Source organism: Pseudorca crassidens, chromosome 4 (genome assembly GCF_039906515.1).
Source record: "Pseudorca crassidens isolate mPseCra1 chromosome 4, mPseCra1.hap1, whole genome shotgun sequence".
Taxonomy (NCBI): domain Eukaryota; kingdom Metazoa; phylum Chordata; class Mammalia; order Artiodactyla; family Delphinidae; genus Pseudorca; species Pseudorca crassidens.
In genome coordinates this window covers 56901514-56973602 of record NC_090299.1, presented here as the reverse complement: position 1 = coordinate 56973602, position 72089 = coordinate 56901514, and the positions used below count along the sequence as shown (strand labels likewise).

At 34.3% G+C, this 72089-nt stretch overlaps 1 pseudogene; it reads right to left on the bottom strand.

Moving 5' to 3' along the window:
- Positions 1-30138: 30138 nt before the first annotated feature.
- Positions 30139-31465, bottom strand: LOC137223142 (tubulin alpha-1C chain pseudogene; annotated as a pseudogene).
- Positions 31466-72089: the final 40624 nt, after the last annotated feature.

The following is a 72089-nucleotide window of genomic DNA, read 5'->3' as shown; positions in this document are numbered from 1 at the left end:
TGTCTTGATTACTGTAGCTTTGTAGTATAGTCTGAAGTCAGGGAGTCTGATTCTTCCAGCTCCGTTTTTCTTTCTCAAGATTGCTTTGGCTATTTGGGGGTATTTTGTATTTCCATACAAATTGTAAAATTTCTTGTTCTAGTTCTGTGAAAAATGCCATTGGTAATTTGATAGGGACTGTGTTGAACCTATTGAATGCTTTGAGTAGTATAGTCATTTTCACAATATTGATTCTTCCAATCCAGGAGCGTGGTATATCTCTCCATCTGTTTATGTTATCTTTGATTTCTTTCATCAGTGTTTTATAGTTTCTGAATACAGGTCTTTTACCTCCTTAGGTAGGTTTATTCCTAAGTATTTTATTCTTTTTGTTGCGATGGTAAGTGAGATTGTTTCCTTGATTTCTCTTTCTGATTTTTGTTGTTAGTGTTTAGGAATACAAAAGATTTCTGTGCATTAATTTTGTATCTGTAACTTTACCAAATTCATTGATTAGCTCTAGTATTTTTCTGGTGGCGTCTTTAGGATTATCTGCAAACAGTGACAATTTTACTTCTTCTTTTCCAATTTGTATTCCTTTTATTTCTTTTTCTTCTATGAATGCCATGACTAGGACTTCCAAAGCTATGTTGAATAAGAGTGGCAAGAGTGGATCTCCTTGTTTTGTTCCTGATCTTAGAGGAAATGTTTTCAGTTTTTCACCAGTGAGAATGATATTTGCTGTGGGTTTGTCATTATGGCCTTTATTATGTTCAGGTAGGTTCCCTCTATGCCCACTTTCTGGAGAGTTTTTATCATAAATCGGTGTTGAATTTTATCAAAAGGTTTTTCTGCATCTACTGAGATGATCATATGTTTTTTATCCTTTAATTTGTTAATATGGTGTATCACCTTGTTTGTTTTGCATATATTGAGAATCCTTGCATCCGTGGGATAAATTCCACTTGATCATGGTGTATGAGCCTTTGAATGTGTTGTTGGATTCTGTTTGATAGTATTTTTGTTGAGGATTTTTGCATCTATGTTCATCAGTGATATTGGTCTATGATTTTCTTTTTTTGTGATATCTTTGTCTGGTTTTGGTATCAGGGTGATGGTGGCCTCATAGATGAGTTTGGGAGTATTCCTCCCATCACAGTTTTTTGGAAGAGTTTGAGAAAGATAGGTGTTAACTATTCTCTAAATGTTTGATAGAATTCACCTGTAAAGCCATCTGGTCCTGGACTTTTGTTTGTTGGAAGATTTTAATTACAGTTTCTATTTCATTACCTGTGATTGGTCTGTTTATATTTTCTAATTCTTCCTGGTTCAGTCTTGGGAAGTTACACTTTGCTGAGAATTTTTCCATTTTTTTCAGGTTGTCCATTTTATTGGCATATAGTTGCTTGTAGTAGTCTCTTATCATCTTTTATATTTCTGTGGTGTCACTTGTAGTCTCTCCTTTTTCATTTCTAATTTTATTGATTTCAATCCTCTCCCTTTTTTTTTTTTTTTTGATGAGTCTGGAGTTTAACCTAAAACTTGTAACATATATGAGTTTGCTGATAAGTGAATTTATCAGCAGTATAATTTATCAGCAGTGGGGGAAAAATGACTGCACTATTTGTAATTCTTTTAATCAATGATGTGGTTTATTTCTATGTCCCTTGGATCTGGGCTGTCTTGGTGACTTCCTCTGAAATGTGGAATTCAAGAGAACTGATGTAATAAGTGTAAGTCTAGACTTCAGGAGACTTTGCCATTTCCACTCTTGCTGTTGTGGTGAATCTCACCACCATTTGCATTAATCTGGGCTGACCTACAGGATATTGAGAGATCACATAGAGCAGAAATAAAACATCCAAGGAGAGACTCCTCTAGACCAACTGGCTGCCAGCCATGCTGACAGCTGACTACAGATTTTTGTTTGAATCTTGCCAAGACCAGTGAAAAACTTATACAAATAAACTCAGCCCAAACTGCAGGTTCACCTACCATGGATCTGAATAAATGATTATGGTTTTAAGCCACCACATATTGAACTGAGTTGTTACAACACAAAATTAACTATTGGTATAATGATCAAGAAAATCATGTGTATACACTCAGATAGTTAAAATGACAGTTCCAAAAGTCCAGAAAATAAAATAGGAACATATTTGAGAAAGTTTGGATTTCAGATACACGAGCTCTGCTTTTTGAATGCAATGGTAGTCATCTCTTCCTCTACATTTTCATCAAGAATTGTCTCATATGAGCACATTCAATGAAAGTGTTCTATCAGGTAGTCCCTTTTTGCATTATCAGCTTCCTCTAGCCTTTTTATGATCATCTGTGAAAACAGTTGTGTTTTTGAGAATGTTGTTGGCAATTGCACATTTATTTATTTAAAAGAAGAATCAAGACTTTCTACACAAAGATATAAATGTAAAATATAGTAATTCAGTAAGAAAAAATATTGAATAATTTTTCTTAGTATAAATGACATTTATTTTTTAGATATGTAAAACTGGAAAAATAAAACACATAGATATTCACATTGTTAATAATGAGTTGTTTGATATCCAGCAGCAATTTGGCCAGTTTTCTTTCTTATATGAAAATGCAAGAAATATATAATGAAAATAAAATTGAAGATTTACTATCTCTGAAAGAGTTAATGTGTTAATGAAACCAGATGTACAACTTTAGATCTGGAAGGAACTTACTCATATAATTTAATTAATCCTCTTTACTTTGTGAAAAGAAAATAGAGATTTATGGTCATTTCTATCCACAGTGACAAAAACATCTAGCATTACATGATTGTTCAGGATCTAAGTTTTCAGATTATCAGTTTAGTAATTATTCTAATATGTTTTTGATTAATTTTATATTTTTCACCATAAAATTCCTATCCAATTTTATATAGTGGTAAAGACATAAATATTTAGAAATCTTAAATAATTTAAAAGTATTTTGTGTGGGTTCACTTAAGAAAAGACTTCTCTAATATTCCTTGATTTACATTGTTTTCTTTATTTTACAAATTCTGAGGTAAACAAGACTTTTGAATATACTTTTGCATTAACAATTTTGAATATACTACTCTAAGGGACCAATTGTTCTACAAATTGGAGTTTTTGCCATTTTATTTTTATTGAAATGTCCAGTCAAAAAGGAGAAAACAAATAATTTCTTCCGAAAGCTAATTATAGCCATGAAGACAGTGGTCAGCATAACGTATCTTGGAATTAGATAGTTTTGTTTTAATATTTAGTTCTACCTTTTACTAACTCTATTATTTGGGCAATTATTTTTTATCTGTGTCGAAGTTACTTTACTTTTATGAGACTCAATTACTTCATCATTGAAAAGGCTTAAATAGATTGTTTTGAAAGATAAATATGCTCATGCATATCATGTAATCATATCATTAAACTAGTATCAAGAGTAGAAGGAGCAGTAGCAAAAGCAGCAATAGTAGGTCAAGTGCAAAGATGAGAATCACAGAGCCCATTTTCCTGGGATTTGAAGCCTTTGCAAAGTTTGTCAGCAGGTGTTGAATCAACCTGATATCCAGGTTGATTTTAACCTGGATATCAGAGAAAGAACTCCTGTTTCTGGGAATAAGAAGAGTCTTGGAGTACACTCCAGGGAAGAATTTTGAGAGAAGGGCTTTTAAAAGAGTCTAGTACCCCAAACAGGATAGAGCCTCAGTGCTGGATGACTCAAGATAAAGTGGTTGATGCTGAGGAGTGATCTACACAAAGTCTTCCAATCCAACTCCTCATGTGTTTAAATAAGACACATTTTTAAAATGATACATATTAATTTTTTTAAGTAGAAAAAATTAACCTTGAAGTATGTAGAAATTAACTAGCATGAATAAGGTTATGATTCCCCAGTGAGAACAGAATGATGAAACAATAAAAAACTAATTTGAGAAGGTGAAGAACTTCAATATGAATCGAGGTACTGGGGTTTTTTTCTATAGTGCTTTTTGCTTTTTCTTTACCTTGTCCATTTTTTTTTCCTGTAGTCCTTTAATTTTAATGTATTTTTCTGGTAACATTGTCAAAAGTGAATTAATGTCTGCAGGAGTATTTCTCTAGGGACCATTGCAGAATTCTGGTTTTGAGAAGCTGTGGCATTATAGCCAGTACACTAGGATTATACGGAAGCCAAAATATATTTTATCCTATGGTTTAATACTAATTTAATTCAAGAAATGGGTACATCAATCATACAAATGCATACCATCACAGAAAAACAAACCTGACCAGTGCTCTAGATCAGTATTTCTCAGATTTTTAAAAAAGTTTAATTAATTTTGATATATTACTTATATACAAATATAATTGAAACATTTCTTTCTTTTACTAAATATGATGTACTCTATTTTAATCTGTTATTTTTCATTTTAAAAATGTCCTTTTTGTGGCTTTAGTTCCTAGGTAAAGAGTTTGGAAGAAATCGTGCCAGTTCTTCTAGTTTTTTTTTCCTAAAAACTCTTAAACTAAATATTAATAACCTTTCTTAGACTCATCAGAGAACTAAGGTCACAACAATTTGACAGCCTGAATACATGGAGAGACAAATGATTCTAAAATTCACAGCCAAGGTCTATTCACCTGGAGCAGAATTAGCCGGAGACATAAACAGACAGGAGTAGGTAACTTTGAGTGCCAAAGACTGACTGTGAAGTAGAGCTAGACAGAGAGTGAGAAACTCCTGGATACTGTGTGTAAGTGGGGAACTCCTATTTCTCTGGGTTTTACCGGCAGGAGCCCCACCATTCTCTCACTGTGAGGAATCCAGAAAGTTACACTCCTGGCTCTAGTCATGTGTAGGGAAAATTAACCATGGTGAAATACACCCAAAGCTTTACACATAACAAAGGTCTAATCTGAAGGGGGATGGGGGGGAGACAAAATAGTGCTGTCCCATCTGGGGGAAGATCACTTCTCAACTCCATCCCTCTAGCCTTCCTATCTTACATAATTGGGGATAAAAAGTTAAGATATGTGTGAAGATCATGGCCAAGGAAATCAGGCCACTAAGAGACTGAGATTTAATTATAACATTATACAACACTTTACTTCATCTTCATATAATCAACAGGATTCCAATGTAATAGCAGTGCATTATAGCTAATAAAGCTGCTAGATGCAGACTCACCTTGAGAAGGAATTACTAGAGAAGCCTAAAGACAATGTTGGAGATAAAAACAAGAATAGGAGGGGAATTTTTATTCTCTGGCATGTATGCAACTATAGCAAATATTAAACACAACACTACTTCAAACCAGAGTAACAAAAATCCTCACACTAAAGCCATATATAATGCAGTATCTATTTCCTGATACATCATGTTTTGATTCAACAGAAAGGTACAAGGCATGCCAGAAGGCAAGAAAAAACACATTCTAAGGAGACAAAGTATTCATCATAACAAGACCCAACTATGATATAGATGTTGGAAGTCCGACAGGGAATTGTAAATAGCTATGATTAATATGTTAAGGGAGTAAATGGAAAATTATCTGGATCAGAAACTCAGACCTACATGAGGAAATAAAGATCATCAAAAAAGAAATATGTGAAGTAAATATAATTTGAAATTTTCTCATTCTTAATCTGAGAACTGATCAAATTACTATAACAATGTATTGGATGGTTATAGCATGTAGATAAGTTAAAAGAATAACAGCAGCATCAAAAGTGACAGAAGGAGGAAATTGGGAAATTTATTATAAGATACCTACACTATACATGAAGTGGCATAGTTACTTATTTGAAAGTAGACTTAGATTAGTTAAACATTTATATTGCCAATTCTAGGACAACAACTAAACATTTTTTTAAGTAAGTATAACGTATGTTAAGAAAGAAGATAAAATGCAATAATCTTGAATGCTTAATTTAAATTAGAGGTGGCAAGTGAAGAGGAAGAAAAACAATGAACATATAAAATGAATAGAAAATAGTTATGGTAGATATTAATCCAACTATATTAATCATTTTATTTTGTATCTTTTTTATTGAGGTATAAACATATATTAGTTTTAAGTGTACAACATGATTTCATATTTGTATATATTGTGAAGTGATTACCACAATAAGTCTAGTTAGCATTCATCACCATACAAAGCTACACACTTCTTGTGTTGAGGATTTTTAAGATGTACTCTATTAGTAAATTTCCAATATGCAATGCAATATTAATTATTGTTGCCGTGCTGTACATTGCACCCCTATGACTTATTTATTTTATAACTGAAAATTTGTGCCTTTTTACCCCCTTCATCAATTTTGCTAACCTCCCACCCCTTGTCCCTTGCAACCACTAATCTGTTCTCTGAGTTCAGTTGTGTGTTTTGTTTTGTTTTGTTTTTACTATTCCCTATATAAGTGAAATCATAGGGTATTTGTCTTTCTATCTGACTTATCATAATATCCTCAGTGTCCAACCACGTTGTCACAAATGGCAAGATTTCATTCTTCTTTATAGCTGAATAATATTCCATTGTGTATATATATACCAAATTTTCTTTATCCATTTATCCATCAATGGACACAAGTTGTTCCCATATCTTGGCTATTGTAAATAATGCTGAAATTAACATTGGGGTGTGGATACCTTTTATAATTAGTGTTTTCATTTTCTTCAGATAAATGCCCAGAAGTAGAATTGCTGAATCAAATGGTAGTTCTGTATTTATCTTTTTGAGGAAACTCCATATTGTTTTCCATAATGGCCGTACCATTATGCAGGAGTGTTTCCTTTTCTTCACATCCTCATCAACAATTATTATTCTTTTTTGAAAATAGCCATTCTAATAGGTGTGAGGTAATACCTCATTGTGGTTTTGATTTGCATTTTCCAGATGATTAGTGATATTGACTATACATCACTATACATTCATGTACCGGTTGGCCATCTGTATGACTTCTTTGAAAAAATGTCTATTTAAACCTTCTGCCCATTTTTATTTTTTATTAATTTTTATTGGAGTATAGTTGCTTTAAAATGTTGTGTTAGTTTCTGCTGTACAGCAAGGTGAATCAATTATACATGTACATATATCCCCTCTTTTTTAGATTTCCTTCCCACTAGGTCACCACAGAGCACTGAGTAGAGTTCTCTGTGCTATATAGTAGGTTCTTATTAGTTATCTATTTTATACTTAGTAGTTTATATATGTCAATCCTAATCTCCCACTTCATCCCACCCCCCCTTCCCCTGCCCATTTTTAAATTGGATTATTTATTTGCTGTTGAGTTGCAAGTTCTTTATATATTTTGAATATTAACCTCTTACCAGGTAAATAACTTGCAAATATTTTCTCCCATTCAGTAGGTTGTCTTTTCATTTTGTTGATGATCTTTGCTGTGCAGAAGCTTTTTAGTTTGTCATAGTTTCACTTATTTTTGCTTTTGTTGCCTTTCCTTTTGGAATCAGATCCGAAAAATCATCACCAAGACCATTGTCAAGGAGCTTATGTTTTCTTCTAGGAGTTTTAGGGTTTCAGGTCTTGCATTAAAGTCTAATTCACTTGAGTTAACTTTTGTATGTGGTGTAAGCTAGTTGTCCAGTTTTATTCTTTTGCCTGTGGCTGTCCAGTTTATCCAACTTCATTTATTGAAGAGACTGTCCTTTCCCCATTATATATTCTTAGATTGTTTGCCATAAATTACTTGACCATATGTACGTGAGTTTATTTCTCATCTCTCGGTTCCATTGATCTCTGTGTCTGTTTTTATGCCAATATCATATTGTTTTAATTGCTATAGCTTTGTAATAGAGTTTACTATCAGGAAGCATGATGCTTTCAACTTTGATTTTTTCTCAAGATTGCTTTGGCTATATGAGATCTTTTGTGGTTCCACATAAATTCTATTTCTGTGAAAAAAATGCCAGTGGAATTTTGATAGGGATTGCATTGAATCTGTAGATTTCTCTGGGTAATATAAATATTAACAATATTAATTCTTCAAATACTTGAGTATAGAATATTTTTCCATTTATTGGTGTCTACAGTTTCTTATGTCAATTTCTTATAGTTAACAGTGTACAGGTCTTTCACCTCCTTGGTGAAATTTATTCCTAGATACTCTTTTTGATGCAATTATAAATGGAATTATTGTCTTAATATCTCTGATAGCTTGTTGTTAGTGCATAGACATGTGACAGATTCTTATATATTGATTTTGTATCTTACAACATAACTTAATTTTTTATTCTAACAGTTTTTTGGTGGATTCTTTAGGGTTGTTTATACATAACATCATACCCTCTGCTAATAGTGACCTAATTTCTCTGGCTAGGAATTCCAACAATATGTTGAATAAAAGTGACAAGAGGGGCATCCTTGTCTTGTTCATGAAGTAAACCATTATTAAAGTTGTTAAATATGCCTCTTTAATTAATTGATAGATTAAGCCAGCAGAAAATCAGTAAGGATGTATTTGACTTCAAGAGTGATATCAATCGCTCAATCCAATTAATTGGCTTTTATTGAATACTCCTTTTGAAACAGATTAAACATTCTTCTCAAGCTCCCATGGAACACTGGCAAAGACAGACTACATTCTGGTTAATAAAACATACCTTAACAATTTAAAGGTTTAGGAATTATATAATGTAAGTTCTCAGACCATAGTAGAATTAAACTACAAATCAATAACTGAAAAATAGCTAGAAGATCTCTAATATTTGGAGACTGAACAACACATTTCCAAATAACACATGTGACAAAGAAGTCTCACAAGAAATTAAAAAGTATTTTGAACTAAATAAAAGTGAAATTCAAACGTGTGACATTTGTAGGATGCACCAAATTTGTAAAAAGCCCCCAAAGTGACACTTAGAGGGAAATCTAATATACAGCATTAAAGGCATGTACTAAAAAAGAAGAAAGATCTAAAATTAATAGCCTAAGCTTCTGCCTTAGGTTACTAGAGAAAGAAGAGTAATTTAGTCTTAACATAAAAACTTACATGTTTGTAGCAGTTTTAGGTATAATCATTCAAAACTGAAAGCAACCAAGATGTTCTTCAGTAGGTGAATGAAAAAACTATGATACAACCTTACAGTAGTAATTATTTAGTGATTAAAATAAAATACCTATCAAGCTATGAAACACTAGGTGAATCTTAAATGTGAAAGAAGTGTGCCAAGAACTTTTGTGAAAGAAATCAGTCTGAAGAGGCCACACACTGCACGTTTCAATTTTATAATATTCTGGAAATGGCAAAACTATAGCAACATTAAAAATCTCAGTGTTTACCAGGAGTTTAGGTGGAAGATGAAGAAGGATAAATAATTGAACCAAAAGGGAATTTTGGGGTAGTGAAATTATTCTCTATGATACTATAATTGTGAACATATGATATAATGAATTTGTTAATATCCATGGAAATACAGCACAAAGAGTGAAACAGTATATGAAAATTTTTAAAAGTTGAGAAGATTTACAATGTTGGAGAATTCATGATGCAATGAAGAATATGATAAAACTATCTAATTATATTTAAGGTGCATGCAATAACCTCAGTGAAGTGGTGGTGGAGGGAGGAGGTTACTGACCTGAGTATCTTGGGAAATGGGCAGAGTGTGTAAGATTTAGTGTTAAAAAAAAGAAAGAAAGAAAGAAAGAAAAAGTACATGTGTTCTGTGTTCTAGTTGATAAAATTGTTTCCCATGCTAGTATGCATGAGTATTTCTGATACCATACATATATAATATTATATATATGTGTGTGTGTGTATATATGTATGAATTGAATAATTAATTAAATGGATGATGGGAGCCATGTTTCTCACTTTTGGAATGGGAGGTAACAAGTAAAGGGAGGAAGATAGAATGATCCTTGTGGTAATAGATTAAAGCTGAGTACATCAGTATAAACTTATGTGTAATTTAATATAGATAGAGATGGTTACATTTAGAAAATATCTATTTGTACATGCAGGGACTAGTATACACATAGCTTTTCTGCTCTGTCAGCTGAGAAAGCCTAGAAGAAGTAAGCACACATGGAACTCAGATCTTGATTCCTAATACCATTCTCTAATAAAAGAAACCATTGCTCCTTAAAGAATGGCTGATTCTAAGTCTGGGATAGGAAATATACAAGATGAACTTGGAGCATCTTGCAGTTCCATAAAGTAAGGATGTGCTAAATACACACATACACCCTCTTATGCACAATGATGGTGGTTTGTCAAAGGAACACTGAAGCCAACTGGAAAAACCTGTATTGTCCAAAGGTGAAGCACTTTGAACATCAAAGTACTGAATTATAACCAAAACTATTAAACATCCATGATTCCATTATGATAAAAATAAATGTTTGTTTAATCAGATAAATAATGGGTAAGAATGAACAAATCTCCTATGTAGAAAAATTCCAAATTTATGTAAATACTCCAGCCTTGAGGCTGTGAAATGCAAATCCCTACATCTTAAGGGTGGGCTGTACAGTATAGGCAGGGTAGGGGGAGAGTAAGTTTGCAGTAGAGAAACGTGACAGATACTACTTCAAACCAGGTGTTCAAATTCAACATCAATAGTGATGTCATATTACTAGCATGCACCCTTGGTGTGATGTGATGAAAATGGCAGTTAATCTCTGTGGTCTTCCTCTTGAAACCCATAATCCCATCTAATCACGAGAAACGTTTCAGATAAATCCCAATTGAGGGATATACTACAAAAGACCTTACCACTAGTCTTCAAAACTATGAAGGCTATCAAAAACAAGCAAAGTCCAAGAAACTCTCAGCCAAGAGGAGCACAAGGAAAATGAAAACTAAATGTAATGTGGCATCTGGGGTGGGATCCTGGAAGAGTACTAAGACATTAGGTCAAAGCTAAGAAAATCTGAATGAAGTTTAGACTTTCTTTTATAATAACATATCAATTTTGGTTTATTAATTATAATTTACCATACATTCGCAAGACGTTAATAGGGGAAACTGGCTGTGGAATGGGAGAAATTCTCTGTACTGTCTTCTCAAATTATCTATAAATATAAAACTGTTGAAAATTTTAATTAAAATGTTTTTTTAAAAAAAGCGCTTCTAGTAATAGTGCACTAGGTTGGTGATAGTAATAGCAAACAATTTGTGCCCTGTACTTATCTAGATACATGGAATACCATAACATATAGTTAAACACAACAAATCCATAGGGAGATCATATTAATAGTTCCATTTTATAGTCGAGGAAACTGTTGCATAGAGGGGTTATGAATCTTGTCCAAGGTAATAGCAATTAAGTAGCAGAGCCAAAACTCAAATTCAGTTGTTATGGCTCCAGGAGTCACATTGTTAATGATTTTCACTATTCTATCTCTTGAAGAAATTGATTGTATATTTAATAAATGGGTTGAGCTTGAAAACAGTGGTCTATCAATAGATTAGGAAACAAATAAGTAGACCCTTTGAGAAACACCTGATAGAACAAATTTGTGGTATCTCAGCCACCTCTGGGTCTGACTCCCTTTTAGAAAAACAAGGATATAAGATATATTTTTATCTCCTACTTTTCCATCTCCCCAGTCCTGTTTTCCTAATTCTTCCCTCCCCTTTCCATTTCCCTTCCTCACTTTCATCATTTTAAACTTTCACACAATTTACCTTTTCCTTATTTAAAAATTTCCTTTTATTCCTATAAATAAAAATACAATATAGTTGAACCCTCAGTGGTTTATTTTTTAATTTATTTTATTGAAGTATAGCTGATTTACAAGGCTGTGTTAATTTCTACTGTACAGTAAAGTGATGCAGTTATACATATATACGTTCTTTCATATTCTTTTCCATTATGGTTTATCACAGGATATTGAATATATTTCCCTGTGCTATACAGTAGGAACTTATTGTTTATCCATTCTATATATAATAGTTTGTATCTGTTAAATTCCTAATTCATTCCTCCCCCTACTCCACTCCTCCTTGGCAACCACAAGTCTGTTCTCTGTTAGTCTGTTTCTGTTTTGCAGGTAAGTTCATTTGTGTCATATTTTAGATCCCACATATAAGTGATACCATATGAAGTATGGTATTTGTCTTTTTCTTTCTGACTTAGTATGATAATCTCTAAATCCATCCATGTTGCTGCAAATGACATTATTTATTTTTTTATGGCTGAGTAGTATTTCATTGTATATATGTACCACATCTTCTTTACCCATTCACCTGTCAATGGACATTTAGATTGTTTCCACATCTTGGCTATTGTAAATAGTGCTGCAATGATCATTGGGGTGCATGTATCTTTTCGAATTAAAGTTTTCTCCAGATATATGCCCAGGAATCAGATTGCAGAATCATATGGCAACTCTATTTTTAGTTTTCTGAAGAACCTCTATACTGTTTTCTATAGTGGCCACATCAATTTACATTCCCACGAACAGTGTAGGAGGGTTCCTTTTTCTCCACAACCTCTCCAGCATTTATTTGTAGACTTTTTAATGATGGCCATTCTGACTGGTGTGAGGTGGTACCTCACTGTGACTTTGATTTGCATCTGTACTTTTATTTGCATAATTAGCAATATTGAGTATCTTCTCACCTGCCTCCTCTTGACCATCTGTATGTCGTCTTTAGAGAAATGTCTACTTAAGTCTTCTCCAGTTTTCATTGTTTTTTTGTTGTTGTTGTTGTTATTGAAATGTATGAGCTGTTTGTATATTTTAAAAGTTAAGCCTTAGTCAGTTGATTGGTTGCATCATTTGCAGATATCTTCTCCCAGTCCATAGGTAGTTTTTGTTTATGGCTTCCTTTGCTGTACAAAAGTTTGTAAGTTCGATTAGGTCCCATATGTTTATTTTTGCTTTCATTTTTATTGCCTTGGTAAACTGACCTAAGAAAACATTGGTATGATTTATGTCAGAGAATGTTTTGCCTATGTTCCCTTCTAAGAATTTTATGGTGTCATGTCTTACATTTAAGCCACTTTGAGTTTATTTTTTGTCTATGGTGTGAGGGTGTGTTCTAACTTCATTGATTCATATGAGGCTGTCCAGCTTTCCCAATACTCAGTGGTTTGTTTTTAATCTCACTCATAGCAGCAGACTCATCTTAGAATTAAGCAGAGAAGAAAATATGGTAGACTTGGTCCTCTTAACCCACTCTGCAATTCTACAGTCCAAAGCTCCTTTTTGCCTAGAGCTTGTGTCCTGGATAGTCACATTGCTAGTAGTCTGTATTGATTAAAACATTTAGGCATTGTATCCTGTCAAATTAAAATAATCTGTCTATATGCAAATGACTATGTGGAAGCATGAAAAATATTCTAAATTATCCTAGGGCCAAAGAAGTGATGACAGAATACACATTCAAAGGATTTGGCCTATATTCTTAAATGCTGTCATGTTTCCACATTCTAAGAAACAAACAATTCCAAATGAGGTTAATAGAACCACTAGGATTTATGGTCATGTTTGCAAAATAACCCCATAAAGTTCTTTAGGCCAATTTTAACAAATTTTCCTGTTATATTAGTATGTTGTCAGGACCATGCTAAATCACTTACCATCATTATCTATTTCCAATATAGCAAGACGTTTCCAGAGTTATATGGCCACAAAGTTGCTTCAACACGATCACTTTAGTATTATAAGCTCTATGCTTAGTCAATTTTTATGCAATAGTTTGGATTGGCTGCTATCAATATGATGTATTTCTTTAAGTAACCAATTTAGCTCCATCTTTTATTTTTATTCACATCACATATTGTTAAAAAGTATACAAACTTATATACTGATCTCAACTTTGGCAAGGCTACAGATTATCAATAAACTAAGCTAACCAACTGTATTATCAGTCCTTTTCTCTCCCCTCCCTCCCTCCTTCCTCTCTAATCTACATCTGCAAATACCAACAGATAGCACATGTCAGCTATTTATGAAGGCCATGCTGCTTATATATTCAATCCAATTAGATCTTTTCCCATGAGTAAATTCCTTCAAATAACAACATCCTGTATGAAAAGCTCAATGCATGAATCAAAAAAAATCATTGAATACCTAATATAGTTGGCTATAAATATATGAGGTTATTTTCCTTCTGATCTGAAAGAAAAGAGTAATTACTGAGGAGCCAGTCCTACGTTTATGGGCTGTAACTTCAGAGTTATAGAGCTGATAGCTTTCAGTGGGAAATATCACTAGTTACGCTCATATTTCAAAGACGAGTGCCAATCTCTATCACTGTTGAATAGTGTTTAAACCTGTTAATGCATGTAGTCTGGTGAAATGAGGCAGCCAAAAATACATTGAATAGAAAAATAGTTTCCCTGGATATGTCTGTCTCTGAAATATGATCTATGGAATTCATTTGGTCATACCTTCAGACAGAATTTCACATATCAAATAGACAGTCCAAAGGAGGGCTGTGTAATGCTTTAAGTGGAATGCCTTTCATGAAGTTTTTCAGAGCTCATTTACTATGATTCAAGTAACTTCAGTTACTCAAGTCGTTGCAACTATTTTTTTCTTTCAATTTTGTAGTCACTTCATACTTGCACATATACATTTTTCCCAGTCCCTAATTTGAAAAATTATTCTTTTCTATGTATGCAGAGTGCCTGCATTCTGTTGTTGCCTACCTCCTATACCTTAAACTGTTCATCTTCAGAGGCAGGTGTTTCAATTGGCATCCCCAGCATCTTTTCCGCCTTGAGCATCAGTCCCAATTTTTATTTGGTTATCCACTTATCCAAAAAGTGAGGATAGTTAGCTCACATAATCAAATTGAGAGGGTTCTGCCTCCCTGTACTCTGTTCCATGCACTGAGCCCTTGAATGACAGCAGACCACATTCCTCTATATCCAGCTACTGGTTGAGGATTGGGCCTGCAATGCAAGCCTTTCAAATCAGACTTACTCTCAGGAATTTTACAGACATTATTGAAAAAATTGAATTTACCTTTATGATAACTTTCTATTTGGAGAGGCAACAGCCATCTTCCTCTGACCACAGGATGTATGTTTAGAGCCAGTACAGGATACAGCTCCATGCCTGGCAATGAAACAAAATATAAGAAGTATTGATATTTCTGAGAAATTGGATAAAACTTTTTCTTCTTAGTCTTGAATCCAATCATTCCTGAAAGACTCCCTAATCTCAGGCTGTTACTACATACACCAATAAAATATCTTTTAACTCAAGCTATTTTAAGTCTTACTTTATTTCTCTTACAAATTAAAGATCTGTAAAAGCCTTATTTAACTTCAGATTTTTTAAATCCTCAACTTTAAAACAATAAACTACATCCTATATACTGCATAAGGATCTGAGAAAATGTTTGGAAATTTGTTTTCTTTTAAAGAGTGAAGCACTATAGAAAAGCAAAGCATTACTATTGTACTGTTAAATATTTACTGTTAGTTTTGTCTGCTCTCACCATTAGACTTTCAGATCTTAAGCAAAATATCCTCTGTATTCAAACACTTGTAAGTCCACTTTGCATAAATGGTGCTAATAAATGATGCTAGCATTTTTATTCTCCCTTTTTGTAGATATGAAAACTCAAGGATCAGAGAAACTGTTCCTTGCCCAAAGCCACACTATTATTACACTATTATTATGTGAGAGCCTTTCATAATTTGAAATTAATTACCTTAAGTGGACTTACTAGTGCCTTTTGTGATATTTTGCCACCCTATTGTGACACCTGTTATTGACTGCCCAACTAATGTGGAAGGAAGCTATCTTGGCATACAGTTTGTACGTGTAGCTTTGGTTATCAGCTTGGACTTTCCACCAAAAGCCAAGACTGGCAATACTCTCTACCTTCAGGTCTTTCCTAGAGTCTCAGCTTATTGCTTTAAAGTTGGGGCTTTGACAATTGCCCCCACTGACATCAGAAACCCTACTAGTCAGTTCTGTCCATATGCCCAGAAACATTGTAAAGAGCATTTTTCCATACCTAGATGATTCCAAGTGCATGATTAGATAGCTTCTGAATTGACTGTTATTTCACTGACTCGGTTGAGAAATTCAATTATAAAAGTCCAGCATTAAGAAGCATATAGATATGGCTTTAAAAATAGGAAGGAAAAGAAAAATGGCATCAAGGACTTCCTAAAACTTATTATTTTTATAAGGTGAAAATTTTGGCCTTAAATTGAAAACTATAATTCTATTATCCTAAAGAAATCATCAAACCCCAGTAAAATAGAGTTAGTGACAGTTTGTATCTTTAACACTCAGTGGAATATAGTTGGTTAGCAACAAGAGTGGGGGCTTGGTGTGGGGTCTGGCCACGTTTCCTCAATAACATTATTCATAGGAGAACCAGCAAGACCAAGCATGCCAAGATTTTATTTGCTACCACAGGCTTTAGATCATAGGATTTGGTCATCTCACTTCCTAAGGGAAAAGAAAGTATTCCTCCTTTTCTTATCCTGAAGCAAACTTGCCACCGAGGCAGTACCTAGGAATAAGCCTACTTAAGGAGATGAAAGACCTGTACTCAGAAAACTATAAAATACTGATGAAATAAATCAAAGACAACACAAACAGATGGAGAGACATACCATGTTCTTGGATTGGAAGAATCAGTATTATAAAAATGACTTTACTACTCGAAGCAATCTACAGATCCAGTGCAAACCCTATCAAATTACCAATTCCATTTTTCACAAAATTAGAGCAAAAAATTTTATAATTTGTATAGAAACACAAAAGACCCCAAATAGCCAATGTAATCTTGAGAAAGAAAGGCTCCCTGACTTCAGACTAAACTACAAAGCTACAGTCATCAAGACAGTATGGTACAGGCACAAGAACAGAAATATAGATTAATGGAACAGGATAGAAAGCCCAGAGATAAACCCAAGTACCTATGGTAACCTAATCTATGACAAAGGAGGCAAGAATATACAATGGAGAAAAGACAGTCTCTTCAATAAGTGATGCTGGGAAAACTGGACAGCTACATGTAAAAGAATGATATTAGAACACGCCCTAACACCATACAAAATATAAACACAAAATGATTTAAGACTTAAATGTAAGATAGGACACTATAAAACTCTTAGAGGAAAACTTAGGCAGAACACTGACATAAATCACAGCAAGATCTTTTTTGACCCACTTCCTACAGTAATAAAAATGAAAGCAAAAATTTTAAAAATGAGACCTAATGAAATTTAAAAGCTTTTGCACAGCAAAGGAAACCATCAATGAGACAAAAAGACAACTCTCAGAATGGGAGAAAATATTTGCAAATGAAGCAGCTGACAAGAGATTAATCTCAAAAATATACAAACAGCTCATGAAGCTCAATATCAAATAAAACAAACAACCCAATCCAAAAATGGGCAGAAGACCTAAATAGACATTTCCCCAAAGAAGACTTACAGATTGCCAAGAAGCACATTAAAAGCTGCTCAGCATCACTAATTATTAGAGAAATGCAAATCAAAACTACAGTGAGGTATCACCTCACACCAGTTAGCATGGGCATCATCAGAAAATCTACAAACAACAAATGCTAGAGAGGGTGTGGAGAAAAGGGAACCCTCTTGCACTGTTGGTGGGAATGTAAATTGATAAAACCACTATGGAGAACAGTATGGAGGTTCCTTAAAAACTCAGAATAGAACTACCATACGACCCATCTCTCCCACTACTGGGCATATACCCAGAGAAAACCATAATTCAAAAAGACACATGTACCCCAATGTTCATTGCAGCACTATTTACAATAGCCAGGTCATGGAAGCAACCTAACTGCCCATCAACAGATGAATGGATAAAGAAGCTGTGGTACATATATACAATGGAATATTACTCAGCCATAAAAAGGAATGAAATTGGGTCATTTGTTGAGGTGTGGATGGATCTAGAGACTGTCATACAGAGTGAAGTAAGTCAGAAAGAGAAAAACAAATATCGTATATTAACGCATGTATGTGGAACCTAGAAAAATGGTCCAGATGAACCAGTTTTCATGGCAGAAGTTGAGACACAGATGTAGAGAACAAACATATGGACACAAAGGGGGGAAAACTGTGGGGCGGTGGGGATGGTGGTGTGATGAATTGGGTGATTGGGATTAACGTATACAGTGATGTATATAAAACTGATGACTAATAAGAACCTGCTATATAAAAAAATAAATAAAATAAAATTCCAAAATTAAAAATAAATACCAACAAAACAACTAATACTAAACTTTCTTTGGGTTATTTGTATGGAAATATGTTAATAAAAACAAACAAACAGACAAAAAAACCTACAATGAGGTATTACCCCACACTGGTCAGAATGACCATCATCAAAACATCTACAAACAATAAATGCTGGAGAAGGTGTGGAGGAAAGGGAACCCGCTTGCACTGTTGGTGGGAATGTAAATTGATACAGCCACTATGGAGAACAGTATGGAGGTTCCTTAAAAACTAAAATTGGAACTACTGTATGACCCAGCAATCCTACTCCTGGGCATATATTCATAGAAAACCATAATTACAAAATTTACATACACCCCAGTGTTCATTGTAGCACTATTTACAATAGCCAGGACACGGAAGCAACCAAAATGTCCATCAACAGAGGAATGGATAAAGAAGATGTGTTCATGTGTACAATGGAATACTACTCAGCCATAAAAAGGAACAAAATTGTGCCATTTGCAGAGACGTGGATGGACCTAGAGACTGTCATACAGAGTGAAGTAAGTCAGAAAGAGAAAAAGAAATATCATATATTACCTCATATATGTGGAATCTACAAAAATGGTACAGATGAACCTATTTGCAAAGCTGAAATAGAGACAACCGTAGAGGCCAAACATGGACACCAAAGCAGGAAAGGAGGGTGGGATGGCTTGGGAGATTGGGATTGATATATATACACTACTATGTATAAAATAGATAACTAATGAGAACTTATTGTATAGCACAGGGAACTCTACTCAATGCTCTGTGGTGATCTAAATGGGAAGGAAATTCAAGAAAGAAGGGATATGTGTATATATATATAGCTGATTCATTTTACTGTACAGTGGAAATTACAACATTGTAAAGTAACTATACCCCAATAAAAATTAAACAAACAAAAAACTTCAATTATCAATGTTGCAAAGCCAAGCTTGATACTAGAGGATCCAGTGGGAGAGACTGAGGGATTCTCTATGAGCCAGTTCACTAGGGAAAATGAAGACTTGTGAAGAATGGAAGGAAGACATCAGAGAGAAATAGAGGAGGGGAAAAAAACCCATCACAAGAATAGATACATTTTTTAAAAAAATTGATTTAATACTGGTTTTTATTTCTGAATGGTAGAAATTGATACAGGAAAGACAGAGAAAATACTCAACTGTATTAAAAGTAAAAGTTATGGGTGTATTCTCATAAAGTTAATCTCTTATATCTGAGCCACTCTCTGATGTCATTGTGGCTGTTAGCTTGTTTGATGATGAATCACAGGGTTTCTGTCCATGAGGCACTCACAGGAATAAGTAGAAACAAGATATATAAATAAACAAATTCCACTAAAATAAAAGTATGTCGTGTTCACAGGGAGTACTTGATTATCTACATGGACCTAATCTTCAGAGATGCAGGCCTCCACATGACCTGAACTGCATGTTTTCTTATGTCTTTATATATTTTCACATGCCAGAAACATGCCCCCATACTTGCTGAATACAGATTTATAACCACACTTTTATTTAAATTTCCAATTTTACATTCATTAAAATATAGGAGGCTTGAAATAGCAAAAATCTGCATCTTGCAGATGCGATATGTGATATTGCCCTTTCCTAGGTGTTGGCCATTCAAATAGGTGTGTATACCTTTTTCAAAGATAAGAAATCAGAGGGGGAGAACCCCAGTACTGAGACCATGGCTAATTCTAGAAAATGGCAGATTACTAATCACCTGGCAATATTATTATGGTTATTAGCTTTATGATATTAGTTATTTTTGCCTTCCCCTGCTAGAGTACAGGATGGTATCTTTTTCTGTTATATTTACTAATATCTGCCAAATGCCTGGATTTGCAGGTACTCAGTGAAAAACAAAATGTATCATTGAATAAATGTGTTGAGGGTAGAACCATGGCAAACATTAGAGAAGGATATGTTTATATGTGCATACACACACACACACCCCTTAACCAAGGGGAGAGTACGATTGCCTTTCATTTTTCAAATGAAAAAAGTGTGAAAGAAAAATGTTGCCTGCCATATCAGGAAACAAAGGGTATTGCAACCCTCAAGATACTGCAGCCACCCCCAGTGGTGCACCCTGAGGGAACTCAGGACGGAAAAGAACAGGATACTGACCTTAGATAGCTAAAGTGCATATCAAAAGAATGATTTCAATCAGCCCAGACTCTTGCATCTTCCCACACATAACTACTACATCGTTAACTTTAGATGTCTGGTTTTCTTTAACAGTAATCTTTTGAAGTTCAGACTATCTGGTCTTTATTGCAAAAAATTCCTATATATCCTGGCTCCTCCCTTACCTCTTTGGAGCAGTCCCTCAGAGTTATCTGAGAGGTTGCATCCTGGGCTTCAGTCCTCAGTTTTGTCCACCAAATAAAAACACAATTCTCAGCTTTTAGGTTGTGCATTTTTCTTTCAGTCAAGAAACGTAAAGTCGGTTGATGGGATTTGGAGACTAAAGAAAAATTTAACCTTTTTTTCCGTATTACTTAAGAAAATGTAATTAACCTGTCTTTGGAATTCCTATTAAATTTTAATAAGATTACTTTTTTGTGGGAGTGTAATTTATTTATTTTTAATTAACATATAATTGACATACAATGTCATATTAGTTTCAGGTCTACATCATAGTGATTCTATATTTATATACATTTTGAAATGGTCTCCACAATATCTAGTGACCATCTATTGCCATACAGAGTAATTACAATGTATTGACTCTTTCCTATGACTTAGTTATTTTATAACTGGAAGTTGTACCTCTTAATCCACTTCACCTATTTTGCACAATCTCCCAATCTCCTCTTCTCTCTGGCCTATACCAGTTTGTTCTCTGTATCTGTAAGTCTGTTTCTGTTTTGTTCGTTTTTGGGGTTTTTTTAAGATTCCACATGTAAATGAGATTGTTTAGTATCTGCCTTTGTCTGATTTATTTCACTTAGCATAATGCCCACAAGTTCTATCCATGTTGTTGCAAATGGGAAGATCACGTTCTCTTTTATGACTGAATAATATTACACTCTATATGTATGTATATATGTGTGTGTGTGTGTATATATATATATATATATATATATATATATATATATATGACATTTTCTTTATCCATTCATCCATCAATGAACACTTAGGTTGTTTGCATACCTTGGCTATTGTAAATAATGCTGCAGTGACCATAGGGGTGCAGATATTTTTTCTAGGCATGCAGTTTTCATTTTCTTCAGATAAATATCCAGAAAGGAAATTGATGGATTCAATGGTAGTTCTATTTTTTAAATTTTCCTGAGGAAACTTCATACTCTTTTCCATAGTGGCTGCACCAATTTACATTCCCACCAACAGTACAAGAGGATTCCCTTTTCTTCACATAGTCACCGACACATGCTATTTTTTGTCTTTTGTTTGTTTTGTTTTGTTTTTGTTTTTGTTTTTTTTGCGTTACGCGGGCCTCTCACTGTTGTGGCCTCTCCCATTGCGGAGCACAGGCTCCAGACGCGCAGGCTCAGCGGCCATGGCTCACGGGCCTAGCCGCTCCGCGGCATGTGGAATCCTCCCAGACCGGGGCACGAACCCGTGTCCCCTGCATCGGCAGGCGGACTCTCAACCACTGCGCCACCAGGGAAGCCCTATTTTTTGTCTTTTTGATAATCACGATTGTGACAGTTATGAGGTGATGGCTCATAGTGATTTTGATTTGCATTTCCCTGATAATTACTTCTACCCTTTGCCTATCCCCATTCTCTAATCCCTGCCAATCTTATCCTTGTACACTTCATGATCATAGCATTACAAATTAACAACCAAGAAGGCATATTTTATTTTATTCGGTTGCTGACAGAAAAATTTACACTCTTTAGAATTCCAGACTTTTCCTAATTTAATTCCAACTTTATATTAAAATACATCAATTTTAACCTAAACAAAATTCCAAAAAGAGAATACGTATTTCCCTATATATATCTTATACATTTTGGTCTTTATCTCTTGGTATCACACTATCATCTATTCCAGATCTATTTTCTTTACATTTGACTAAGGAGTTGTTCTACATGCCTATTTTAAGGATGCTCACTTAGACTTTGTCATACAAAAAAATATAATGCAAAGTCCCAGTTCTCAAATGTTGACTTTTTGTTGTTGGTCTCTTTTGGGCTTAAAAAAGAACACAAAAAATATTCTCTTTATACTATTAAGATATAAATGAGCCCTAACAGAATGCTAGGCAATTGATCAGTCACAGGGCCTTTCTTAGTGCGGTTTAAGAGGTGACAAATATCTGCAACCAACAGGAATTAAAATAAATATTTTATGTATATAAATTTTGCATTTAATGGTAGTCTCTCAGCAGAACTAGACTGGACAAATCATATTTCAGAAGACTTGGATGGATTTCTCTGTTTTCCACTGGCAGCAGGAAAAGCAGGAATAAAACAAATCCAAAATGTGAGGATTTCTTCTTGCCTAAATTTACCTACAAAATTTAGCAGGCAGTTCTGCTAAATAAATAAATGAAACAGATAAAATCAATCAGTCTTTGGAACAAAGATGAAAATAACTACCATTTATTGAGCACTTATGTGCCCAGTACATTTATTTTTATTTACCTTTTATTTATTTATTTTTAACATCTTTATTGGAGTATATTTGCTTTACAATGGTGTGTTAGTTTCTGCTTTATAACAAAGTGAATCAGTTATACATATATATATGTATATATATATATATTTATATATATATATATATATATATATCCCCATATCTCTTCCCTCTTACATCGCCCTCCCTCCCACATTCCCTATCCCACCCCTCTAGGTGGTCACAAAGCACCGAGCTGATCTCCCTGTGTTATGAGGCTGCTTCCCACTAGCTGTCCATTTTACATTTGGTAGTGTATATATGTCCATGCCACTCTCTCACTTTGTCCCAGCTTAACCTTCCCCCTCCCCATATCCTCAAGTCCATTCTCTAGTAGGTCTGCATCTTTATTCCCATCTTGCCCCTAGGTTCTCCATGACATTTTTCTTTTTTTTCTTAGATTCCATATATATGTGTTAGCATGCAGTATTTGTTTTTCTGACTTACTTCACTCTGTATGACAGACTCTAGGTCCATCCACCTCAGTACAAATAACTCAATTTTGTTTCTTTTTATGGCTGAGTAATACTCCATTGTATATATGTGCCTCATCTTCTTTGTCCATTCATCTGTTGATGGACACGTAGGTTGCTTCCAGGTCCTGGCTATTGTAAATAGAGCTGCAATTGTGTTACATGACTCTTTTTGAATTATGGTTTTCTCAGGGTATATGCCCAGTAGTGGGATTGCTGGGTCTTATAGTAGTTCTATTTTTAGTTTTTTAAAAAACCTCCATACTGATCTCCATAGTGGCTGTATCAATTTACATTCCCACCAACAGTGCAAGAGGGTTCCCTTTTCTCCACACCCTCTCCAGCATTTATTGTGTCTATAAATGATTTATTGTTTCTATAAAAGATTTTTTGATGATGGTCATTCTGACTGGTTTGAGATGATATCTCATTGTAGTTTTGATTTGCATTTCTCTAATGATTAATGATGTTGAGCATTCTTTCATGTGTTTGTTGGCAGTCTGTATATCTTCTTTGGAGAAATGTCTGTTTAGGTCTACTGCCCATTTTTGGATTGGGTTGTTTGTTTTTTTTGATATTGAGCTGCATGAGCTGCTTGTAAATTTTGGAGACTAATCCTTTGTCAGTTGCTTCATTTGCAAATATTTTCTCCCAATCTGAGGGTTGTCTTTTGGTCTTGTTTATGATTCCCTTTGCTGTGCAAAAGCTTTTAAGTTTTATTAGGTCCCATTTGTTTATTTTTGTTTTTATTTCCATTTCTTTAGGAGGTGGGTCAAAAAGCATCTTGCTGTGATTTCTGTCATGGAGTGTTCTGCCTATGTTTTCCTCTAAGAGTTTAATAGTGTCTGGTCTTACATTTATGTCTTTAATCCATTTTGAGTTTATTTTTGTGTATGGTGTTAGGGAGTGTTTTAATTTCATTCTTTTACATGTAGCTGTCCAGTTTTCCCAGCACCACTTATTGAAGAGGCTGTCTTTTCTCCACTGTATATTCTTGCCTCCTTTATCAAAGATAAGGTGACCATATGTGCGTGGGTTTATATCTGGGCTTTCCATCCTGTTCCATTGATCTATATTTCTGGTTTTGTGCCAGTACCATACTGTCTTGATTACTGTACCTTTGTAGTATAGTCTGAAGTCAGGTAGCTTGATTGCTCCAGCTCCATTTTGCTTTCTCAAGATTGTTTTATCTATTCAGGGTCTTTTGTGTTTCCATACAAATTGTGAGATTTTTTGTTCTAGTTCTGTGAAAAATGCCATTGATAATTTGATAGGGATTGAATCTGTAGATTGCTTCGTGTAGTATAGTCATTTTCACAATGTTGATTCTTCCAATCCAAGAACCTGGTATATGTCTCCATCTATTTGTATCATCTTTAATTTCTTTCTTCAGTGTCTTTTAATTTTCTGCATACAGGTCTTTTGTCTCCTTAGGTAGGTTTATTCCTAGATATTTTATTATTTTTGTTGCAATGGTAAATGGGAGTGTTTTCTTAATTTCACTTTCAGATTTTTGCATCATTAGTGTATAGGAATGCAAGAGATTTCTGTGCATTAATTTTGTATCCTACTACTTTACCAAATTCATTGATTAGCTCTAGTAGATTTCTGGTAGCATCTTTAGGATTCTACATTTTTAATTGATCTCATTTAATCTTTGTAACGTCCTTCTGAGGTAGGTTCTATTTTCATCTGTACCTTAAAAATGAGGAAGTTCTGGGCTTCCCTGGTGGTGCAGTGGTTGAGAGTCTGCCTGCCGGTGCAGGAGACACGGGTTCGTGCCCGGTCCGGGAAGATCCCACATGTCACGGAGCGGCTAGGCCCGTGAGCCATGGCCGCTGAGCCTGCACGTCCGGAGCCTGTGCTCCGTAACGGGAGAGGCCACAACAGTGAGAGGCCCGCGTACCGAAAAAAAAAAAAAAAAAAAAAGAAAGAAAAATTAGCATAAATATATTTAATTAAATAAAAAACTATTTTCTTTGCACAGGTATTATGTGTAGCAAATAAAAATCAATTCGGTAGATATTCCTATTTTTTAAATATGCTTAACTATAGTTTTTGTACACACTGGTGAGAATTCAAAATGGTACTACCACTTTGGAAGACAGTTTGGCAGTTTCTTACAAAATGTACTCTTACTATACAATACAGCAATTCTGCTTCTTGTTATTTACCCCAAGTTGTGTAGCTTACACAAAAACCTACATACATGTGTTGACAGCAGCTTTATTCATAATTGTCAAATCTTGGAAACAACTAAGATGTCCTTCAGTAGGTAAATGCATAAATAAACTGTAGAAAATCCATACAATGGAATATCATTCAAAGCTAAAAAGAAATGAACTGTCAAGACATAAAAGAAACTTAAATGCCTATTGCTAAGTGAAAGTAGCTAATCTGAAAAGACTTCATACTGTATGACTTGAACTATATGACATCCCAGAAAAGGCAAAACTAGGGAGAAAAAGTTCAGTGATTGTGGGAGACGGGCAAGTAAAGGGAAGAGATGAGTAGGTGGACCACAGAGGCTTTTTAGGTCAGTGAAAATACTGTTTGATAATGATGGATATATGTTATTATACTTCTGTCCAAACCCACAGAATGTGCAACACCAAGAGTGAAACATAATGTAAACTATGAACTTGGATGATTATGATGTGTCAGTGTAGGTTCATCTTTGGTTCAAAAGAAAAAAATGACCATTCTTGTAAAAAATGATGATGGGTGAGGCTATGCATGTGTGAGGACAGGGAGTATATGAGAAGTCTGTGTACCTTTCTCTCAATTTTAAACCTTAAAAACTCTCTATTCTTGGAAATACACATGTTAAGCAAGTTTTGAAATGGTACTAAGTAGGATTTGTATGTCATAATTTTGTATCATTTTGACTTTTTTCAGCTAAATGAGCTAGGTGACAAAGCTTGAGAGATACTTGCAGATAAGAAAATCAGCAATAAAAACAATTACAACAGCAATTGACATGCTTTCAAATCCTGAATGAGGAAGAAAGGAAAGCTAGAATATAGCTAATAGATTGGTAGGAAACAGGTTGGTGAAAAAAAAAGGATGTCTCTGAGTTTAAAAAGTAGATATATTGAATAGGAGAGACTGAGAACTAGAAAAGCATGAGATCAGATAATGGAATTTTGTAGTATAAATATTAATTGGCTATTTCTGGATTATGACAAAGTTTTAGGTTGTTGCCAAGAGGTATATGAGGATGTATGTGACATGAAGCTTAGAGCCATTGATGTTGAGGAAGAGAAACAATTATAAAACATGTGGATTAAATATCAATTAATGAAGACACTTATCTCCTAAGATAATGGTGGTACTTAAAGACATCCATAAGGCCAGTGACTTAATCTTCAGTGAGTAAGAGTGATGACAAAGAGTGAAAGACAGTATTATGACCAGATGATCTGAATTCAAGTTTCTCTCAAGAATGAAAGATTAATAGTTTGAAATAGTAACTATCATAAGAACAACATCTGCATTCCTGTTGTTGATAGCCTCATCCCTGCCATCAATGTGTGATTGCTAGAAGCTCATCAACATGAAGTTGAATGGACCACAGGAGAGGACACTGATTTCGCAGAGACTAGGGTTTGTATAAGAAAAGGAAAGAATGGACAGAAAGAATATCCATTGTAGTTGATTTATAGTGAAACCAGCTAACAGATCAAAAAAGCATAAATCTGGCAGAGAGGACAGAAGTGGGAGCATAAGTTAGAGGAATAATAGGTATTATTTCAAAAAGAATTGATTGTTAAACTGATTTAGCATCTCAAGGTAGTGAAAGGTGACAGAGATAAGAAGTGTTGGAGTTAGCTGATATATAGGTATCTATTGGAACTTTGTGCAAAAGTCCATCCAAGATAATTACAACACAACCTGAAGCATTTGGTGCTGTTTGAGAGTAATGTTTTATGTTTGTTAAACAGTTGCTCACACTTCTACATAAAAGTTTTGCTGGAAAAATAGATGGTAAATCTCCTATTAGCTTTTCTTCCAAGGAGAAAGATGTTTATTTAAAAGAGAAAAAGTGATCAGACAACAATGATGAATTCTTTTAAATATATATATATATAATATTTATATTATATATATATATATAATTTGTAAGATATCCTTTAAAAAACTAAATTATTTTTCAGGAAGAAGCATATTTTTCTTATTTTCATACTGCTATATCTGTTTTAAAACACTGATTTCTCTACTATTCCTGTAAATCACCCAGAAGCAGCTTATATTTGTGTGACTCTAAGCCACATATATTTCTCATTATTGAATAGTACCCTTTTCTGACTTTTTCTGATAAGGCTAAATTGAACTGATGTGAGAGAAACATACTTCTTACTGAAAATATTCATTTTTCATAGGCAGCATTCCAGTATCATGCACCAAACAAATGTAGAAACAAATTCTGAATTCTACACAGGCAGTTTTGGGAAAAACAATCACAGTTTCACAGTATTGTTCATAAGCAGAAATATTAACGGTTGTAAAGGATGGATATTGTTCTTCTTTCTCCAATGCTGTTTGATTAGTTCTCACAGTCATCCTTTTATTAGACCACAGAAGGTTAGATTGGGACAGGCATGCACTTTTCTGTCAGGCAGTCTTGACTCTTCAGGACTCTGTGGTTGATTGGCATTTACTGGTGATATAGGGCTGCCTGACCACAGAGCCTGGACTATTAATTATTGAACTGTACTGCCCCTCATAGTACCAAGTCATATGGCTGGAATGAGGAATAAATAAAATATTTATCTCTCTTATCCTCTCCCTTCATTTTACTGTATAGGACAATAACGTTATTTTTCCAGAATTTTATAACTATCAGGTGGTAGAACCAAGATTAAAAAACAAACAAAAACAAAAGCCATGCCACCACTTCACACCCAGTGCACTTTCCAATGTAATGTAGTTTTCTCATCTTTGAGAACATGTTTAAAGTGAAATTGTTTTACTTAAGAAAATAAAATGAAACTTGGTGAGGGCTATAATCATTCAGTTTTTAGTCCTGGAAAAGTTTAGTCGTGGAAGAAATTAGCAATCATGAGAATGGTATTGTGCCTACTCTACAGTTTCATAGTAATTATATGTATATTGGGAATATTGGTTAATTTCTCTTTCTCTCCCTTATAATTTCATATATTTAAAAATAATATCCAAGAATTAGAGAGCTGTTCTTTTCATTGTTAAGATTTAAAGATCATCTGTTGAAATGATTACTATTAATTTATTCATACTCTAATTTACTTTAAACAAAAAATACGAAGTATTTTTATTTTTAATAAAGGTTGGATACATTTATGATTTGATATACATAGAGTGAAATGATTACTAGTCAAGCTAATTAACATATCAGATCCTCACAAGGTTACCATTTTGTGCATGTGATGAGAGCACAAGAAATCTACTGTCAGCAAATTTCTGACAGCAGAAATTAAAACACTGTAAAGCAATTATACTCCAATAAAGATGTTAAAAAAAAAAACTATAGTCATCATACTGTACATTAGATCTCTAGACTTCTTCATCCTGCATCACTGCAACTTTATGCCCTTTGACCAACATCTCCCCATTTTCCCCACCTCCCCTCCCCAGTTTTACTCTCTGCTTGTAGATCTTCAAGGAGATTTTGCCTTTGGCAACAACATGAATGAACCTAGAGGACATTAGGCTGCGTGAAAATAAGCCAGACACAAAAACAAGTGACATCATGCACTTCTTTTTCTAGGTTGAATCTACAAAATTGTGTTTTTTTAATCCAAAACTAAATTGAGTGCTAGAACGAGCTAGACACTGATTTCAAAAATATATAGTAAAAAAAATGCCCATTACAAATACAGTTTTTCTATCTTTGTATGGGTGTTTAGGATCTAAATTTTTATTTTCCTGCTCCTTAGAATAATAGGAAATTGACATATTGCCAAGGCTATCTCATGGAAAAATGCCTCTTCCCTTAAATTCCTATAGCCAGTATCCATTGGCCTCTTACCTATAGTTTCTCTAGATTCCAACTTGTCTTTCCTCTACTATAAGAATAACCTGAATTTATGTTGTAATAAATATCCTTTAATAAGGAATTAAGACTCTAGTGGAGATTCCTGCACCAGAATACAATGAACTACTTTAATATCTTGAATTCTAAAGAAATCCTGATTGAGTATAATCAGAGAAATTTAAAGTTCTATTATCATGTGGTGACAATCTTCTGAGTGCCCACTAGGTTCCAGGCATATGTTCCTGAAGATGAGCTATTTATGTTTTTAAGAGTTAATTATCTGAATGGTTCTGCATTGGTTTATCCCCAATTAGATGCAGCCTTTCCTCTCCATAGGGAGGATACAAATACCACGCAGTTTTATTTAGCTTAGAGATAACAAAGAACAAAAAATATGTCTTTTTAAATCTTGAATCAATGGGTTCATTTTCAACTGTATGATTGTCAAATTTGTGTCTTCTAAAGAAATGTATGCTATAAAGCTATATGATTTTTCACATATAATTTGTGAAATGCTGCTTGCATATGCCCACCCTAACTAATTTCATGAAGTTGATCTGAAAACTTCATTTGCCTTGACACTATTTTAAGATTCATTAATAATGAGCTCTCATGAATATATGGAGATGGTATGTCAGAGCCTGTAGCATCTCTGTACTGTTTGTGGATAGGCAATGAATATCTATTAATTTGTTCTTAGTCTCCAACCTGGTCTCTTAGCATTGAACATTAACTAGTTATTTATTTTGACATTGAAAATAGAAATATCACTTTTATTGACAAAATAGGGCCACAAAGGGCAGCTCCACAGAACACAAATAAGACAACCCTAAGACAAGAGTGTAAAACTGTAGCAGACAGGTTAATACTCTTCACCTTCATCCTCTCCCACCTCCTCTCCAACCTCCTTGTAAACCTTCTCAAGGGCAGCCATGTCCTCACAGGCTTCAAAACACTTTCCTTACTCCATACCCTCACCCACGTAACACTGAACAAAGGCACGCTTGTCATACATTAGGTTAAACTTGTGGTTCAGGCAAGCCCAGGCCTCAGCGATGGCTGTGGCGCTGCTCAGCATGCACAGAGCAAGCTGTACTTTGGCCAGGTTTCCACCAGGTACCACAGTGGGAGGCTGGTAATTATTGCCAACTTTGAAGCCTGTCTAGTCCACAAACTGGATGGTATGCTTGGTCTTGATGGTAGCAATGGCAGCATTGACATCTTTGGGAACCACATCACCATGGTACAACAGGCAGTAAGCCATGCATTTACCATGGTGAGGGTTGTATTTCATCATCTGGTTGGCTGTTTCAAAGCAAGCATTGGTGATCTCTGCTACAGTAAGCTGTTCATGGTAGGCTTTCTCAGCAGAGATGACAGGGGCATATGTAGATAGAGGGAAGTGGATGTGGGGATAAGGGCACCAAGCTTGTCTGGAATTCTGTCAGATCAATATTTGGGCTCCATCCAATCTCAGGGAAGCAGTGATGGAGGACACTACTTGGCTCATGAGGTGATTAAGATTAGTGTAGGTTGGGTGCTCAATATCGAGGTTTCTACAACAGAAGTAATAGATGGCCTCATTGTCTACCATGAAGGCACAATGAGTGCTCCAGCGTGGTGTGTGTGGTGAGGATGGAGTTGTAGGGCTCAATTACAGCTGAGGAAACCTGGGGTGCTGGGCAAATGGAGAACTCCAGCTTGGACTTCTTGCCATAATCAACAGAGAGACGTTCCATCAGCAGGGAGGTAAACCTAGAACCAGTTCCCCCAACAAAGCTGTGGAAAACCAAGAAACCCTGAAGACCTGTATACTATTTCCAAATCCGGTCCAAGACAAAGTCAATGATCTCCTTGCCAATGGGGTAGTGACTGCGGGCATAGTTATTGGCAGCATCTTCCTTGCCTGTGAGGAACTGCTCAGGGTGGAAGAGCTGGCAGTAGGTGCTAGTGCAAAATGCATCAATGACCGTGGGTTCCAGGTCTACAAACACTGTTGTGGGCACATGCCTGCCAGTGCCTGTCTCGCTGAAGAAGGTGTTGAAGGAGTCATCCCTTCCCCCAATAGTCTTGTCACCTGACATCTGGCCATTGGGCTGGATGTCGTGTTCCAGTCAGTAGAACTCTCAGAAGGCATTGCTGATGGGGACACCGGCCTGGCCAACATGAATGGAAATGCACTCACACATGGCTGAGACTTGTAGGGTTCTGTGGCACTGGAGGAGGTGAGGGGACAGCCACAAAGATCTCCCACTAACAGATTACAAAGGAGTCCGGGGAAGAAGTAGTCAAACATTAACTATTTAAAAAGCAGTTCATTAGATATATTATTTTTGATTTTAGAAGTATACATGTGCATTCATATACATATTATATATAAGAAGATAATATGCAACAAAATAGCAATAATACTTTTCACTGCATAAGAAAATTAGAAAAAAATTATTATCCTTATTTCTGTATTTTTAAAATGTTTTCACTCAAGTTTACAAGAAACAACACTAATACAGTTATAGCAACAATATAATTTGTTTTTACCAGTGATTTTTAACTGATCGGTACTCATAAATGCATTTAGAGAGCTAGTATTATGACTGTTTTGTATAAAAGAATCCACCCTCATCTTGATTGCCTTACATGAATAAGTGATAAGATTGAATCCATATATTACAACCATAAATCTTGTACATTCCCCACTATGATTTTAAAAGAAAAAACAAAGTGCTGACCTTTTTAGGACTGAGAATAAATACCTAACAGCAGGGAATGAAGAGAAGCTCAACCATCAGAGAAAGATAATTGGGCAAATTGAGACTCAACGTATACCTTCCAACACAGCTAGGATCTGCGTAGTTGGGCATTCAGAAGGGTAGGATTTCTGGGTAAGGGATAGAGCACCAGGAAATCAAAGCTATGGACAAAAAATGATCATGGGATTGATGGAGATGTAGGAAAATTTAGAGAATAAAATTTTATTAAATAAGTGCCTAAATCATATTCATGTATGCTTTTAATACAATTTTGGTGAATAAACAAAAAATTAAAACGTGAAGAGAATATACCTAGATAGGAGGCATCTGTTTCCTCAACTATACATTTGTTGCCTAATTTATGATGAAAATAGATAAATTTTATTGTGTACTTTGTATATGCTTGTCAGTATGCTAAGAACTTTAGACACACTTTTATTTAAATACCTGAACAATTCACTTAAGTAGATATTATTGTCCCCATTTTTAAATGACAAAACCAAAACTCAGAAGATTAAGTAACTTGGCCAAAGTAAGTCATTTAGGTAGTGGCAGAGCCAGGATTTGACACTGCATTGCCTGCATTCCAAGTTGAAGGGATTATTTCTTTTAGTATTAGGACCCTAACATTCAAGAAATTTGAACTCCAGTGACTTCATGGTTACCAAGTCTCACTATTCAGTTATGTGTGCTTTAGAAATACTTATTCTTATCCTGTATATATAATCTTTGCAAATGTCATCTGTGTATTATGCTAATAAAGCAAGTTGCATAAAAACATGGTATGACTTTGCAATTCAATCCTGACAAAAACTTTAATTAGAAAGTCATAGAAAAAGATCCTCTTACAAATTATCCAAAATTTGCTCCCTCACAACCATCTGCTATTCATACTTCTGTTACATGGAAGTCAGATATCTCGGTTTGTGAAAATTTAGTTAGTGCTATGGTAGTGCCAGTACCTACCATAGCAGTAAGTATGGTAGAACCAGGATTTATTTTTTTAATGTGCCATGTACCTTAGTCATAGCTATAGCTATGGTTATCTAATACCTTCAGCTAATAGCAAAAGGGTCTGCAAAAGAGATTTTGTATTTTCTGTTCTTTTTTCAACATCTATAGCCTTCTGACATCATCTGACTGGAAACAGCTTTTATGTTATAGTATGTATAGTATGAAATAAAAGCGGCCTGAAATTAAAATACACATATATTTTTGAGCATTGCAATTTCACATTTATGAATATTGTTACTACAATTACAAAAGTTGCTCATCTTTACATTTGAAAATAATTCTTAATAACAACAACAAAAAAAATAGTGCCTAGCTGTCTGGTAATTTTCTTCTCCAATGATCAGCCCAGCTGGCAATTTAAAATTTTTAGTTATAGAGAATTTTATAAATTAAAGAAGCCCTCACCACTCCCTATTGATCCAACTTCTTTATACTAAACAAGGCAAGTGATAATGTACAATTTCTTATTTGACAAGACACTACTAAAGAAAAAAAAGAGTAATGTATTTCAGTACATTAAGAAGTAGAACACATATTATCAGTTTCAATACTTTTCTCAATTTATTTGACAAATGTTTATTGGATAACTACTGTGCATAAAGAACTGTGCTGGGCACAAACAATACAGCAGTGAACCTGAATATCTACCCTGATAAATAAAAATATCTACCCTGATAAAACATACTTTTGAGGGAAAGACAGGAAAAAAGATAAAATAGAGAAGAGTCAAGTAGAAATAAGTGCTAAGGAGAAAAAAATGGAGTGGAGGGGGGAGGGAAACAGGGAGAGATGCATATGAGGTTACTAGTTTAGGAACAGTGGTAAGGAAAGGCACTATTTATAAAGTGACGTTTGAGCACAGATCTGAATGAGGTGAGAAAATAAGCCAAGGAGCTCTGGGGGAAGATTCCAGACAAAACCCAGCAAAGATGCCACTGTGGCTGCCAAGAAGAAAGTAAGGGATTTGTGGGGGATGATGTCAGATACATGAGGGTGGGGAGAGGAGGTAAGGGCTGGAAGCATAGGGACTTTGTTTTTTTAATCTGTATGATATAGCAACATACTAGGAGATTCCAAATAAGTCACTAGCATGGTATAACATTTTAAAAGAAACTGCTGGCTTCTGTGTGATGAATTGACTGTAGAGGACAGATAAAAGGCAATAGTGGTAAATCAGTTCTGAGCCAACTGCAAACTACCAGGCAACAAATAAAAGTTACCTTAGAATATAACTTGATTATTACAGGTGTTAATCCTTACAACTGAAAACAAGAAGTAGACAGACTCATATATTTTCATGGTAGAACCAAAAGGCTTTTCTAGCAGATTGGATGTGGTGAGAGAAACAAAAAAGAGAAATCAAGAGTGCCTCCAAAGATGATGAAGATACTTATCGAGAAAAATAAGACTTCAGGGAATTAGTATTTGATTCTGGAAATGAAAGTTTGAGCTGCCTATGAGGTATGCAAGTGCAGATGTTGAGGAAGCAATTGAATCTGAATTCAGAAATTCAGAAATCTGAATTTTAGTAGCATGTCTGTGCTGGAGATGCAAATTTGGGAATTATCATTGTATAAATAGAATGTAACATAATAAGATTAGATGAAATCATCAAAGGACTGAGTGAAAATTGGGGTCAGGAAAAAAAGAAAACAGAAGAGTTAGCAAAGGTAATAAGGAGAAAAACTTAGGAGAATATGTTTTCCTTGAAGCCCAATGAAGAAAATGTTTCAGGAAAGAAGTGATCCAATACTCTTGGCTGTGTGAAGATGAAAACTGAAAACTGCTCATTTAGCAATGGGGAGGTTGTTGATGATTTTGACCAGAGCTATTTTACTAGAGTTCTAGGGGAGAAAGTCTAATTGCAGTGGGTTCAAAAAACAATAAATGAGCAGGGTAGGAGATAGCATGTATAAACACTCATGTTATAGAGTGATGTTAGATGGAGAGGAATTTGAATACAGAGAGGGAATTTTTGTTTGTTTGTAGGATATGTGTGTGTTTGTTGATGGGATTAATCCAATAGACAAGGGAAAAATAATCACACATCAAAGAGAAATGAGAATTGCTAGAATAGTATTCTAGGGACAATATTAGGGATCTAGTGCAAGAGAGGAGCTCTTTCTAGAAGGAGGCCTTTCTAGAAGAACGTATTTTTTTTTATTCATAGTATTAGAAGGAAGAGTAGAAAAATTAAGTCCAGGTACAGCTACGCTGGTACATTTGGTGATGGTGGGGGCTTGTATAAATTCTTTCTTGATTGGTTGTATTTTCTCAGGGAAAGAGAAAGATTTCCTGAGCACCATAATGAGAGGAAACATCAGGGGTTTTAAAAGTGAGGAGAAGGTATAAAAGAATCTTCTCGGAGAATGGAAGAATGAAGGGTTAAAAATATTTAGTCTAATTATTGGGTAAGATTTGGGGCCAACTGAGATCATTAATTATAATTTTAATATGAAACTATTAACCTGACCTGTGTAATTTTTACATACTTGAAGAGTAAAAGTGAAAGAAATTTAACAGAAATGAGTCATAGCTTCATGTTACGACAGTTGAGTGTCAGCTAAAATACCTCACTCACCAAGAAGTTCTAAATGTACAGCCAAATCTCACATCCATTCTAGGTATCTCAAAACAATCGCTTTTTGAATTTTTATATGCAAGATATGAGTGCCTGTGTGGTAAACTCCAGTTTGGAATTATTTTATGTGTTCTAGATAATGGAATCTAGATAATAGAATTTTGATATTTGCCTCCATAATATTTTAAGAGTAGAACTTCAATAGATGCATATTTATTTATAATGTGATCTATGTATTATACATATTCATATATATTAACATATAAATGTGCTAATTATGTGTACTATAAAAATATGAATTTAAAAGGTGAGATATAGTTAAATTATTTTACAATTATTTTATTTATCAATAACACTGAATATTTTCACTAAAAGGTACCATTAATAATGTATTAATGATGAATGTGGTTGCTTCATTATTTTTAAAAATTTTCAATGAACATACAATCATTACGAGGAAATATTTTACAGCACAGGGAATATAGCCAATGTTTTATAATAACTTTAAATAGAGTATGAACTGTAAAAAAATATTGTATCACTCACTATGTTGTATACCTGAAATTAATAGAATATTGTAAATCAACTATACTTCAATTAAAAAAAAACATGCAGGCTTCCCTGGTGGCGCAGTGGTTGAGAGTCCGCCTGCCGATTCAGGGGACACGGGTTCGTGCCCCGGTCCGAGAAGATCCCAAATGCCACGCCGCAGAGCGGCTGGGCCCATGAGCCATGGCTGCTGAGCCTGCGGGTCCGGAGCCCGTGCTCCGCAACGGGAGAGGCCACAACAGTGAGAGGCCCGCGCACCGCAAAAAAAAAAAAAAAAAAAAAAAAAAAAAACATGCAAAAAGCAATTCAGAATTCTAAACAAACTTTGTTTTCTTCTATATTTGATGATACTGGTTATCATGGCTGAAAAAGACACCTCACAACATTACGTATTTCTGATGGAAGAATTACAAACCAATTCTTTTTGATTATATAAACATATTTTTAATATTAAAATATTTAACTTGTAAATATTATAAAAGTTTTTTTTAGTTGTGTGAACATAACATAAAATTGACCACAGTGACCAGTTTTAAATGTGTGAAGTACATTCATATTGTTGTGCAACAAATCTACAGAAATTTTTTCATCTTGCAAAACTGAAACTATATACCCATTAAGCAACTTCCAATTTCCCCTTCCCCAAGCCCTTGGCAACCACCATTTTATTTTGTATCTCTGTGATTTGACTGATCTAGGTACCTCATGTAACTGTTTTTCTTTTTGCAACCAGTTTATTTCACTTAGCATATGTCCTCAAGATTTATCCATGTTATAGCATGTGTCACAGTTCTCATCTTCTTAAGGCTGAATAATATTCCATTTCATGTATATACCATGCTTTGTTTACCCATCCATCCATTGACAGACAGTTGGTTTGCTTCCAATCTTTTGGCTATTGTGAATACTGCTACTACGACCATGGGTATACAAATATCTTTTTGAGACCCTGCTTTCAATCCTTTTGGGTATATATCCAAAAGCAGAACTGCTGGATCATATGGTAATTCTATTTTTAATTTTTTTAATAACTGCCATACTGCTTTCCATAGCAGCTAGACAATTTTACATTCCGACCAACAGTGCTCAAAGATGCCTAATTCTCCCCATTCTTGTTAACACTTATTTTTTTTTAATGATAGTCATTCTAATTGTTGTAAGGTGGCATCTCACTTTGCTTTTTATTTCCTTAATGATTAGAGATGTTAGCATCTTTTCATGTGCTTGCTGCTCATTTGCATATCTCCTTTGGAAAAATGTTTATTCAATCCTTTTGCTCATTATTTTAATCAGTTTTTTGTTGTTGTTGAGTACTTTCTAACTTCCCTAAGTCCATCCATTATTTTTTCACACTACATTTTACCTTGAACAACATGGATTTGAACTGCACCAGTCCACCTATACACAGATTTTTTTCACTTTGTATGTACTGTGATACTCCATGATCTGAGGTTGGTAGAATCTGTGGGTACAGAATCATAGATATGGAAGGCAGGCTGTGAAGTTATATGTAAATTTTCTACTGCACAGAAGCTTGGTGCCCCAACTTCTGCATTGTTCAAGTGTCAACTAGATTTAGATTCTGTTGCATTTTAATATTTTTATCAAGTACATTCAAAACCCAATGACACTCTTAATTTGAAAGATTTTTAAACAGGTTAGAAATCTCTTTTTAAGTGTTTTACATGGACAAAAAAAGTTTTTACAGATGATACCATTTCTGGAAGAAAATTATATAATTATAGAAACATTTCCAAATACTACTTGTTTTCAAAAATATTGTCTCCATGACAATTGTTTCTTTCAAAAAGAGGTTTATTTAAAACCTTATCTTCACTTCAAAGGAATAGATAGTAACTTTTTTGTAATTAGCAGCTAAGCAGTATCTAGTAATAGTACTTATTAAAATCAGCAAATTTCCAACACATATTTTGTAAAAGAAAATCTCCACTTTAAATTTGACAACTTTAAGAACTGCACTAAGAACTACCCAGTGAACTTCTATGTGTTATGAATGCTATTCACAATAAAAATATTTCAATAATTTCAAGATATACTTATTGTTAAAGGTTTTTTTTTCAGTAGACTTATGATGCAGTGAAGGATGACGGAGAGAGTACATTTTATATGTAGTACCATATATATATATATATATATATATATATATATATATATGAACTTACCACTGTTTTTTTTTCCGCTCTTTGGTACCCAGTCAAAGGTATTGCCTTCTCAATGGTTACAAAGTTAGACTTGTACAATTTTTATTAGAAAAAATTTATTACTGAGAATATTTTTGATACATGATTATTTTGGTATTTCACACACATACACACACACAAAGTGGCATTCTACTTCTTTATAGAAGTAGAATCTAGCAAATGCCATAAGTTGACACATGTTTAAAACATCTGTACTTTTATCCAACTGTAAGTATTTGACATTGCAAAGATAACAATTGATTTCTTAGTGATATTTGGATTATTTTCTTTACGCCATTAAGTTAGGAATTGATAGCATAATTTGGTTGAGTATTTAACAGCACAGATATTTGTCACTACACTGGTTGGCGTTTTTCTACTAGGTTAAAAGAAAACTACCAAAAATGCCACCCAAAAATCCTGAGTAAAACATATTTTTTTAAGAATTGTGTAGTGGGCTTCCCTGGTGGTGCGGTGGTTGAGAGTCCGCTGGCCGATGGGGACACGGGTTCGTGCCCCAGTCCGGGAAGATCCCACATGCCGCGGAGCGGCTGGGGCCGTAAGCCATGGCCACAGAGCCTGCGCGTCCAGAGCCTGTGCTCCGCAATGGGAGAGACCACAGCAGTGAGAGGCCTGCAAAAAAAAATTGTGTAGTTACAGCATTCTATATCATTAAAATATTAATACCATGTATTCAATTTGATAGACTCTCTACTTGGATTGTTTTTTTAATAATATAGATTAGTTTAGTTGACTTTGACAGGTTTGCCCACCTCTTAGATAATATTAAAAACCTAATGTAGTTTGATCAATTTTGACAAGTTTGTCCATTTATTTCATCACTACTTTGCAAAACTTAAGAAATTAGAAACAGTTTTTCACAGTTGAATTTTATTTCTGTACTAATATGTTTGATTTTTCTAAGTAAATAAAAATTAGTTATATTAGAATATAAGTTTGCTTTTTAGGATTTAAAGGGACTAGTTTTGTCTAAAGCAATTGTTGAATATATTTAAAATAGAGGATGAATTTGTTTTTTCTTAGAACTCTTCCTTATTCAGATTGGAATAAAATGAATTGTGTGGTTGATGCTTGTCTGTGGAAATAGTCTCCCTTTTATCACATTATAATATTTGGGGAAAATTTACTACTGATAGTAAACTTGATGAGTATTTAAAGCCAAGAGAGTCTAGTCATTGCACAGATTTCCTAGCATAGAAAACCATTCCAAAATGCCATGAAAAAGGTCAATTCTGGGTACAATAATTTAAAAATAAACTTTTATCATGAAATATTTTTCGATTCACAAAAATTGTAAAAATGGCACAAGTAGTCCCCATATTCCTGCACTATTTCCCCAAACGTTATCATCTTATATAACTATGGTAAACTTGTCCTAGCTAAGCAACTAACATTAGTGTATTACCATTAACTAGAATCTAGATTTCATCGAGGCTTCAGTAGTTTTGTCACTAAGGTGATTTGTATTCCAGGATTCAATCCAGCACACCACAAAATTGCATTTCATCATCACGTCTCTGTACTCTTCTCCAGTCTGTGACAATTTCTTTTTGAGTTTTACAGCTTCCTTTAAAACATACTTAAAAGTAAATTATCTAGAATTCTCTAGTGTGGCGGTGTCTCTTACTTGTTAGTTAATTACTTTGTTTTACAAAGCAATTGAGCCTTGTCAAACCAACTTATTTCTTTGCACAATGCAGAAGTAAAACTGGAATTCAAAAAGCATGCACAAATGTATAACCTCAAACCTGATGTTCAGAACCACTGATGAGAAGAGTCATAATTATCAGACTCAAAAACATGCAAAAAAAAAAAAAAAAGAGTCTGAATCAGGAACATAAATCAATGAATCCATTTTGCTAGGAAAAAAAAATGACAAATGGGAAGTGATATGTCCTAGGAGAGATAACTTTCAATAAGGGCTTCATTTTCCTCCTCAGGAAATAAACCTAGAAATGCCAAAATAATCTTGCTTCAGAAAGGATAAAGCCCTACAGATTTTTACAAGGAACGGTTGTTTAGAAAATAGACCTCAGATAAATAAATAAATACAGATAAATAAACTGTACTTATCCTTTCCTGTGAATTTCTTGTTTTGAAAGAAGCAAACAATGTCAATAAATCTAATTTATAAATTTTATTTTGAAGTGATATTTGAAGCCAAGTTGCAGAAGTGTGGAACTGGAAAGAATTTTAAGTACCACTGAATTTAATTTGTTTAAATTCAGGAAACTGAAGCCCCAGAAGCCTTAGTGACATTACCAGGACCACAAAAGTGCTTAGCGAGGACACAAAAAATATCCAGTTTTCCTTATTCATGACAAAAGAAGTAGTGCTGTTTTCCTGTTTACTTAATGGAATAGTCTGGCAGGATTTGAGAATATAGGGCTAGTGACAGAAATTGCCCAAGTTGTTAGGAATAATATTACAGGATGTGTGGAGACTAACGAACTAGCTGAATACAGAAAGAAATTACATCCACAGAGATGGGTAGCAATTTTTGAGAGTGGAGCAATAGATGAAAAAATAAGGCTTAGCTTGGGTGAAGCAAATTGTAAGATATGAATATTCAGTATACATTTTTTTCTTCAGAATTTGAGATTGTTGTAAAAGTGACTTAGGCAGTTATGAAACAATTTTTGATTGAACTGTGAGAAATATGGTTTGTATATTTACATGATAGTGGTATGCTATTGAGGAGATTTTATTCTATTCATTTAAGTCAGTCTTAGTTAATAGGTTGATGCTGAGATCATGGGAACCCTTGAGAAAGTCAAAGAAAGAATGAGAGAATAAATATTTCATGAGGGACATTGTGGAGTTGTGATGTGTTCTCAGAATATGAAGCAGAAGATCTCTCTGAGGCTAATTCTGTCACTGTTGCCACCAAATGCCTGGATCGGAAAGATGGAAATAAAACAAAAAGCTTCCAATTATTTTGAATTCATTTTAATGAAGAAGAGAGGCTAAGGAGAAAATATACATGCAACAAGATACTCCAATTGATTCATGTTCAAGAGAAGGTAAAGAAAATTGAGGCGTTTGAATTCAGAACTTTCTATAAGTAAGCTGGCATCCCAAATCAGTCCAGAGAGATGTTAAACTTTACACATACTCTATCCAATTATAAGGGCATTTCAGGCTAAGGACAAAACTCCCAGGAAGATACCAAAAAATACTTGTCCATGCAAATCAGTAGTTTTTTGGAAGGGAAGAAAACATGGTATGGTTCAGAAATAACATTCTTTATTGCTTACCTTGAAAACATGAATATTCTGTTGGTATTTTTATAAGAATAACTCTAAGAAATTAAACATTGTCACATATTTGCTTCATAATTTCTCAGGAAAAAGATATTTACAAATGTTGCAGCTGGTCTTGGAGGACTTCTTCAATCTACTTTTTCCTCTTCACCAAGGATTATCATGCCCTACACAAGCTCACTAAACATATGTAGTTCTTTGCATTATTCAAAAATTATAGTTAAATGGTACTATACTATATAAATATCTTTTTAATACTTGCTATTTTCACCTTACATTATGTTTCTACAGTTTCATGAGGTTGATACATGTAGCTCTAGTTGATTTGATTTCACTTCTCTGAATGTCACTTTCTTTTATATATTTTTTTGTTTAAGGAGTTGAGATTGTTTTAAATTTTTCTATTATAAACACTGGACATTTTTCTATTGTGTTGCTTCATAATCACAAACACTTAGAATCTGAAATGTATTAAATATTGTAAACTTTATTTTTAACCTCTAATTAGTCATAAATTTAGGCATATTTCCATGTTTATCCTCTGGTAGAGATCCTCTTATATGAATACTTTGCTCATGTCTCTTATTTATATATTGCCATTAATATTTGTATTGACTTAAAAGTTCTACGTTTTGTTACTGTGTTGGTTTCTACTGCTCTGTAATAAACCACTCTAAAACTCAGTAACTGAAAACAACAATTTATTATTTCTCTGGCTCATGTACGTAACTGCACTCAGCTGGAGAATTCTTTGTTCCCTGGGCTATAGCTGAGGTTACTCATGCAGCTGCATTCAGCTGGGAGTTTGGCTGGATGGAGACAGGAAAAAGTTGGGTTCTCTGGAAAAATACGATGGGCTAACATGTGCAGCAAGACCTATGAAATTTCTGAAGTTTTACCCTACTTGCAAACTAAATGTTTTCCCACCAGTTTTCAATTCTATAATACTGTGCAGATAGTTTTAAATTCACTTCCTTCCAGGTAGTTAAACAAGAAATAGTCTCAGCTACGTCAAGCTTTTTCCAAGAATTTAAATGAGTGGAAAGGAAGGGAGAAAGGGAAGAGAGGGAGAAGAGAAAGAAAAAGGAAGGAAAGAAGGAAGGGAGGGAGAAAAGGGAGGTGAAAGGAGGAAGGGGGGAAGAAAGGAAAGAGAAGGGAATTTTTTAAAAAAGAGATTAACATTTGTCACAATGAATCAATATTGATATTTATTGATAAAATGTTCATACTTTGTTCAGATTTCCTCAGTTTTTCCCTAATGTCTCTCTTCTGTCCCACAGTATCATTAGAGATATTTCATTACATTTAGCCATTATTTTTCTTTAATCATTCCTCATGACTGTGACATTTTCTCAGATTTTCCTTGTTCTTGGTTACTTTGACATTTTGGAGGATTACTGGTTAGGTATTTTTTAGAATGTCCTTCAGTTGGGATTTATGTGTAATCATTTTAATTAAGATTATACTGGGATAATGTGTTTTTTAAGAGGAAGATCACAGAGGTCATTCTCATCATATATAAAAGGTACACAAAATTAACACGACTTATTGTTGTTAACCTTGATCCCCCTGGCTTGAGCTAGCATTTGTCAGGTTTTTTCAATGTAAAATTACTCTTTTTTCTTTTTTTTCCTCACTTTCCATACTGTATTCTTTGGAAGAAAGCAACTATGTGCAGACCACATTTAGGGAGTGGAGAATTATATTCCACTTCTTTAAGAATAGTATATGTACACAAATTCTTTGGAATTCTTCTATAGAAGAGATATGTCTATTCTTATTTATCCAATAATGTGTTTATGTCAGTATAGTTTCAAGAATTTTTATCCTTTGGGTTATAATCCGATACTTCTTTACTTGCTTTCTTGCTCAAATTGTTCGTTTTAGCTGTTGAAATGACTTTCATATGGCTCATGCATCCCTTTGACATATTGTATCAGTGGTGGGTGTAGAAATTTTTTGGGGGGGTGGCTTTATTTCTGCCACTACAAGATGCTGCCATCTCCTGTTGTATAGTTCTTGACTCATTCCTGCAATCAGCTAATTCTTCAAGGAATCTTGGTTTCTTTTGTTAGATAATAGTATTAAAAACCAAGATCTGGTTGCTAGCTGTACTCATTGTTAATGCGGTATAATTTATTCTAGGCCATCTCACATATATATATGAAAACTGTATCTATATTAATCTAAACATGCGTTCATACTCCCGTCTCCAACTCTAATCCTAATATTACCACATGTATTTATTCTAACCTCCTATTTCTTGCCTATATATATATATATTTTTTTCTTTTTTTCTTTTTTTGCCACGTGGCATGCAGGATTTTAGTTCCCTGACCAGGGATCGAACCCATGGCCACTGCAGTGGAAACATAGAGTCTTAAGCACTGACCACGAGGGAAGCCCTTTCTTGCCTATCTTTTTTTGTGTGTGTGTGGTACGCGGGCCTCTCACTGTTGTGGCTTCTCCCATTGCGGAGCACAGGCTCCAGACGTGCAGGCTCAGTGGCCATGGCTCACAGGCCCAGCCGCTCCGTGGCATGTGGGATCTTCCTGGACCGGGGCACGGACCTGTGTCCCCTGCATCGGCAGGCGGACTCTCAACCACTGCACCACCAGGGAAGCCCCATTTCTTGCCTATCTTTAACCTCCCCCTACAATAGAGAGAAATCTGGCTCCCATTAGTCACCAAACATTTACTTACTTTTTCAGTTTCAATATACACTTATAACAGTATCAGAAATGTTAACCACTATCTTCTTGGGAAACAAATTTATCAACTAAGTGCAGTGATTAGAGTTCTACTAGCCTTTAGTCTTACACACTCCACTCATTTCCAAATTTACTTATATCAGCACCTTCCACCAGCCTCATCTCCTTCAGTGAGGGGGTTTCATTGCTTTTTTAATACATGTGGTTTCTTTGTCACATCTACCTTCTAAACTGAGATTCTTTGACTTCTTCTTTGTTTTCATTTGCATACATTAAGATTTACTTTTTGTGCTGTGAAGTTCTGTGGATTTTGACAAATGTTTAATACCTTGTATACACCGCTCTAGTATCCTACAGAACAGTTGCAACACCTTGGAAACAGCCTGTGCTTCGTCTATTCAATCTACTCCATCCTCTGCTCTAAACTTCCATCACCTCTGATCTGCACACCATCTCTATAGTTTGTGTTTTCCAGAATATTATATGTATGGAGTCAGAAAGTATGTAGCATTTCAGACTGGTTCCTTTCTCTTAGTTTTCTCTTGGTTATTTGCATTTAAGATTCATCAAGTCTTGTCATGGTTTAATAGCTCAAGTTTTTGTTGTTGTTGCTGAATAATATACCATTGTATGTATGTACCACAGTTTGTTTATCCATTCACCAATTGACAGACATCATGGTTGTTTCAGTTTTTGGTGATTATGAATAACACTGTTTTCAAAATTTATGTGCAGGCTTTTGTGTGGACATAAGTTTTCAAAAATATGAGTAAAAACTAGGATCACAGTTGCTAGATATTTTGGTAAGACTATGTTTAGTTTGGTAAAAAATTGCAAAATTGTCTTCCAAAGTGGCTGTATCATTTCACATCCCTACCAGCAATTACTAAGAGTATCTGTTGCTCATACTCACGAGTAGTTGATATGGCCATCTTTTGGGTTTCTGCCATTCTAATAGGTGTAAGTTAATTCTTGTTGCTGTTTTAATTTTAATTAATTTCAATATCTAATAACAAATGATATTGAGGGTCTTTTCATATGATTATATAACATCTGTAAATCTTCAGTGAGGTGTCTGTTCAGATTTTTTGCCCATTTTGTAATTGCATTGTTTGATTCTGTTCTGTTGAATTTCTGTTGTATATTTTGGATACATATTTTTATCACATAGGTGCTTTGCAAATAATTTCTCCCAGTCTTTATTTAGCTTGTCTTTTGAGTCTCTTAACAGCATCTTTCAAAAAGCAGAAATTTTAATAAAATCCAACTTATCAATTATGGCAGATGTTGACCATGACTCTCTGGATTTGCCGTTTCTGTACATTTCCGGATGGCGGTTTATTCTGAAGTCTTAGTGCATTAATGGATGCAAGAAAAGGTGTCGCTTTTAAGTTTATTCAGGGTTTTCTTGTTTTAAGAAGAGAATTGATAACATCCAAGTTCTTTACAAGTTGAAGCTGAAACTCGAAGAAAATTTTATGCATTTGTGTTTAAAATTCGAAACAAGGTAATTTTTAAAAATATCTTTTTCTGGTAGGAGATCTTGCCACATTAGGGAGGGGGTAAAATATGTTTCAAAATATAAAGTTCTAATAATAACTCTGATATTCTTAGGAAAAAGTAAAATTATCTGACATGGTCTGAATTTTGAAAAAATCTAAATTAATGAGATTCCCTTGTAAACTACTCCATAGGCAGTCAGGACTTCTTTCCGTTAGCACTTAGAAGCATGCCTTTATTTTATACTATGTGTTTACCTGCCCATGGATATATGACAATGATTCTTGTACACCCCTTATTCATAATATTTTCCTTCCTTTACATGTGTTGATGTATACAAATTATTACTTATTTGTACTGATAGATATTTGTCTTCACAAAGAGTTAAAACTGAAGCTGTACTATAAAATTAATGCTCTCACTAAATCTCTAAGAAGTTTTATAATCAAGTTTCATCTGAAGAAATACAAGTTTATTTATCTACTCAATGTGTATACTTTCTATATACCAGAAAGCATCTGATAAAAATATAAAGAGGTTTATGAGATTTTATATCATAACTAACTATGCCATGTATTCCTTCTAAACAGATTTCTAGTGATCAAAAGTAGAATGAAATATCTAGTTGTCATAAAAGGGTTGTTATGAGTAATAACAGATGATTATTAAACTTCCTAGACAAATGAAGACATTCTGGATAGTGAAAGGGGACACTTTTTTTTTTTTTTTTGCGGCCATGGCTCACGGGCCCAGCCGCTCCGCGTCATGTGGGATTTTCCCGGACCGGGGCACGAACCCGTGTCCCCCGCATCGGCAGGCAGACTCTCAACCACTGTGCCACCAGGGAAGCCCGGGGACACTTTTTAATAATTATGCTGCTACAACAGGCATAGTCTGAAAATGACCCCAGTAAATTGGGACTTGTCATTCTATGTAGAGTACCACCATATTTCCTTTGGTAACTCTGGAATTAGTCATCTTAAATTTCATTTATGCAGCACATTTATTGAGTATGTCACCTGCTGATTTCTATTTGGCAGTTTAACTTTCATATTAGAAAAAAAGGAAAAAGCAACAAGCTGTATTTCTTTTTGTACCAAGTGTAGCAGCATGACTAGACACCATTGGATACCTGAACTGCACACACACACATACACACACACACACACACACACACACACACACTCTCTTCCTTTCTCTGTGATTTCCTAGCTTGGTATATTTTAAAACATTTTTATACACTTTTGTTTTTCCTTATTTTTTACTGTGATTAAGAATTGGAACTTTTCCAAGTTGACCGGTGTTACTGATATTAGGGGTAAAGATAACATTTATTCAGCAATTATTTAATAACATACACTATAATTGTCAGGACTGGGCCAGATGCTGGGCATATATCATTGACTAGCACAGGCGTAAGTCTCTGCTCTCACTGAAGAGAATTCAGTAAGGTATATCTTTGGAGTGTTTCATGCATAATACTATTAAATAAACAGTTTTCCCTCTTGAAATTTTCTTTATCAAAATCTTTTTTTTTCAAATAGTAACATACTGATACTACTCCACAAAAATATCATTGTAAAATAGCAATCCTAACTTAAAACAATTTCTGGCACATATTAGGAACTCTGCAAATAAATATTCAGTGATGGAATGAGTGAATAAAATTCAGTAAGTCTTTGGTATTTGTTGATAGGAATTTGATAAGTAAAATATAACAACTAAGTAAATAATTCTAGCCATCTTACTATAATTGGAAACTAGTTTGAGTTTCAAATATTGTCTTTTATACTTTTTCACCCTCAGTAAATGAGGTAATGTGGAGACAAATAATGTAAAGTTAGAAATTACTTGGAAAGGGGTCTGAATATGAGTTGAATAGAATATTATATTCTAGTCGTTCAGTGACCTGAATGACTAGAGTATTATATTCTAGTCGTTCAGTGACCTGAACGACTAGAATATCATTTCCAGTAAAGATGCCAACAGCACTTGCCTTTCATGTTAAAATGTAAGAAACCACAGTCAATAAACTACCATATTTCATGAACTGCAGATGTCATCAACTATAAGCTGCACCTTATTTTATGAACACTAAGAAAGAAAAAATGCTGACATGTAAACAACAATGCACTTATATTTTTTTTCAATTGTATTCTTGTCAAAAGAGTTCTTTTTAGAATTACTGAGATAGTTCTTTCAATTTGTATCATTCTTATATGTATACACAATAGAAAATATGAGCAAACTAAACTGGTTCATATGTTTCTAAATCTTCTTTGTATCCAAAGGTGATTTTTCTGAATTTATTTTTGATTCAGAATTGTCACTGAATCACAACACACAACATTGGTCACTGTGTTGTCAAGAGCGTTGATGATACAGCATTTCCTAAGACTTTTCCATAATTGTCTCCAACATTTCCTTCTAAATCACTGATGACACTTCTATACATTTTTAATGCTGGTACATTTTTGATCTACTGAAGAATTTAAGGTTCTCATACAACAGCCAGGGTTCTCATTACTATCTCAAATAATCTTTAAGTCTTCCACTAGTGTAAGATACGTCTCAATTTCAGAGATATGTAAATATTGTATGTGTGTATATGGATGAATATGTTTGTTTACATTCATACATATATATTTATGTATGTGATATATATATGCATACATACATGTATATATTTTATATCTTATTGCAATGAAATATATACAGTAAATGAAATAAAATACAGTAAATCTCTGCAGTTACTATTCTGAATAATTCAGAAAGCTTTAACTCAGTGTATAGGTATGAATGATTGGTTTCAAAAGTAGAAGCTATGTTGTTTAATTGCAAATTCATGTGTTTATTTAATGTAATCTTAAATGGGAAAATTTTAAATTTTCCTAAAATACATTGAAAAGTACTATAATTTAGATTATTCATAGGAAAGCTTAAGTATTGTGTTACTTGTTTAGTTATGTGCCATAATGAAACTGATTTCAGTATAAGCTTATTGCAAAGAGAAGAAAAATGTCCCATTTTGTAGCATTGGCTTTCTATTTCCTATCTACTTGGCCACATGAAATTTGGGTGCCTGTAAAGACAGGATAATAACTAATCCTCTTTGGTGTTTGACACTTAATCCTTTCTGGTACTTATCCTATTAACATTTCTTCTCTTGTATTTAAATGCCAGTGCAGAGCACTCAAATTACTTGCATTTATTTCTGTGCTTCTGAATTTAGCAGTTAGAGAAAGCACCTTCAGAAACGTTTGATTAAATATATGAATTTATCTGAGTCTATATTCATTATCAAGTACTTATTTTAGTTTAATGACTTTTAGCTTGGATGTTTTCAGCTACCAGTTTATGTTTACCATTATTTTGTAACTGCAGAATTCATCTGCAATGTAACATAAGCTCTTTAACTGAGCTCCCCAAAGAAATTTATAAAACTTTTGCATACTTTAAGATTTTAGTTAAAACCCTACTCTAAGTACGTGAATTCTTAAAGCATATTACTGGGCATTACTTATATTAAAGGGTATAAACCAGTAAATCTTATATATTTTGAAAAACTCTATTAGTCAAATCAGGCTAAACTATGCTGCTTTAACTAGCATGCACAAAATCACAATATTTTGAAAAATAAAAGCCTATTTCTCACTCATAACTCACGCCCATGGTGGGTTGGCAAAAGAGTCTGTTTCAGCTGGACTTGTATTTCGAGATCACCAAGACATAGGAGTTGGGATGTGACAAATCATATCTAGCTTTGAAAATTTTAGTCTCAAAATATCACATTTCATTTCCTTCTTGTTTCCTTCCCAAAACAAGTCATGGGGATAGCAAATCATCTCAAGGTGGTTGGGGAAGTATAGTTTCACCATGTGTCAGAAAGAGAAAAGGACATATTTGTAACCAGCCCTAATGACTACTATATTCACTTTCATGCAGCTTTCCTTTAAAGGAACACAGAGTAACTTAATAATATAAAATCAAGACACTGAGGTGCTAATATGTCTTTCTTTTGAAGAAAATGAATAGTAGAGAATTTTTGTTGTTATGACATTTTTTGTTTTAGCAGCCGCATAGCACAGGGAGATCAGCTCGGTGCTTTGTGACCGCCTGGAGGGGTGGGATAGGGAGGGTGGGAGGGAGGGAGACACAAGAGGGAAGAGATATGGGAACATATGTATATGTATAACTGATTCACTTTGTTATAAAGCAGAAACTAACACACCATTGTAAAGCAATTATACTCCAATAAAGATGTAAAAAACAAAAAAATGATTATACATATATGTTTTATATATCTATATATTTACATATATGTGTGTATATATACACATATATATTTTGATTACCACTGTGCATTTGTATGCTATTTAATAAATACTTCAACAAACTTAGTGTATAAATATCTTTATCCTTCAACTCTATATTGATGAAGAAACTTACAGAATTTAAGTAAACTTTTCTAAATTACGTGGCTAATAATCACACTGAAATTTAGTTACATTAGTTTCTGGTTTTCCAACTACAGGCTGTCTTTTAGGAAAAGTACCATTTAGACAAATGAAGAGACATTTGTTTTTGACTTTTAAAATTATTCTGTTTTCTCCTACTTACCTACCTTTACATGAGACTCAAATATAAAATATTACAAGTTGGGCATTTTCTGCTACAGTGAAATGAAAAGTTTGGCAAATCACCTCTCCATAAAGTAATTATGAAACTAGACACAATTGTCAAAAACAACAAATTCAGAGTTTTGAAAATAGACAAAAGACAAAACAACAAATAGACAAGTATTTATTCATACAAATCTACTGAACTTGAGGACAAACCTGATTAGATGGACAGAAGAGAAGAGACATACAGAGGAGAAGGTGAAGATGGAGGCAATGATTGTAGTGATAACTTCTATAAGCCAAGCAATACCAAGGAATTTGGGGCATCCACCTGACAACACCTTGATTTCAGAATTCTGGTATCTGGAACTGTGAGTGGATTAATTTCTGTTTTTTTTTTCTTTTTTTTTTTTTTTTTTTTTTTTGCGGTACGCGGGCCTCTCACCGCTGTGGCCTCTCCCGTCGCGGAGCACAGGCTCCGGACGCGCAGGCTCAGCGGCCATGGCCCACAGGCGCAGCCGCTCCGCGGCATGTGGGATCCTCCCGGACCGGGGCACGAACCCGCGTCCCCTGCACTGGCAGGCGGACTCCCAACCACTGCGCCACCAGGGAAGCCCAATTTCTGTTGTTTTAAGCCACCAAATTTGTTGTTGTTTATCCCAACAGTCCAGGAAATTAAGACAAATGTCAATATTTTTAAAAACTGAATTATATCTATAATCTAGAAATAAATAATCCAAAAATAAAATTAAGCATCTAATTCCATATACAATAGGATGAAAGAGAATAAAATACTGAAAATAAATTTAATAAAAGCAGTACAAACTTGCAAAATAAAAACTACAAAACATTGCTGAGACAATTAAAAATCTAGCCAAATTGAGAGACATTGCATGATCATGGGACAAGAAGATTCAACATGGCAATTCTCCCTAAGTTAATATACAGATTCAAAACTATCTCTGTCAAAATTAGTTTGTTGTTTTTTTCCATAAATTGACAAGTGAATCCTAAAATACATACGAAAATAAAAAGATCTAGCATAACCAAAACAATTTTGGAAAACAAAAAGTTATATAACTACACTAATCATTTTAAAGACATACTATGAGACTACAGCAATAAGAACAACACGGTATTGGTATAAGGGTTGTCATTACAGATTATATAAATCTATGTAATAGAACTAAGAATCCAGATATGAATCTGTTTTTGTATCTTCAATTTATTTTTGACAAAGATTCCAAGGCAATTGTTTAAAATAAGTGGTACTGGGACAATTGAATACCTCACATTATATAGATAAATTAACTCATTTATTTGCTAGACTTGTTTCCGCATTATATAAAGAACACCTAAAACTCTGTAATAAGATGACAAGCTAATTAAAAAATGGGTAACAAATTCAAATAGATGTTTTACCAAAGGAAATCACCAAAGATATACGAATGGCAAATAAGCACACAAAAAGATGTTTAATGTCATTATTCATTAGGAAAATGCAAATTAGAAACACAGTAACATACCACTACAAGCCCACTAGAGTAGTTATAATTAAAAAGACAACAAGTGTTGGCAAGGATGTTGAGACACAAGAACCTTCATACATTGCTGGTGGGAATGTAAAATGGTTGTACTGGTTTATTACAAACGTAATAAATTACCAAAAACATATCAACTTAACATACATTTATTATCTTACAGTTCTACAGGTCAGAAGTTCGATATGGGTTTCACTGGGCTAAGACCAAGGTTTTGGCAGCGCTATTTCTTTCATGAGCTCTTAGGGAGAATACATTTCCTTGCTCATTCAAATGTTGGCAGAATTCAGTCCCATGCCATTGTAGTACCGAGGTCTTTGTTTTTTGCTGGCTGTCGGTTGGGGTGGGCATCCTTATCTCCTAGAGGCCTCTCTTCAATCCTTGTGCATAGCTCCCCCCACCCCTACATCTCAAACCAGCAAAAAAGTATTGAATCCTCATGCTGCCATCTCTCTGCCTCCTGCCATCTCTCTGCCTCCTGCCTCTGCCTCTCTTACATTTTTAAGGACCCTTAGTGTTAACATTGGGCCCACTGGGATAAGCTCAGCTATTTTCCCCCTGCTACCTTAATTCCCTTTTTCCACGTGATATATCATAGTCACAGGTTCCAGAGAGTAGAACATGGCCATATTTGGGGGCTTGCTATTCTTTTGCCTACCACAACAGTATAGCTACTTAGGAAAGTGGTGTCTTAAAAAAAGTTAAACTTCATATGTGACTTGGAAATTTTCCAACTAGGAATTTATCTGAGAGATGAAAACATAATGTCCACAGAAAAGCCATTTTGCAAATGTTCGTAGCAGCATTGTTCATAATAGTCAAGAACTGAATCAAAATGTTCAACCAGTGAATGAATAAACAAAATGTGGTAAACCTATACAATAGAATACTACTAACGAAAAGAAGCAAACTACTGATATATGATGAAACAGATATGATGCTCAACACATCACAGTAGTTAAAAACTCCAGACACAAAAGGCTATATATTGTACTGTTATGGTAAATATGTAGAAATGGTAAATCTATGGAGACTAAAAGCATATCAAGGGTTGCCTTGTTCTTAGGGCAGAGGGGATTGACTGAAAGAGAGCATGAAGAAACTTTTTGAATGATAATGTTCAAAAACCGCATTATGATGATTGTCACAAAACTCTGTAGATTTATTAAAAGTCATTGAATTCTACATATACAGTGGGTAAATTTTATGGCATGTAAATTATGCTTCAGTAAAGCTGCTAAAATTCTTTTATAAATTCATATTTCACAAGTAAGCTAGCAATTTCTAAAGAACACTTCTATTGTTAGCTAATTCATGGTTTATTTCTATAATTCTGAAACTTAACACCACCACCTCCAAACTGTCCACCACCTCCCTCAGACACAGGGATCCCAAGGACAGGGAAATCCCCTTGCTCACTCTCAAAAACAACTCCGTACTTGGCCCAAACCACCCTGAGCAGATTTCACCAAGAGCATCATGCCACAGAAGCACTATTCTGCAATAAAGAGAAAAAAAATAAAGACACAACATCCAAACACTGAGCTTTAACCATTTAGAGGTGAAATCATGAGCAGGCTACCCATATTCTGCAGAGCATAAGTTCTCAACTAGGAACTTTCAGATTGGGTTACTCAACCTTACCACAGTGACTTGTTATCAGAATTAGATGGAACAATGGATGAAAAATGTCCAGCACAGTGCCTGGCATTTTCTACATATTTCACAAGTGTTAAGCAGCTTTCCTTCTTACGAAAGGACTTCACTACTATGTTTTACTTTCAGTCAATCCGTTTTTCAGCAAATACAAAAAAGAGCTCCTCTCCAGTAAAGTGTTGGATCTCTGGTTTATTTCATGGATTTGCAATATTTATCCATCTCAGTCTCTGCACAAACATCAAGCAGGCCCAAAATGGTAGCGAACCTGTGTGATAAAACACAGAGGGAGCAACCTCCAAACTAGGGTAAACACAATTGAACTATTAAATCACAAAGAGATATGGACAAAAAAAATGGGCAAGAAGAAAATCATGATTCTAGCAAGCTACTAGAATTAACGATACAGCAAAACAAAGACTTATTTTTATAGAATACATTAATACTCCAATGTTTTATGACAAATTTGAGGAAATGTAGACATAAGAGATTGAGCACATTGGAGTAGTTCACCCGGTTAGTAACAAGGTAAAAGGTTTATGCTAGAGGAGCCCAGAGTTAGGAAACTTTTATATTCTTCCTATATACCACATTCCTGATGGAGAACATTGCTAAAACAGCAAATGGAGATACAGAATCTGGCTTTGTTCAAGATTGTAGGCTCCAAGTTCACATTCCTCACTTAAAAGCTCAGCAGAGTATCATTGCAGCTCTGGGAAGTCAGTTGCTAATTAAATAAAGCCCTACCCCTTTGAGATGTGTATGGCTGAAATACCAAGCTGTGAGCCTTGCCTGTCTATGCTTTAGCTTTTTAAGTGCCAATGAACCTGAAAAATCATGAACTTCAATTGATCTTTTTTTTTTTCTCTTTCCTGATGCTCTGTGGCATTAAGTGAGAAGTGAGGCCAGAATAGAGAACACAAGTCTCAGAGTCAAAATGCACATGTTGTATTTCTTGTAATACCTATGATGGGACTTCAGAAATAGAAAAGTAAAAATATGTATAATATATACATATATATACTGTATTTTAAAAATTTATATAGTGTTTATGCTAGGCTTTTAAATTTAACCTCAACAATCTACAAAGCAGATATTACTTTTTTTTTTTACAATTTTACACCTAATGAAATTCATATACAGAAAATTAAGTAACTTGTCCAATATCAAAGTCACCCAGTAAATGCCAGAGCCTGAATTCATACCCAGACTGGAGTTCTTTCTCTGAACCATTTTACACACTACCTCCATATATGTTTGTATATACATGCATGCAGACATACACATACACACAGATACATTTGTAATCAGTGAAAGAATTTTTATTTTTCTCAGCATTGAGACGTTACTGACATACTATTTGTTGATTTAAGGTATGCAAATTTTGTTGATTCATAATTATTTTAAATGTGCATACATTTTGCTCCTGTCACTTTATTTTCCAAGCTCATAATTAAGAGTTAATAATAGGATATGCTTTACATAGATTAGTATCACCCAAATTCTTCTGACAACAAATTGGTTGAATAATAATCTTTTATAGCTGTCTTTCATTTTATTTCATTAAGAAAAAAATGTTTCTCCATTATTTCTCTCAACATAGCAGGTTTATAACTCAAATTTTTTCTAAGTTATTTAATAATAAAAGTGTCAGAACAAGCAAGAAACTATTGACCTGCCATCGTTATTCTCATTTACCTTCATACCAGCAATAAAATTGTAAACTGAGTTTTGACTGAGATCTCTTATGGAGACCCTGCTCTAGTGCACTCTTTTTCACATCTATTTGTCCAATAGTTTTCAAAGAGATTTTTATATATGGTCACTTTTATGTACGAAATAACACAACTTGTTTGACGATCTAATGTTTGTACAGTTTATATTTTTCATTTTGCCAAGAAAAACAAAATCTTGTCCATTTTATATATTGTGATAAGCATTTAATTGAAGAAAAAGATACTTTTAAAAAAAATACACATTCAAGACAAAAGGTTATGTGGCAGTACTCTTTCACATATCAGTAACATGTTAGAGCTGAATGTGTGTTTCCATTCACTTCTTTTACTCATAAAATAAAAATCTATCACTAATGAATAATGCCACAGATACTTTGAACATACAGTACCTCTTAAATTCGTAGATCTATTGACAAATTATTCTGGTAGAATATCAAATATGAAAGACATTTTAGCATAACTTTGTGTTTTGAGTAAAAATGTTCTAACTAGTATTCAAAGTTTTAAGGCAACTTGCAACCAAAGTTTTAAGTATAATCATTAGCTTATTCCCAAGTGAAAACATTAATATTGGATGTTTGGCAGATAAAAGGTATTGCTGAATATCAAGTCCATATTAGCCTAAAGAGAACATATAAAGTTGGAAGAAAAAGTGTGTGTCGGTTTTATAGTGTAGCCTACTTTTATAAAACCATAAATTGGACAACTAATTTTAGCTACACCAAAATACTTTACATTCTTACCTTTCTTTTGCAGTGTTTTTCTTATTTAATCCCTGCACACGTAACTTACCTTACTCTTTCATTAAACTATGAGCTCTTCATAAGAGCCTAATACTCCAATCCAATTAAGAATTATCTATATCTGTAGAGAAGCCATAACTATGCAAATCTACATTTTAAAATATTCTCTGTAACAAACATTTGATATTACAAATGTCTGTTATGAATAATGCCTGTCAGTAGATAAAAGCCATTAGAAACACATTTTTCTAATTTTCCTGCTCGGGTTTATGACTTCATGAAAGTAGAAAATTTGATAAAACTTCTGGACTTACAAAGTGTGGGGCTGTGGTATGTGATTCTCCAGGAAACACAAGGCTAAAGTATGCAGAAGGAAGATATTAAAGAGGGCCACCCTTTGGTTAATAAACATAAAGAGCTGTCTTTCATTTAAACCATAGACCAGGAGAAAGTAAAGTAAAAGAAATCTGATTTAGGAGAAAAAAAGATAGCTTCACAGTGGCTTGGCAATTTGATAGCTCCCACTTTCAAGGTTCTTCATTTTAGGACACTCATATAATGGAAATAGTGGCCTCCAATTTTTGTTTAGATTAATTATACTAACTCATGCACCCAAGAGGCCAGCACTAGCACAGAGTGTGTACTGGTTGGCATTGGCATACCTGATTTTTTTTTCTAATGAATTGCACTTTTCTATAGTAATGCCCACTCTCCCCTACTGATTTCACAGGATTATCACGAGAACTTCCATTAAGCATAACATTATCTCACCCATTGTTCCCAGTTGATTAGTCCTGGAGTAAGCGCCTGAGCCAACCTGGCCAATAAAACTTTTCCCAGGGATTGTTAGACTCCAAAAAGAGCCACAACATTCTTTGTATTGCCACTGGAATTGTAAGATATAATGTGCAGCAACTGTCACCAACTCTATTTTATGACGTGGAAAAAGCATAAACTAACCTCCATAGAGAATAAAGATGAAAGAGAGAAAAACATTTGCCATACTTGACTTCCAGATGTTTAGTTGTTAAACTCTTCTTTGATTTCAAGAAATGCCCTAGTTTTCTTCCCATAAAACTCACCTTTTCCTTGAATTATTTCCATTTGGGTATTTTATCAAGTTCAACCTAAATTTTCCTAAATTGTGAACGAGCTATTTAGAAGTGTGAATAACTGCAATGAAGGGTTTATTTTTCTAACTGAGAAATAAAAGCATTAAAAATATTACCTAAATATGTGTCTTTCCACAGGGAAATCAAGGCAGCAAATGTGAGACAAAAGGAGAGGGTTCTTATTATGTAAAACAAGGGAGTAGTTTTAGAAATACTTAAAATCATCCTTCCTGTGATAGTTATCTCATGGCTATACATGAATCTTTCTATCTCTAATTTGAGAGGCTGAGAAAAAGGACGTCATGAGAAAGATACCTGCGTTATAATCAACAGAATGAAGAAACTATAGAAAAGTGCTATCTATGCCTGCTAGCAGCATATAAGCCAAGGAGGATATCAGCCAGAACTCTAAGACTTGTATTTCATAATATGCAACAAAAATTGTTAAATACTTGTGGAATCCAAAAATGTTATCTAACCAGGAATAATGTAACCCTTTCTGAGCTGTAGTAATACAGCCAGGTTAGGCTCCATCTAGAATTTTCTCAAATAACATTTGGGTCAAATAACACATGATTGGAAATAAGGCTTTTCTCTCCTATGAAATCATAAGTAATATGGAATAATACCTGTTCTGAGCTTATTCAAACTTTATTATTTCTAGGAGTCCTCAGAAATGTCTCACATGTGCTCCTTAATATATAAGTTAGACTGGCTTTAAGATGGCACAGAGCAGTAGGACTCTAGAAAACTGCAGAAGACATATTCTGCTGGAAGCAGCCACATTCAAATGCATGGGCTTCCCATGGGCTGGACATCGCAAAACGAGTCAGGCTCCAATCACACTGCTTATTGTCTTAGATTGGAAGCAGAGCCCAGAACAAGATTCTTGTTAAGTGGATGTATTGGGGGTGTGCTCACAGAAGACTGAAAGAAACAGGATAGCATACTGGATTTAAAACTAAGCAATAACGTGGTCTCAGTTGAAAACTCACTTTGGTCTGATCCAGGCAAAACTCTGAAACACAAATGGGCCAAAAGAGTGGGTTCAACTCAACAGAAGGGGTTGAAATTTTAGACCTCATTGATGTTAGTCATTGGCTGAGGTCTTTTCCCCCACTTGGCAGAGGGGAACAAGGGAAAAGGTGGTTCATAGCCTCTATGATGAGACAGTTCCAATTTGTCCAAGGAAATTTTGCCATAAGAGGGTACAACTGTGGGTTGTTAATTGCTAACCCTTTCAGGAGCTGGAGGTTGGAACACCAGCAAGCTGATAATTGGATCTGGTTGGAACATCAAACATTCACTAAACTTTTACTTTACCTGAAAAAGCTGACAAGTTTCCTCCAGCAGCAAGAGATTGGGATTGTACCCTTGCAGGTGGTTGCTTAAGGTAGGGAAGCAAGAAAAATATAGGGAATTGGCAAGTAGAGAGGGTCCTTGAGAAACACTCTCAGGAATTCTCACACGGACCCATTTGGGAGAGTATGAATGGCTGTTATATAAATACAGAGAATACCATTCAGTGTTAGTCAAGAAAAACAACACTAATTAACAGAAAGGATTTCAATGGTAACTTACTATCCTAGAGAGATTTGTCATGTCCCATCTCCCAGTGCCCTGCTCCATCACTCCGAGGGAGCCGAGACCCAGGTGAAAAAATCAAGGAGGTTGACCAGCACTCTATTGTGTTATCACATTAAATTCTTACAAGAATCTCATGCAATTATTAACCCCATTTCAGACTTGAGAAAACTGAAGTTCAGAGAACCTCAACTTATAAATGATAGAAGTAGGATTCCAACTCAGATCCATCTGCTAAGTAAATAAATTCCTTTAAAGTTTCTGCTTTTGGGATAAGCATAAAAATCATACTCCCACACTTTAACTTCCCTGAAGAAACTTGGTTAGTATGAATTCATAGACTTTCAATTAAGCATTTAAAACATATTTTTGACATTTCCTTCCTGTATTTTTCATGATAAAAATAATAGATTTTCAATTATTCAAATATAAATAGGACATGCTATTTCAAAGCATTTTCCTACTTTAGTTTCAGATATATGCCTTTTCCACTGCAAAAATGAAAAATATATTAAGCAAATCTTCATGGTCATTAGGTAATATTGGATAGGTGGCTGGATGAAAGTAAATGTATAATTATTCAGAGTGCTTGGAAAAGGATCATAATTGTGTGCTATTTAATAAAATTAGGATGAAGTTTGACACTCACTATAAATAAAGCACAGATTTTTTTCATAAATTGTCTCTTAAAAAAGACCCAGGCATTCTAGTTATTTGTTCTACTTTCTACAGCTGTAACTACCAAACTAGAAACTTAACTTCCAGTGGGTAATACACTTATTACCACTTACTGAGTTTGTTTTTCATATAAAAATATTTTCTGAAAACACAAAATATATCTTCCTATTTTTCTTAATGTCTGGGGGAAAAAAGCAAGTATTTCTTTGGAAACAGAATAGGACATCTTATATAAGAGAGCCTCAATAATATTGTCCTTTCATTATCTGCTAATTAGTCCACTGAATTTGTCTGTCTTTGTCACTAACCACTTTTGAATGATCTGGAAAAAATCAAGTGGGAAATGTATACCATATATCTGATTTTGTTAATTAGCTAATGATGCCTTTTCTTCCATGGAATAATTGTTTTGGAAAGACATCATCATCATTTATAAATCTGACACAGATATTTGAGCAGAGTGTAAAATCATATTTTACTTTTCCTTTTGTATATAAGTAATCCTTACATATTAAAATCTAACTCTAACAGTGCATTAGCAAATCCAATTAGTGCTATCTTCAAATATATCCAAAATTTGTCATTTCACATTTTTTGCCACCAGCTTCCTAACTGGTCTCCCTGCATTTCCCCTTGTCTGTCTGCAGGCATTTCTTCACGTAGCAGTTAGATGGTTTCTTTGCAAACATGTCTTATTTTTCAGCTTCTCAGCTCAAATCTTTTAATGGATTCCCACTTTAAGTAAAATCCAGAGTTTTTATTATTGACTACTAGCCTCAATGTGATCAGGCTCCCATCTACTATTTATGACTTTGTGTCCTCCTACTATAAAGATAAACAGAGCCAGACATTAGTTCAAGTGGTGAAAACAGACTTATTCAGTTAACTACTAACAATAGACAAAGAGTTAAGTTCCATTCCAAGCTGTGCAGAGGTGACTGAGCATTTTAAAGGGAGGATGAGGGAGTAGGAAGGGACGATGAAAGAGCATGAGTAGAGTCAGGGACATTAAAGTTACCAAAAGTGAGAGAGGAGGTGCATGGGAAACCCATCTAAGTTTACTCACAGGCACATATCAAGGTTAAGCTCCCACTCTGCCATCTGTCATCAGTTGTTGGCTAGAATAAACAGTAAATTCTTTTGCCAGCCTTGAGTTTTCTCAGGGAGGCTAGGGTCATCATAAGGATGCAGCTTTGTGCTGTTAGAATCTATGTCAGTATGTGTTCGATTCTTTATAGGCCGAGGTGGAGGGCTATAGAGAAGATGGCTCAGAGGAGCCTCGCTAGAGTTTGGTCAAGGAGAGAATTTTTGTCACAATACTATCCTCTGTCACTCATGCTGGCCTCCTGCTATTCCTCAAACATGCCAAGTATACAGGATGCTTCAAAGGAAGCATTTCCTTTTCCTTCTGAAATACTCTACTCCGAGATAACCACACAGCTTTCCTTCACTCTTATTCAAAGATTTATTTTTCATCTTCTCAAGGAAGCACCTTGATCGTTCAAACTTGCTTGTCTCACCCTCTTATCCTCTATCCTCCTTCAGATTGCACAAATGCCTTCTGGCTAGAGTACATACTGTAGATTCTAATAGCATTACATTTCTTCCTTCCTTAGAACATTTAATCACAGCTGAAATTTTACATTAATTTGCAACTTTATCTAAGATTTGCTTTATTTTCCTCATGTGAGATCCATGAAGATGTGACCTGAACTGATTTCTTTTTAGAGTTCCAATACAATGCCTGACATAAAGTGTATACTTAGTGCCTGTTTCTAATTAATTAATGGTTAAATATATACAAATGATATTGGATAGTTACGACATTCACAATACAGTCACCAAACCTCCATCTCATGGCTCAAATTGCAGCGCAAGTTCAGGAAGAGTAAAAGGGTTTGGAGTATCCTAGCAATCCTAACAACAACAAAAAAGTACATACAGATATATGTATATTGTGTGTGTACTGGAACTTGTTCAACGTCTTCTAAGAAAAAGGGATATTATGGTTTAGTTTTGTCTGATTTACTATATTTAAATGAAGATAGGAAACTAACTTACTTCAAAAGTTCCATATGCAAACTATCCCAAAATGTTAACAAAGCAGTTTACAGATTTAGTTTTATGTAACAACTAAATAATGACGACATCACTGGTTCTTTCTTCCACTATTTACTTTGATAGACAAAGATTTCCTGAGGACCAGTCATCTTGCAACTTGCTACCTTGGTTTTCCGCACTGGAAAAAATAAAAAGTATATGTGTATATATCACCATGCCCTCATAATTGGCCTGCCTGTCCTATCAGATTAATTCTAGTATTTGCCTGAGGCATTTTTACACTTTTCCTTTTCTCAGCCAGTAGAAGCCATATGTAGGAGTTTGCCTAAAATAGGCAGTAAGTACAAATCTACAGAAAGAAATGGGACACTATGGAACTAGTAGAAGAAAAACGGGAGAATTTTTATTTTTTCAAATGAACTCAGTCCTATGAAAATCCATGGAATATATTACAATACTCTAAGTTTACATATGCCTCAAGTAAAACCCAAATGAATGTAGAATTGGCAAACTAAAAATGTTTAAAATTGATGGGAAAACAGAGTCAGCCAGATTTTCTCACTTAGCATATTGGCTTTAAAACATCAGCTCAGAGAGCAAGGAAGACAAGAGATTGACACTGTAGCCAGAGCATGGATATCAGCTTGATTTTATAGTCAAATAGGATGGAGAGTTAATTTTCCTGAAGACCCAAAGGAGCAAGGAGGAAACGTAGCAATGCAAGCCAAGGAAGGGCAATGGCCTCTGTTTTGGTCTCCTTGTCTAGTCTCTTCCATTGTTGTAGTTTATATGCTTTCACAGTGGGTATGAGTATTCTGTGTAACCTTAGGCAAAATGTTTAACCTCAGTGTGCTTCTGCTTCCTCATTTGTATAGTGAGTATAATAATTTTACCTACCTCACTGGGTTGTTGTGAAATTTTTTAAAATCACAGGGTTGTTTTCTGGGCTCATATATGCAAAGCACTTAGAAAGGTACCTGGTATTATTTTAAGCTGATTGTTACTATTATTCGTAACCCTTATAAAATTAGCAAAGCATGTTAGTGTTGCATGATTTTATAGAGTATCTAGTCCTAGTCTCCTCACTTTTCCTCATTTAACACATATGAAAATTCAAGGAGCGCAACAATTTATATCACTTCTATATTAAACTTGCTCAATCTTTAAAATATAAGGAACCAAAAAAGGAAAAACTAAATGAAGCTAAAATAAAACTTGTAAGTAAAGTATGAAAAAGAAACAAGCAAATACATAACACATGAAAAAGACACACACATGCACATTCTTATTTAAAGGTGACCTTCCTAGAAATAACATCAGATTTTATAGTTACATTTCAACCTCAATATCATCAGGAGAGTCTAAAAGCAGAATATACAAACATTTGGGGGTTTGCAGAGGTCTAAGTGATATACTCATTTGCCAAAAGTATGACAATATTTAGGAAAATATCTCCTTGACCTAGTACATTCCAAAACCACTTTTGAGTGAGAAAGGGGCCACAATCAATTCTAAATTGATTATAATTAAAGCATAGTAAATATATACACAGATTACTGGAGACATATCTAGATGCTTTGGTTAAAAATAGTTTACCACACTATACCTGAGATTTGGTGCACTTCTTAGCCACAGAGGATGCCAGCATATAGACATAAATATAATAAATATGGGACACTGCAAGATAAAATATAATAAAAATAATATGAGAAAAAGAAATTATGTTTCCTCATAAGAACATGGTTTTGACAATTTGGGAAAGATTTTTTTCTATTCTACTAAAAGCTAAGCAAAGAGCTTCTAGAAGAAAGAAATATATTTTTAATTATAGAAACTTAGAACTCAAACTCAAACCGCCTTTTAGTCCGACCTTTGGTCTTTACCACAAGAGCTGAGAAAACCGAGGCCAACAAGCATTGAAAGATGTACACACTGCACGCTGTAGTGGGGATGGAGGAAAGACCAGAATTTTTCTCTTAATGCATAAGTCAAGATTTTTTACTGATCCCATTGTTTCCTAATTTACCCCATTGTGTTGACTGCACCATAAGCAGTTCAAGAGCAGTGATACAGATATTAGTAGGACTTGACTCATGAAGACAGCCGCTAATTGGAAAATATAAGGTGAGCGAATATGAAAAGAGTGATGAAAATCCCCTATTGTAAGTTTTTAAATAAAATTTTCTTTCTGTTTTTAATTCAATCCAAAGAATATATATACAGGCCTGGGATAGCCACGTTCTCTCTTATCTAGATCAGCAACCCCATTCCAGACAAAGTATTTCTCATCCTTTCGATATCATTCAGTCTTAAAGTTTAGTGTGTAAGGCAAAGTTAAAAATACCTACATAAAACAATAATTATAAAACTGTTGATGGACACATGGTATATAAAAAAGTGATTTGTTTAATAGTAATAGCACAAAGGTGATGTAAGGGAATGAAACTATATTGAAGCAAAATTTGTTATGCCATCAAAATTAATTTGAATTAATTTGTCTTAAATTAATATGTTAATTTTAATCTCCAGGACTACTACTAAAAATAACTTTAAAAGTAGAAATCATAAGGTTATTAAAATGGTACACTAGAAAGTATCACTGGTAATGAAGAAATAGAAGAAAATTAGGACATAAGATACATAGAAAACAAATAGCAAAATGGCAGACACATCCTATTACAGTAATGTAAATGGAGTAAGCACCCTAATCAAAAGGCAGAGATTGGTGAATGGATAATTGTATCTATCATCATATAATTATGTTTTAAAATTTGTTTCAGATTTTGGCAACATTGAAAACATTTCATCAATAATTTGCTAAAAAAGGTTATGACTACAAACTCTAAGATCCATTGTTTAGAGAAGTTATCAGATTGGCTTGTAGGATTTAGCAGTCATTCATTTTGTAAGTTTCAGTAAGCTTACAGGCACTTGTGTTTATTGAAATTTAAAGGAACTAAAGGATGACTTAATAAGTGAGTTGTTACTATTGCTTCTATGGAAAATATATATGTATGGAGTTCCACAATTATATTTACCCTAAAGTAATTTTAGCAACACTGCTATCCTTGCAATTATGGCAATTAAACTCCAAACTAGTTCCAAATGGATAAGATAAAAGCATAAATAAAAGACAGAAAATGAAAATTCTCCCAACATATTGGAAGTAAACTTTGGAATTGGATTATAAATCTTTGGGCTAGCCAATCAGCAAGACTAGGAGAGGGATATTAGGTCACTGGGAAAATAGTATCTAGAGAAATCTTAGAATTGAAAGGGAAATAACACTTAACAGTCAAATGACCTTTATTTGATCCTAATTATACCTTTTCTGTGGAACCTGTTTAATTCCATTGAAAAAAAAATCAACTTCATAGACTCTTGTTTAGATGAAACCAGGTGTAATATTGTTACAGTCTACAAAACATCCAAAGCTTATTTGCCCAGAGGTGAAAATTCAGAATACCAGACCCTGCTTTATAATCTCTTTAATAAAAATTTAAAGCTTGTCAAGAATAAAATATTTTCTCACATTGGAGTTTTATTTATTAGCCTTCGGGGCAATCTGTTGCATTTATTGCTTAATTCTCCAGTTTAATGTGCTTTTTAGAACTATGATTACATTCTCCTTCTAAATCTCACACCATATATTTTATTCCTTATATTCCTTTGTCCAATAAATACAGAGGAAGAGATAAGAGAAAGGATGAGAGAGATTGTGGTCTGAGTATTTAAATTCTGTTAAAAATACATAGATTGCCATGTTTGTAGAGGGTCTGGCCATTTGGCAGAATCCATCTGTGCTTGGGCTGTTTTGTTAGTTGTTCTTCAAATAAGTTTTGTGGACCCCTCCAGAGACTCCCATTTTCTACATAAAGAAATCATAACTCCTTATTATTAAATATTCAGGAATTTTCAAGCTGACTTTTAAATTGCCAGGAACTTTTAGACAGCCATGATAGAAATACTTACACCATAAATATTGGCCAGTCAGGGCTCTTCCCCTCCCCCTACCCCAGAGCTGGTTTCCTGGCACACTATTTCTTTGCACATAATTTTATTATATCACATATCCCACCAGTGTTACAGTTAAAAATCAGCCCTCTTATGAAGTTATGAGCTCACTGAGGGCAGAGTCATATCCTAATTGATTTTTCTACCTCCCAGAATTCAGAAAACTGTTTGGCTAATGACAGGTGATCATAAATAACTCTTTAAATGGAAATTGAACATAAAAAATAAAAAACTAGGTTGTTTTTCTAACTCATTCCTAGTGACATATTAGACACATGGTAGAATCACTTAAATACATTTCCAGTTTTATAACATGTAGATAAATATATCCATGTTACCCAGTTGTTATGAGGAATAAACAAGATAATCATTAAAGAAATAATTTGTAAATACTGGAAATCTATTTTAAAAATAGACCAAGAGCCTAAGAGCTATTGTTAATTTCATTGTGATGGAGACATTTTACCAGGTGCTGTTAATGTCCCCTTAGTGTTAAATTTTTCTTAAAGTACTCATAAAAATAAATAACACTGAAATTAATAACCTATTTATTATACTTTAATTAATTTTTTTTCAAAAAATACCCCACTATTATTTAACTCAATCTTTTTGAATTAGAACTTCTCAAATTCTATTGGCTGTATAGAACTTGCTGGGGCCATTTAGTGAAAGAGGCACTATGGAGGAATTTGTGTTCTAATCTTACAGCCCAGTTTTGTCTGCTTTTTAAAATAGACTTTTAAGTATGATTTCCTTCAAATATTGTTTTACATAGTCCAGTTAATTTTGTCTTATAAATGTTAAATCGTTGACACTAAATAGCATATTCTAATAGTTAATTTGGAGCAGTTTTACACTAAATTTGGGCACGTCTACTTTGGAAATGTCTACACTGGATTTCTGACCAAATTAAAAATAATAATTCCAATGCCAATTGGATCATAAGTCAATGGATTTACTCAAGATGAATCCAAAAGTTTAGTGAAGAATAAGAACTCTTTTCGACAAATTCTCATTGACAGTTTGCTAAAATAGGACAAGCCTACTGACATAGGAAAACATCTCTTTCTTTTTTACGAGGCAAATAGAAATGCTGACACCGATACTCAGACTTCAGATTGTGTAAGTGAAATGAGGAGAAAAGCTAGACAATAAAGACAAGAAAAAAGTTAAATGTGGATTAACAGGTGTGACAGTAACTAATAATTGTATTTTTGTTTATAACTAAATGTTTTAAAGCTACACATTTTAGGCCTGTGAACTAATGAATTGTTTATATTTGTGTCTACTTTTGCTGCTTCACTAATTCCTGTTAGCATTTTTTTTTAAAGTCACACACTAAATGAATAAATACATAAATAAATAAATAAGTCACACATTACAGAGTGAGGGAACTCTAGAATAGGGTCTTAAAACCATGTGTTGCTATGGTATAAGAGCAATGATATATAGCTATAGGTCAAACAGAAGAGAAACAAAGTCAGTGTAAGAAAGCTCAGTAAATATTAGATTCAGTTATTTTTTCTGTGTGTCAGGAGAAAAATTAAGGTCAGATTAACAATGTTGTGAGTGAAGCTTTATAAATACTTATCTATTTGCTGAAAGCATTTTTTGGAATCGAGCTATGAGAATGAAAGAATGGAAGAAAGATAAAATAAAAGTGTCTATGCAAATATGCTTGATTTTTAACAGCAATAGATTTAGAGTGGTGCCATTTTTCTCTAAAGCTATGGACATGAAAGCTTTGGACTCTTTTCCCTTAAATATGTAAAGAAAATCAATACTGTCATAAATTTCACAGAATCTTTTCTAGGAGCTGGTTTACAAATGGCCCAAACAGCCTTACAAAATGGGACTAGTACCAGGAAGCTCAAACACATTGTTTTAGAGAAAGAGTGCTGTTGGCCAGTGTGTTTGTCTTTCCAAAGAAGCTAGAAATTCATATTTTTATGTGAAACATTCTGATTTTTCAGTGACAGCAACTAAAACAAACATATACACACCTGTATGAGCCTAAAAAGCATATACATAAGTGTAATATACCATGAGGACAACCAGTTTCTGACTTTCTTTAAATTCCCTGTATAAAGATTATATGATTTTCTCAAGGAAATTACACCAACATGTTTAGATTAGTGCATGAGCAAAATGACCATTTAAAAAAGCTAAATAAATCATTTTTATATCTGTGACCTCAAGGGTCTTTGTGGCTTTTCTGAGGGAATAATTTCTCAGGTGTCCCTGAGTCATTGGGTTTAAACACCAGATCTTATTTTATTAATTAATTTTTTTTTTTTTTAGTTAAAAAGAAATAAAGGTGAAAGAAATTAATAGCAGACATATAATAAGCAAAGAATTAAAGATCTGATTATGTGTTAAACACAACCAACTCCTTTGTCAAGAATAATTCAGATTAAAACAAAACAAACAAAAACAGAATCTCACATATGTGGTCCTAGTCATAAATACATTTTTTTAAATTGTATATGATTGTTCACCCTTACCCCCAGCAACTGAGGTGATCTGTCAATTTGGCATTTTCAAAATGAGAAATTCTAAGGATGCAACAGAGATTCACTGACTCAAAAAATTATTTTTAGCTGTTGGGAATTAACCTTAATTTGGCCATTTTAGTGGACTTTTTCAAATCGGCTAGCAATGAAAGAAACATTGAAAATTAATCTAAAGGGCAAAACAACCCACTTAAGTATATTTTAAAGTCAATTTAAATGAGAGGATTTTACCATTTTGACCAAGTTGGCTGCATATAAGACAGGACAGTAGTTACATACATGATGGGAGACTTCAAATTAATGTCTTCCTACTTCTCTCCAGATCTGTGTAGAGCCCAAGAAATGTAACAGCATAGTTTGTTTATTTAACCTTATCTCATTATTTTGAATGTACATATATCTTTCTCCAAAGAGTCCATTTATAATATTTGTGCCATCAGTCAGACTTTAAAGACCTTAAAAAGAAGCTAGTAATCTCCCTGTTATTGGAATTTAGGCAGTTTCAGGATGTCCCAAATATTTTAAGACAGAAAAATATTTCACAATGGTTATTTAAAATATTTTCTCTGTTTCCTGTATATTAGCCCTGTTTTGGGAGATTGACCCAATATATTTTAAATTGCATTTTAACTTTACATAAGTAATTCCTTAAAAATAATAAATATATATTTTGACATTCTAAAAATTTTTAAAGCTTTCTGCATATACTAATAACAAAATACCATTTCTTCTTGGGCATGCTCTTCGGACTATTAAGATTAGCATATTAATTATATGCATTAGGTTGTTTTATTTGATCTAATTTTACAGTAAAATGAGACAGAGGTTTGTTGGTGAGTCACTGGTTTGTCGAATGTTATATATAATTTGTGAAACTAATAACACATTTTAAATAAGTCATTTTAAATGCTTACTTTTTATCGTATATTAAATGCCAAGCCATTTCCACATATTATACTTTTAATAAACTTTTTTAAATAGTTTAAGATTTATAGAAAATTTGCAAAGAACATTGAGAGTTCCCATAAACATCACAACCAGTTTCCCCTATTAGTAACCTCTTATATGAGTATGGTTTATTTGTGATAGTTAATAAAAAATATTGGTACATTAATATTAACTAAAGACTCTATCAGATTTTCTTAGTTTTCATCCAATGTCCTTTTTCTGCCCCAGGGTCTCATCCAGGACACCATGTGACTTTCAGTCATGTCTATCAGTCTCCCCTTGGTTATGACAGTTTCTCAAACTTTCCTTGTTTTTGATGACGTTGACAGTTTTGAGAAACACTGGTCAGCTATTTTATAAGATATCCTGAATTTGGGATTTCTCTGAATGTTTTTCTTATGATTAGACTGGGGATATTGGCTTTGGGAAAGAAAACTACTTCCTTCCCAAAGGGGTAAAGAAATTGCCATTTTTATCACATCATATCACCATGCTGTCAACCTGACCCATCACAGCTGATTTAATCATTGATCATCTGGTTGCAATATTGTTGCACAGAGACCTGCACTATAAAGTTACTCTCCCTGCCCCCCACCCTTTACTTACTGTATTCTGTGAAAGGAAGTTACTAGAAGCATTTTACACTTAAGGAGTAGGGAGCTATGTTCCACCTTCATGAGGGTGGAATACTTGCATCAATTATTTGGAATTTGGCTGCAAAAGAGATTTGTCTATTCTTTCTGATTTATTTATTACTCAATCACATATTTATGTCATGGACATTTATTTTATACTTTGGGTCATAATCCAATATTACTTTATTTTGTGATGCAAAGTTTTCCAGTTTTGACTATTGGAGGCTCTTTCAGTCTGCTCCAGTATCCATCTGACAACCTCCCACCCCTCTCCCCCGCCTATAATTCCCATGATTGTATGTGTGTGTGTGTTTGAGCACTTTCTTACTTTCTTGTGCTGTAGGATACTCCAGGCTCATCTTGTATATCCCCTGTCCCAGTTCTAGAATCAGTCATTTCTTCAGGGAGTCCCAGTTTCCACAGTTGAAGAATATTATTAAAAAATATTATTAAAAAAATTAAATTTATTAAAATATTATTAAAAAAAGAGCCAGATGTGAGATTTGCTCATAGCTACTTTGGTATGGTTGATTTTAGAATCTTTCATTTTATCCCCTCTCATACTTTAAAAAATTTAGTACTTTCCCTAGAATTTGCACTATACATTTTTAATGCACCTGCATTCACCTTCAAGTAGCATTCTGCCACTTCACATGTAGGGCAAGTACTTTACAACAGAGTCTTTCCGATCCTCCCTCTTTTCCTGTGACATTGATGTCTTTCACTTCATATTTTATAATCAAGTAATACATTGCTATTATTAGTACTATTGCTTTTAAAAGTTTTTTATGTCAATTAAGAGTGAGAAAAATAAAAGTCTTTATTTTAGCTTAATTTACTCCTTCTTTGATGCTTGTCCTTTCTTTAAGTTTATCCAAGTTTCTGGTCATTTTTTGATCATTCTGCTTGAAGACCTTCTTTTAACATTCTTGGAGGCAGGTGTGCTGACAATTAATTCCCTAAGCCTTTATTTTGTTTTTGGTTTTTGGAGAAGTTTTATCTCTCTACTTATGAAATTAAATTTTACTGGCTATAGAATTCATGTCTGGTGTTTTTTCCCAAAAGTTAAATACTTCACTATATTCTCTTGCTTGCACAGCATCTGACAAGAAATCAGCTATCATTCTTACCCTTGTTCTTCTGTAAATAAGGCCTTTTATTCTTTGGCTCCTTTCAAGATTTTCTTTGTTTTTAGTTTTCTGCATTTGAATAAGATATTCCTATATATGTTTGTGTCTTGGTATTTATCCTGCTTGTCACTCTTTTAGCCTCCTGAATCTCTGGTTAGGTGTCTATCATTCACTTTGGAATATTATCTGCCATTATTACTTAAATTTGTTCACTCTTCTGCTTTTGCTATTCCAGTTTTGTGCATTTTTATTGTCTTGAAATGTTCTCACAGTTCTTTCTTATTCCGGTTTTTATTCTTTTTTACCTTCCATTTCAATTAACCTATTGTCAAGCTTACTGATTCTTTCCTCAGCCATGCCATGCCTACTTATGAGTCCATCAAAGGTATTCTTCATTTTTCCTACAGTGTTTTTTTGTTTTTGTTTTTGTTTGTTTGTTTAATTGTTTTTTGTGGTACGCGGGCCTCTCACTGCTGTGGCCTCTCCCGTTGCGGAGCACAGGCTCTGGATGCGCAGGCCCAGCGGCCATGGCTCACGGGCCCAGCCGCTCCGCGGCATGTGGGATCTTCCCGGACCGGGGCACGAACCCGTGTCCCCTGCATCGGCAGGCGGACTCTCAACCACTGTACCACCAGGGAAGCCCCTTACAGTGTTTTTGATTTCTAGCATTTTCTATATCTCTGCTTATAATACTCATCTATTCTTGCATGGATGTTTACTTTTTCCAGTAGTTCCCTTAACATATTCATCATTGTTATTTTAAATTCACTGTGTGATAATTCTTACATGTGCTGTTATCTGGGTTTGGTTATGATGATTCCTTTTTCTTTGCAGACTTTGTTTCTTATTGCCTTTGCCATGCCTTGTAATTATTTTGCTGAAAGCTGGACATATATTAGGTAATAGGAACTGACGTATTTAGGCCTTTATTGTGAGCCTTCATGTTAATCTGGCTAGGAGTTGGGGCGTGTTTGATGTTTGCTGTAGCTGTAGGTGCCAGAAGATTCAAATTCCTTTAATCTTCCTGTTTTTGTTTACCCTGCTGACTTTGGGTTTCCTTAAGTACTCTCCCTCAGAGGAAGTCTATATTTTGCTGCTTTTTCAGATATAACCCACTGTTATTACCTGAAGTCCTGTTGGTGTGGCAGTAAGGTATGGGGGAGGAGCTGCATTTTATCATCTGATAACATCTCAGTCTTTTAATGGGGCAGTGTCCTTGGGCTATGACCTCTACAAGGGTTTTTTTTCAG